The sequence below is a fragment of the Tiliqua scincoides genome, chromosome 5, assembly GCF_035046505.1.
Source record: "Tiliqua scincoides isolate rTilSci1 chromosome 5, rTilSci1.hap2, whole genome shotgun sequence".
Lineage (NCBI taxonomy): Eukaryota > Metazoa > Chordata > Lepidosauria > Squamata > Scincidae > Tiliqua > Tiliqua scincoides.
Genome location: NC_089825.1, coordinates 73,461,348 through 73,533,436, shown reverse-complemented (window position 1 = coordinate 73,533,436; position 72,089 = coordinate 73,461,348). Strand labels below are relative to the sequence as shown.

The window sequence follows — 72,089 nt, the reverse complement described above, 5'->3', positions numbered from 1 at the left end:
GGCAACTCCTGAACACAATTGCAAACATTCCATTCACAGACAGAAGGAAGCACCAATTATGAACTTGAGTCATATCTTTTCTCAGTTAGAACATGGGTCTTCAAGACAGTTTAAGGACTTGGAAGTATAACCATTAGTGACAAACCCATGACAGAGCAGATTAGGCTATGTGCATCAAAGGTTAAACAACCTACTACTTGGGGGGAGTACTGCTGCCCAATCACCATTATAGCCACAGAGGCTTCAGTGACTGGTAAAGTGAAACATTTTTAGGTGGGTCTTGATACTAAAAAGTTTGGGAACTGCTGTATTAGGAAGATGCCAGCTCTTTGAACAATATTCTCCAAAGAACATTGATTTGTACCAGCCAATTCTTCCCTGTGCTGACCAGATGCAAGAGGAAAGTGAAAGCCCTGGTGCTTTGCAGTGTTGGGAAAACCCAGTGTGCCTTGACTCAAGTTGAGTCTCTGAGTCATCACCCCCCATGACTTGACTCAAAAAAGAGTCATTACAGGGATACTTTCTGAGTGTCCAAGTCAGCCTTTGGTGACTCTAATTGATTTGAGTCGAGTTGCCTCCCCTCTCTAAAAAGCCCTCCTTTAAAAAGTGGAAAACACAGGGCTGCTGCTGGGGGAAAAACAGGGTTCTGTGTGTGTCTCAGAGCTCTCTTTGAACACTCCCCTGCTGTCCCCACCCATCTGTAAAGAGGGCAGGAGGGGTGGGAGGGATGGCGAGAGCCAGGAGAGAAGAGAGAGAGAATGAGGGTCACAAGCAGCAGCTGGGAAGTTTACCAGGACAACCTGGTCCTTGCAGCTCTTCTCAGAAGTATTCCCTCTGCAGCCGCTCATTCAATGAGGGTTCCCCTTCCAGGCAACAACAGAGCCATGCCTGCAAAGCCTGGTTGCTCCCCTGCCTCCTGGGCTGAGTTGCCCCCTTAAAAAAATCAGTCATAGGAAAAACGGGGCTGCTGCTGGTGTGTGTGTGTGTGTGTGTGTGTGTGTGTGTGTGTGTTGGAATTCTCTTTACTCAATTTACTCACTCCCCTGCTGCCCCCTTCCATCTGTAACAGGGTGGAATGGGGTGTAAGGGACTGAGTGAGAGCTGGGACAGAAGCAACGAGAGGGAGGAGGGTCACAAGTAGCTGCTGAGAGGCTTACCAGGATGACCCGATCCTTGCAGCTCTACTCAGAAGTAGTCCCACTTCAGCTATTCACTCAATGAGTGTTGTTCCTCCTCCTGCCCTCCCTCAACTCCACCAATGGAAATATGAGAATGCCCATCCTTTGTCCAATGATCATCCCTTCCTTCCTTCCTTCCTTCCTTCCTTCCTATCAGAGACAGGAAAAGAAAGCCCGGTCCCACCTCTCCCTCCTGCTCCCATTAACCCTTTCTTGCCTTCCAGCTGGAACTCCCTGCTACGCGCCTTCAGAATGCTTGCCCCATGAGGTTTTCCACAGGACAAAAACAGTGAGCAGGCAACCCCAGACACAGGCAGAGTCGAGTCAGCACATGTGGGCCCTTGACTGGGGCCCACCCCAGACCCCTGCATCGGCCAAGCTCTGCCAACGCAACCCTCTCTGCCTGAGTCATCGTGGAGGCTGGATTCATGGCATAGTTAAGCAGAGCTACTAAAAATAAAACACACCACACTGTAAAGATTCATTTCAGGAACTGGAGTGTTAAGAAGTAACCACACTCCTTACTTTGCAGGTGCAGATCAGCCTCCAGTTTCCTCTCCTGCTAATCTGAAAACACAAATTTCAAGAGTCATCTGGTACTGCCTCCCACTGCAGGGAAAGAGGTGCCTGTAGTTTCTTCTTTCCAGTTTATAACTCAGGCTGCAATCCTATCCTCACTTTCCTGGGAGTAAGTCCCTTTGACTATTAAGGGCTTACTTCTGAGTAGATAAGCACAGGATTGGGCGCTCAGTGACTAAAAGTCCAATTGTCAGATGGGCAACAGATAAACTTCTGTGGTGAATGGGGCAAGCAGGACTCCAAGATTACCAGTTATGTGGGTATACATGCAAAACTGAAAAGAAATTTAAAGAAAAATTCACCACACAAAGAGATCTTTGCTTAACACAGGCCTGTGAAGTATGGCAATGGTAAAGAGAAAAAGAAGAAATTTAAAAGCCTACCAAAAAAGGGAAATATGAAAATTCCTCATTTTATATGGTCCACCCATGGCAGGACAAAAACAGGGTGCCTCTCATTAGGACCAAAACATAAATCTTTCTTCTTTAAAATCTATCAGCTGGGCCATCCAAGTGTGTGGCAAGATTAACAAGGCTCACTTAAAGGCTATAATAATGACCATACTTCCCACAAACTGAGCTTTCAGATTTATTATTCAATCGAATGCCAGATTTAATGTAGTAATTTTAGAGTGAAAAAAGATTTGAACACAAATATTTACTGTTAAATGCCATACAAAAATTGTGTCAAGTGCTAGTTTTAGAAAATACTGAAGATAACCACATCTCAGGTACAAAACTATTTCCTATTTGTCTGTCTTGACAACACTATTCATCTATTTTAAAGTTCCACAGTCTTTCACAACTTAACTTGCAAAAAACCAGTGTCCCCAAAAAAGCATTTTCCAAACTTAGCCCATTTTACCTGCATATCCAATCTATCTTAAACACCTAACATTATTTGTTTCTATGAGTCAAAATATTCATGACAGGACACAGTAAGAAAAAACTATTTAGAATGTTGGCAGGAGAGCTGCCAGTCCCCGGTAGGAGCTGAGCTGGACCGGGGTGAGCTCCGTCCCTCCCGGTAGATGGCTGACAAGAAGATGCAGAGGTTCACTCGCAGCCTGCTGTGCCCCAGCTTGGCACTGGAGCTGCGCCAGAGCACGGCCACTGCCGCCACCCACACCAACTCTTGCTGGCTCCAGCACAGGAGCTGTGACATATCGTGATTCACTTGTGATGTTGCGGATGAATTCCAAAGGAAAAATGGAGTTTTTATTCACACTTTAAGAACGTCAAATGATGTCTGCCCGCGTATCAAATGAAATGGAAAAATGCAGCACTCTCTGTGATCGGATTGATATTTGTCGGATCTACTCTTTTGAACAATGCATCCCCAAATGGTTCCTGTAGTGTGGCATGTTTCAGCTTGTGAATCGAAAGGAAGCTGGTCTTTAAAACCATGGTTTCTACTGTGCGCACTTGAAATTACTTTGTGATGATTATTATTATTGAGTTTGCTTTCATAGTAGGGAAAAAAAGAAGCAGCAGAGGTGCCAAAGGAACCTGTAACTGGTCCTAGTGAAAGATGGATTCATCGCTAAGGACCAAACAAGATGTAACATGGCGGTTTCGCAACTAGAACTTGTAATTTTTTTTTCTTTTTCAAAATATCTGTGCATGATTGTGTATGACAGTTTGGATTGGAGCTGTGATATTGAGAAGATTTTACTCTTTTGCCCCTGTGCCATACCCCTAATCCAGACTTCCCTCTGCAGCAGCTGCTAGGTGTGGAGAAGAAAATGTACAAGCACAAATACTGGATTTAAATGTTCTCCCACCCACATAGCAACAGCTCACAGATAAGTGGCACCCACCTCATTATAGTGAGAAAACATACTCAAGATACTGTCAGAATGCAAACTGTAGTTCGTGCAGGACCTTACAGTTCTGTATGCTTTGTTGAAGATAAGGGAAGTAGCATGTTTTATTTATTGAATACCTGGCAAAAATATTTCAGCAAAATCATTTTGCACTCTGATGGTGGGTGAAAATTGTAAGTCTACAGTGGACTCCCTCTTTATGAGAATTTTGGAAAATCTGTTAGAAGAAGCAATCAAATCAATAAGTATACTCTATAGTGCAAGCATATGCATGCCTGCTCAGAAGTAAGTCCCATTGTGTTCAGTGGGGCTTAATCCCAGGAATGTGTACAGGATTGCAGCCTAGGCTTATACAAATGGTGCTTAATAGTATAATGACCTTGAAAAATGAACATGTCCTTCCTGATTATGCAGGGATTCACATGTTTCCTGAGAAGGATCCCCATTATTTGCTAGATGCCAAAACACCCATGTCCTCTTCTCACAGCTACCATGTGCTTCAATAATCCTAAAAACTGGAATCTCTCCTCAGATCTGTGCATTAGAATACAGTCTCTGTCATCAGCAACAATACTTTATGAGCAGTTATCCTTCTTCTGCATGCAACTGACCATCACTGCACTATATATCAGCTTGTATTCCTAATGCTCATTATCTTATTGCTCATTTAATGCTTAATGCAGGTTTGGGAAGCAGAGATGATGTGTTTTCTAGTATGCTCCCCTGTTTAGCTGGGTTATTTTTAATTACTGTACTTCTAATTACTTCTTTACAAACAGAGGAACTGCTTGTTAACTTTTTGATGGTTGCAAATGTGCAATGATGGTGATTAATCCATTTTTTGCCGGGCCCACAAGTGTACACATTTGGTCCCTGTTGCGTATATGCAATGTTGGACAGAAGTAGCTTAAAAAGAAAAACATTAATGAAGTAATGTTGATCTTGCTGCAAATAGAAAACCAGAAATTAAAGTAGGGAATAATTAGGACACTGACCAGTTAAGATTGAAGTCATGCAATTTCCAGTGCGTGAACAGGAAGGAACTAATTACATTGACAAAAGATGAGAAGTCAAGGAGGAAAATTCACAGGATAGTAGCCCTCGGAAGCAGCACCAGAACTAGAGCTGGCAAATGCCCTGGGCACTGAGCCAGTGCACCTCCCTGAGGCTCCTGACATGGTTGGAAACTGCACTTCCAGTTTTACAGAAGTGCAGTTTAAGATTGCAGGGAAACCTCACAGCTCTAAGATCCACAGTGGATCTTGTGGGATCACAGTGGGATCACAGTGGGATTTCATTTGGGGAAATGTTCACAGCGGGGAAACCAGTCAGCTCTAAGGTTGTGCGAGGTTCCACCACACTGCAAAGGTGGGGAGAGGTTAGTGCACAGGGGGGATGGCATCTTTCAAGGTGGGCAGCTTCGCAGACCTTTGCCCTGGGAGCAGGGAGGGGGAAGTCCACCACTGCTGGGAAGACTCAGCAACATTTTGCCTGTCCTCACTGGTTAGGCTGGCATTGCAATAGCATTTTAACTTAAATCAGGTTGCAACACAGAAAGCACCGAGATGCAAAGGGTTAGCAATATCATTGTCTGGCTCTTCCACAAAATGGGATGAGAATGAATGAGTGATGTCCTTTTAGGACCAAATGGGTAGCACAGGAGTCATTCATGCAAAGCTGGAAACCGACAATAGGTTTTTTCAGAGTTGAAGACTTTTCCACACAACCAATGTCTGTTTCTGTGGGTTTCTGTTCTTTTCTGTCTGTTTCTGTTCTGTTTGCAAGAATAGCTGATAAAAATCAGAGGAGACCTCAGCAGACATCACTCATAGGGCTTTTTTCCCCTTTCCGTTTAACAGTTTGCGTGCCTAAGAGTCAGGTGGGCATCTTCACACAGCCTGATTTTTGAGGACACACTAAAAATGCAAATTGTGATTGTGTCAGAACTGGTATTTGAAATGTGACTCCTGCAGCTACAAGTTTCAGAGACTCTCTATTGAGTGTATGAGCACTCATGGTGACAAAGTATAACCATTGGTGACAAACCCAAATTTGTGTGATGTGTGAAATGCACCAGACAGGTGACACTGGACTGGTTTGGAAATACTTCCGAACTGGCCTTGCCCACATGTGATGCAGAACATGAACAAACGTATCTTTCCAATTTTAAAAATGGGGGGTGGGTATAGTTCAGATGTGTGCCCTGTTTCTGTATGGTACCTGTATGCTTTCCAGCGCAGAGCAGAGGGAGGCAATTTCAGGTAGGAAAGCAGTGGGGGTTTGACAGCCTACGCTCCCCATTATCATGGTCCCAATTCAGTTTGTCTCTCCCTGCAGGTAGTTTTAACAACAAAACAGTTCCCAAAAGCAGCTGACACATCAAATGGAATAAGAAGCTGGTTCCATGTTCCAAAGGGATCCACATTCTAAAACGAAATGCAAGCAAGACACTAGCAAAAGCCACACAGCCGCATTGGGAAGGATTTACGCTGGGATGAACAATTTCTCCTAGTCAAATACAGAACAAGCACGTGCAAGGTGCCTCTTTGTCCAGGTAGTGGGAACTCATACATACCTGGCAATCTGTGTCCTCTCCCCTCTCCCTTCATGTTAAGGATTATAATTTGATGAAGTTCCTAAATTCCTTAAAATCACTGTAGCCCCTCACAGATCTGTAATTCCCTAGGAACAAAGAATGTCTGTTCAACCCATTCTTCTTTGCGGTAGGCAGAGTAGATACAGGAACTGTAGGGTAGATACAGGGTAGTGAAGGTGCTATGGAAGGTGAAGGGTAGTGTAGGTGCTATGGAAGCTTCTGCATGTTCGATCTGTTTTGAAGATCAGTTCCCACTTCTGAGCATCCAGGACAGTGTTTCTCAAATTGTGCGTCAGGATCCACTAGGTGGGTCGCGAGCTAATTTCAGGTGGGTCCCCATTCATTTCAATATTTTATTTTTTATATATTAGACTTGATGCTACCATGGTATGTGACTGCATTTGGGGAAATGTTATAGACCTGTATTTTTAACAAGCTGCTATGTATATTTTTAACAATTATAGTAAATGGGACTTACGCCTGGGTAAGTGTGGGCAAGATTGCAGCATAGGATTGTGAAAAATTTTCCTGTGTGATTATGTCACTTATGGTCATGACATTACTTCTGGTGGGTCCTGACAGATTCTCATTCTAAAAAGTGTTAAACGTGTGAGAACCACTGATCCAGGACATGTCAGATAAGCCCTATTCATGAAAGCAGAGCTTGTTTGAAATCAAATCATGCTGCTCCCACCCACTCTGGGGTAAAGAAGGTAATCTTGGCCATTTATTCATTGGAGCATAACAAAGTGATAAACATTTCTCCAGAACTGAGCAGGTGAATATCCTGCTGTCGAATTCTCACATTTCTCTCTTTTCATTTAAGGCCTCTATTCAGAACAAATCTTACTTAAGCTTCCCACCCCCCAGGGAACAGAAAGACTCCAGGAGCTGGAAGGCCAGGTAGGTCTCAGAAGGACAGCCATGAAGTTAATAAGTTCTTGTCTTAATTTCATTTTAAATGCAGAACAATCAATCTTGATTATCAAGAGATTTCCATATATACTGTGAAAGATGTTTGTACCATTTCCACCTGTGAACTGTAGTCAAGAGTTGTGTTTGGTTCGTGTTGCACTTTTGCATGGGACTTTCAATTATTTTGTTGAATTATCTTATTCAATTATCTGATTGCATGGGGTTGAATTATCTTGTTCTTAGCACAAGGATCATATGGTCAAACTCTGTCCTACAGATCACACTGACACACGTATTTTTAGTACAGTGCAATCCTATACATGTCTACACAGAAGTAAGTGGGTTTACTCATAGGAATGTGTGTGTAGGAGTGTATCCCTAGTCACTTTAGTATCCTGGGTACATAGAACAGTTGCTGAAACTAGAAGTATGTTGTCAGAGAATACCCCTTGAGAGATATTCCAGCAGGTCTGAAGATGTTTTAATTAAGGCTATATCCTATGCACACTTGCCTTGGAGTAAGATCCACAGAACACAATGGGACTTTCTTCTGAGTAGACATGCATAGGATTGTGCAGTTAGTTGACTTTTTGAGAGGGGGTGGGGGGTGGTGTGGGTGAGTTGCCTTTACTTTCACTGCCTGCTCCTTTTATGATACTGCTGCTGCTTCACTGTTCTTTTTGTATTTCCTTGATTGAATAGTTTAAAATTGCTGCCTTGACTTGTGACGGTCTAGTGCTACTGTGGGGTTGGATCTGTGCCAGAGGTTTCCAAACTTTGATGGTTTACGGCATCCCTACAGTTCCATTGCTGTATTTCCCTTTAAAATTTGAACTATCTCACGTCAACCTGTGAGTTCCCTGCGGCATCCTGGGGAACTACGGGTCTATGTGTTGGTTGCTTTTGGTCTTTTCTCTGTTTTATTAATGAGTATAATTTTGTCACTGTGTTTTACATATATGATTTTATTGATATATTTATTATGAATTTTGTGAGCTGCGCAGGGGTGGGGGCCATGGAGCACTGCACCTATAGGAATCCCTGTATCCACGATTTCAGTATCTGTGGATAGTGCAGATAAGAAGCGATGCCTGTTCACCTAATCCTGGATCAGCTTTTCTACTGACTGAAAGTTCCTCTCTCTTGTCTGGACAAATTCTTAGCTACTTTGCCTACATCCACTAACATCCAGTCCATCACTGATTCCAATCTCTGGTTTATAACCTTTCCTGCCTCCCCAAACCAGAGGGAAAGCACAACTGAGTTGGGCGTCATCAGCATGTTGATGAAAACCGAGCCCAAATCTCTGGACAGTGTTTCCTACTGTTTCAGTGTGGATACTAAGGAGCGTGAGGGATGATGCAACTCAGGAGGTTAACACCCATGAGCTGAGCTCTGCAGCATTTCTTTTATAGTGCAGTCTTCCAAGAAGGATTAGAATCAATGCAAAACAAGGCCACACAGCCTTTTTTCGCTCTGTAAGGTGATGAGACTTGTGGAGCCCTTCTCACTTCCCCGGACCACAGGTTGGGAACCAGTGCTGTGAAGTGATAGTGCCTTCTTCTTCTTCTTCTTCTTCTTCTTCTTCTTCTTATTCTTATTATTATTATTATTATTATTATTATTATTTCATAACAATACTGGATGATAGTAGATAGTAGAAAAAGAATATGAAAAAAAATACTGAAATATGAATATGAAAAAAAATACTGGATGATAGTAGATAGTAGAAAAAGAATATGAAAAAAAAAATCAGTAAATATCAGGATCTAAAAACTGAAATCCAAAGATTATGGCACAAACCAGCAGTGGTTATCCCAGTGGTGATTGGCACATTAGGTGCAGTCCCAGAAAAGCTTATATCAAATTTAAAGCATTTGAACAATGGCAAAATTACTATTGGTCAAATTCAAAAAGCCACCCTGCTTGGTTCAGCACACTTTATTCGCAAATATATTACAATGTCCTAGGCCCATACTTGGGGGCCCGACTAGTAATTAATGCCAAGTCCAGCTAAAGAACTGGCAGTTGTGTCATCAGAAATAATAATAATAATAATAATAATAATAATAATAATAATAATAATAATTCACAAGGTTCAAGAGGAGGGCAGATTAAAAAGTCATTCAGGTGATTCTCCTGAGTCAAACCTATTTTTCCACCCAAACTCAGAAATCCAGAAAAAAGGGAAGAAGCCATAATTGTTTTTCTAGCCTTTCCAAAAGCTACTCAAAGAGCCATTTTGTATAGGGTTATCACAGAGTGTATATGCACTAAGGAGTAAATTATTATCAACTCTATAGATAATTTATTTATAGAAATGAATATTTCTAATTAATGTATGAATTTACCTTTTGAATGAATTAAGAACATATATTTTGAGAAAACAGACTTCCCTTTCTAAAATGACAGCTTATTAACATAATCGTTTTAAGTCCTATAGTGGTGGCTTTAAGTAAGACACTAGATACGCTGCTGTGTTCAGTGATGCAACGGCATGACAGCGGCATTGTACTCAGTCATCCAGAAGCTTTACAAGTGGTTTCCTTCAAATTCCTAGCTATGTATCAGAAGACTATGGTAAGAAGCAGGTTCGTAAATGAATGACAGTCATGGCATGATTCCCTGTCTTGTAGGCTGCTACTACCCTTCCAGCAGTTGAGAAAGAATGGGAGGGGAAGGGGGAAGGAAGAAAGATCCTTTAATATTCTGAAAATTTTCTCCAAAGAAGGCCTCCAGTGTGGTGTCTCCTTTTCGGGGCTGCAGTGAAGGACAAGAGTACTGTTTTTGCCCCACATCATGGTTCAGTACAGGTGTGTTTAATGGGGAAAAACAACAGCTTGCTATTGTCTATATATGTACTCTCTTATCATTAGGATGGAGCCCCAAAGCAAGGATGGTGTCCATTTTAGAGCACGTACTCAGAGGCAAGTTTGTAGGATTCACCATCACTGTCACTACATAAATGTTTTTGTTCTGTGGAGTTAGGAAAACAAGGTGAGGTTCATACAAGAGTTTAAAAAATACAGTATTTCTAGATCTCTTTTGGTTGTTTGCAGACAGAAGGAGGAGAGAGCAAGCATCAGGAATATGTGAACTGTGTGAGACGCATGATAATCGGGAGGAAAATAAAGACACTGTTACGGCAACGTCATGTCTGAGGCCCCACTTTGGGAGTCTCAAGGGATTGTAGGTTGAATTAGGAGAAACAGGTAGACCTGGGACTAAGTAGGACAAAGAAGAAGAGACTGGAGAGAAGGCAAACTGGCAGAAGCAGTGGGAGGAAGGTCTGGGGAGATGAACCACGAGCCTGGGTGACCGGTGACTCTGACTCCATATAAGATATAGCAGAGAAATATGTGCACAGCCACAAAGTCTATTCTTCCTTTTAAATGCAAGGCGTTAGGAAACAAACATTTAAGACCATGCAAGTCTTGGTGTCCATTTTTCAACAAACAGGTTTTCCACAAGCATCGTGCGGACAGGTTCTCAAAAGATCTTTTGGCATAACTTTGCACAGCATGAGAGATCACCAGTCAGCGGCTGCTCTAGTGCACATTTCTGCAGTCTGACACTGGAAATCAAGCCCATGGAAAGTTCTCAGTACACTGATCATCGGTTGCTTTCATGCTACTCTTTGGATCTGGAATTGTCATCCTGCATTCCATTATATCCAAGCACTGCCGCCTTGCTTTACAGTATTGTCTGCTTGCCTGTTACCTTTTTCAGGAAGGACGAAGGTGCCTTAAAAAAGTGATTGCTGTGCAAGCCTATTTGTGTGGCCTGGCAAAAAACTACATTGAGACTTTTCAGGGCTCTCATGAATTAATTCAGGTGTTTCAACATTCTGCTTGTCACTCACTTCTCCTCCACGTATTCTCTTCTGCTCCATCTCTCTCTTCCATTTTCACCCCAGGGAGTGGGAGGATCAGATGCATTCACATCACCAGGTAAGGGGGGCAGCTTTTGGTGTACTGCCTCAGGCACCAAGAGGTCTTGGGCTGGCCCTAATTAATGCATATTGAAAACTCACTTGTCAGGAGAAAGGTTTTAGCCCATCCTTCTCTCTGACATTATTCGTAATTCGTAAAATTCAGAATATTTATGTACCTCTTTTCAATAAGAGTAGTTCAGAAAGTGGTTTACAGAATAAAATAAATCAATAAACGGCTTCCTGTCCTCAGCGGGCTCACAATCTAAAAAGCACAGAATAGGCATTAGGAGCAGACCACTGGAAAAGAGTTTTAACACAAACAGTTTTAACACAAACAGTTTTAACATCTCTGCGTGGCCTCCCTGAGCCTCAGAAGACCCTTTTTTTGCCTTGGATTTTCCGTCGCGGATGCAGGTTCGAACCCCCTCAAGTCATGGTACCCAGGGAAATGTACCCCCTTAGTTATGCCACTGGAAATAGCACCATGCTGGGGTGAGAGGGACAGTTGCTTTTCTCCTGCAAAATATAAGAGGGCACCGCTTTAAAAGGTACCTCTTTGCCCAGTTAGCATGCTAGTTTTTCATATGCAGGAATAACAAGCAATTTCCCACATGGGATAGTCCCATGGATAGAACATGGTGGGATAGTCCCACCCAGGAGATGCTATAGCACATTCCATGTATGCATTTTGAATCGGTTGACATTCAAAGAGGTTTTTTGAGTGGATGGTGAAATTGGCAGTTATTTGGTCTATGTGAAAGTACCATTATTTCATATAGTTCAGTTCAGTTCATATAGTTCAGTTCAGTGAAATAGTGATGTAATAAAGAAACGTGATGTCTTTTGTCTTTTCATTCCAGAAATCAGCCTTACCTCAACAGCAGCATTCTTCTTAGTGGTGATTGAAAAGCAGAAGCTCATTACTCTTAGCTAAAAGCTTGAATGAATGAGAGCCCTGGACAGATGGTTTTCCCATACAAATGAAAGCCTAAATACCTCTGTTGTAGAGTGAGCTAAAGAAAACATGGCTGTTAAAACAAAGCACATCACGGCTTCCATCTCAGCAAGAGCGGTTGTACTAAAGACTTGCATCCAGCTGTTAATGCTTCAGGTTACCCTAGTGGGAAATGTTTTCTGTGGGAATGTGCTGATTTGGCCCACAGAAGCCAGCCACTGGCTCAATATTAAGATCATCATTGAGGAAATGATACATAGAGATCACAATGTTACTATCCTGATGTCAACCGGATCACTCTTCATCAAATCTGGTGATGTGCCGGCTGCTACATTTGAGGTGTACTCTGTGCCCTTTGAAAAGGATGCTATGGACTCCCTTATTAAGGACCTCATAATGCTGTGGTTGTTCAACAGACCGACCGTTCTGACTTTCCACAAATTTTACCGAGAGCTGGGGAAACTGGTAAGGAAAGCCAATGTTCTCAATCGGCAAATGTGTGAAGGAGTGCTAGCCAATCAGGAACTGATGGCCCAGTTACAAAGAGGGAAATACGATGTGCTCCTTGCTGACCCTGTGACAATCTGTGGTGACTTGGTTGCTGTGAAACTGGAAATCCCATTTGTGTACACCCTGCGGTTCACGCCGGCCTCAACAGTGGAGAGACACTGTGGGAAAATACCCGCCCCTGCTTCATATGTGCCAGCTGCTTTGTCCGAACTCACAGACAGACTGTCGTTTAGAGAAAGGGTCAAAAATATGATATCCTACCATGTACAAGATTATGTTTTCCAAAGCTACTGGGGAGAGTGGGATTCTTATTACAGTCAGATTTTAGGTAAGTCAAGCTTGTTATTTTTTTACCCAAGGGTCATTATATGGTAAAGCACATGCTCTGAAAGCAGAATATTCCAGGTCCAATCCTTGGCAATGGTCAGAAAGAAAAATCAAGAGATCAAACGGAGTGGGAGTCAGACAGGGAGTGGGGCTCAGCCTGGGGCCTTAGGGAGCCCTCCTGTTGTACAGGACCAGGCTAGATGGCCTGACTCAATGTAAGGTAGGAATAAGCCCTTCTTCCCCTAGTCCACTTTCTTTATTGTTCAGTGCATTCACTCTGTCTTGTGACTTCCTTTTCCTGAATTCCAGTTTTACTAGGAGAATTTATAAAAATAATTTTCTATTTTGGACCAGGCACGGTTTGCTGCAGTGCTCTCTTCCTTCAGTTCATGTGTGTTTGGCCCCTGCTGTGTTACCAACGCATACGTGCAAGGCAGCCCTCCCATGAGACCGACTGAGGTGGTTGCCTCAGGCAGTAGCTTGATGAGGGTCACTCATCTCCATTCGCTCACTAGTCTCCCCTGCCCCTCTTCTTCCTGTTAGACATCAGGAAAAAATCCCTGACAGTAAAAGCAGTTCGGCAGTGGAACAGATTGCCGAGAGAGGTGGTGGACTCTCCCTCACTGGAGATATTCAAGCAGAGGTTCGACAAGCGCCTGTCGGAGATGCTCTAAGAGGATTTCCTGCCTTGGACTAGATGACCTGTTAGTCCCCTTCCAACTCTATGATTCTGTGAAAACAATGGGGAAAAACAATATAGGAGAGTATGACCTCTACTGTACCTACACTTGTGAAGGTATAATGCATATTGTACCGTGTTATGAACTTCATGTGTGCATGCAGTGTTTTAGTGATGTGCATGCGTATTCCTGTGCATCGGTTGAACGCTGTGCAAAAAATTAGAACCATATATGTACAGTCAGATCAAGGTTGCTTTTTGCACTATTTAATCAACATGCCAGATATGTGTCAGTAATGTGCCAGGTATGTGTCAGTAATGCTAAAAAGCAGGACTTTCAGACACATCACTAACATTTTGGTTCTTATGTGTTGTGACTGCTCCTAGCAGCTCTTTTGGGAGTCAGGCAGGATGTGGGGGCTCGCACACCCCTATGGTGATGCCTGCCTACTTACTGACATTGGGCACTACTGCTGCTACTGGTATTGAGGGTTCAGGATTCAGCTGGCCAGGTGAGTCTTCTGCAGCAGCTGCGAGGTTATATTACATCACAGCTTACTTGAAACTTTTGTTCTTTCATTCATCATAACATCTGGTTCCATGAGAAAAATGCATGTGCCAGAATTTAATGCTTTAGTTTACACAAAGGCACCTGGTGTTGAATTGTTTGGGATCTAGTTAATCTGCTTTGCAACAAAAAGTGGTTTATCTAAGCATTTGTGATGACATAAGTATTTTTTTAAAAACATATGCTTCTCAGGTTCCATCCTATGCTTTGTAGAGGTCCTTCAATTCCAGATCTCTGAGATTCTTTATTAATTAAATCTCACTGTAGTTGACATGATACATTGTGCACCCTCACACCTCCTTCTTTAGCTTCTCTTTGTGACTCAGGTACAGCCAAGTTTTGCTTCCTAGTTTTTCAATCAAGAAGAGTTTTAAATGTGGGCACATTGATATTCTTAGTCCATAAGTACAAAATGTCAAGGAAGCTCCAGACAATAAATAAGAATAGCTCTTGGGGGTCCAGAAAGTCCTTCCCACTGCAGTGCAGTGGGCTTGAAATGATGTCTGTTACAGTGCACAACTAAGGACATTGCTAGAGAATGTCATCTTTGCCATAAAAAAATTTAGGAGCCCATTTGAAAGATGCTTCTGCCCCCTAGTGGTGTGTACTGGTACACCTATTTGTGAAATGATTTCTTTTGCTACCTAAGCTGCTTTGTGAACCTTTTTGTTGAAAAGTGGTAATATGCTTTGTGTTTGTGATAGTAATGATGGTGTCAAACCACCTTTCAATAATATATGTCCCGCTCATTGTTCCCTTTAAGTTGTTTGGCTGCAGTTGCTCGGCTTTAAGCCAATTGGACCATTGCTCCCAATTGGGCCCCTTGCCTAAGGGGGGGGCACATGCTGTGGTAAAAATAAAAAATAAAAATCACAGTCATTAAGTCATTTCATAGTCACTAAAACAAGTGGATTACTTTTCAAAGGTCATCTATCCATTTTGTTTGTTTACTTGTAGGCTTACATGTATGCAATTTTATATTAAAATGCACTTAGACTCATTTGGTCCATTAACTCACATGCACTTTTTAAGCATACATTGTCTTTCATTCTACTGTAGAGATATAAAGTTTATATTACATTTTATTTCTATGTCTAAGTTTCTATAGACTTTACCTGTGAGCCTGGGGCCCTGCAAAAAATTGAGCTTTGCAACTCGCAGCTCCTAAGGGCAGGCCACTAGCAAAGCCAAGCTCCAGGCAAGCTCCAGTCAAGCTGATGACATCCAGACTTCCAGGAACATTCTCCTTGCTTGAACAGAGTTCTTGGTCAAGGATTCCAAATGTTTTGGGTGGTCTGTTTAAATGACATTATTCAAACATTGCTTTTCAAACATTGCTCTGAACAGTACAGGTTCAGTACAATTATTCTGCAAAATGTTTGTTCACTCCTCTTGGTTGCCATCTCCATTATTTCTCTTTCTGACCTTATCATGCAGTGTTGAAAACAATCTTAACCCACTTTTCCCTGGCCCGCAGATGTACACATTTGGTCCCTGTTGCATATATGCAAAGTTGGGCAGAAACAGCATAAGCAGAAATCCACTTAGGGCGCAATCCAAACCTGCACTGAAGCAGGCAAGCCAGGAGGCTTGCGCTGCATCCAACGCAGGTTCGTTGGCTGCAGCAGGTCAGCCAGAGGCAAGGGGAAGCTCTACCTCTTACCTCTGGGTAAGGGCTGCATGCACCAATGGGTCTCCTCGGACCTGCACCACCTCTGGAGGTGGCACAAGTCTGAGGAGAGCGGAGTGGCTTGAAGCTGCTCTGTTCTCCCTGGGGACATAACCGGTCCCAGCCCTGCCCCTGGATCCCCATGCGCCTGCCCCTGGGGCCACCCATCGCCCGCCCTCCCCCACCCAGAAATGCCCCCTCCTGCCTCCTCCCTGCCCTCCCACGGCTACTTTCAGCGCTTGTGTCGGTGCAGGTGCATTGGCATAAGCGACGGGGAGGAAGCCGCTGCGGAGGCTTCTGCTGGCTTCCATGCGTCGGCACATCTAGATGCGCTCACGCAGCTTCCTCCCACGGAGGCGCAAACTTGCTTTATGGCACATTTGCGACCCTCCTGGGGCTCCTATGCCGGCATATGCGCCCTTAGGCTGCAATCCTAACCACTCTTTCCTGAAAGTAAGCCCCTTGAACAAAATAGGACTTACTTCTGAGTAGACCTGGTTAGGATTGTGCCCTCAGTCTAACAGCACACAGATTACACATGGCCTGTGTAATAACAATCATAAATGCTTATCACAGTGAGCATGACAGTGTGGTGATGACCAGAAGCCTGGATGACTTTAAAGGAGCAATGGATAAATTCATGGAGGATGGTTCTATCCATGGCGAGTAGTCATGATCAGTATGCACTTCCCAGAGATGGGAACTTTAGTCAGGTGACTCGAGTCTAAGTTGCAAAAACACTTTTTTGCTGACTGGTATACACTTGAGTCTGGAATCGAGTCTGGGGCCACTGACACAGAAATGAGCTCCCACGCATGCAGACTCAAGTCTGTCTGTTTCTGGGTGTGCTTGCTTGCTTTTTTTGCAGTGTGAAATACCTCGTGGAGCCATCATTCAGACTGGGAGAGCAGCGTCGAACTTCCAGCCAGGAAGCAGGGAAGGGTTAATGTTTTGCTTCTGCATGGGGGGGGGGAGCAGGCTCTCTTACCCATCTCTGAAGAAACCAATGATCATTGGATGAAGGATGGGTGGTCTGATTTTTTTCCTTTGGATGAAGGAGGGCAGAAGGAGGAGCCGAAAGGGGTTCTTGCTTTAGAATTAGCTGGAGAAGCCCAGGGAGGGGGAAAAGGAGGAGGCAGTTTGTAGCGATCACACTTTCCAACCTCATGGCTCCTGTGGGCTCCATTGTTACTTGGGAGGAGGAAGCCTCATTGAATGACCAGCACAAATGGGACTACTTCTGAGTAGAGTTGCAAAGAATTGGGTCATACTGGTAAGCCGTTTAGCTGCTGCATGTGACCCTCCTCCCTCTTGTCACTTCTGTCCCCCGCTCTCACACAGTCTGTCCCACCACCACCCGCCTTGTTTACAGACGGGATGGGGACATCAGGGTAGTGTTTCAAGAGAACTCCTACACACTTGCACACAGACACACACATGAAGAGCTCAGCAGCAGCCCTGGTTTTTTCTGCAGAGCCGAGGATTGAGTCTTTTCACATCACCAAAACGCTCTGGGTGATTTGGAAAATCTGCCCATTAGGACTTGTTTTTGACTTGAGAAATGGGGGACAGAGACTTGTGACTTGACTCCAGTCAAGCTGCACTGGATTTTCCCATCCCTGGCATTCCCTCCATGATCAGTGGCAGAGTGCCTTTGGGTACCAATTTGCAAGGAGCAAGGGCAGGAGACACGTAGGACCTTGGGTCCTGCATGTGGGCTTCCCAGGCAAAGCTGATGGGTTACTGTGTGTCAGAAGATGCAGGACTAGATGGGACTTTGGTTTGATCTAGGATGGCTGTTCTTATGTAACTTGTAAGCCCTGAACTCAGAGCCATAACTGGAGCAGAGACTGAGGAGCACCTGCCACCAGGTAATAAAGCTGTGGCTTTATCCAACTAATTGCGTGTGAGTGTTGCTCCTTGCCCCCTTCCTGCTCCAATCCCTCCTGCAGCCACCTGTTAGCTGAATGAACTTATTGAACCATCCCAAGTTGATTCTGTTACAAAGCAAATTAAATCTATATGCTGAACAGAGAGAAAGTTTAGTAATTTGCAGCAGGTGGAGATAGAATCATGTGTGGACAGAACTATACTGTTTTATCAATGTCAGGAGTTTGCTCTAGCTCAGGAATGTGTTCATTTGTTTGGCTTTTTTCCATGACAAAGATTGGCAGAGCTGACTCAGAGCGGAAGGTGCTAAAGTGCAGGAGATCCCAGCATGGGCTGGACTGCTGATTTTGCTGTGTCCTGGCCTGAGCAGAGGAAAGCTGGATCATGCTGTCTGGAAAGTGGTCGCTGTGCTTGGTTTTGGGGTTCTTCTTGGGCCAGGCCTCTGGTGGGAATGTTCTTGTTTTGCCGGCTGATACCAGCCACTGGATCAATATGAAATGTGTCGTGGACGAGCTCATAGCCAGGGGCCACCGAGTCACTGTGCTGGTGCCTTCATATTACCAGATGATTGACACCTGTGATCCTTCTCCTTTCCAGCTGGAGGTGATCACTGTTCCCTTCTCAAGAGCGGAGGGAAAAACTTTGCTGGAAGACCTTTTACAAATGTGGATTTATGGCCAAGCTGAACTTTATTTCTGGGAATATTACTCAAAACTTTTTGACGTAGCAGAGCAGCTTATTTCCAAGTACAAAATTTTCTGTGACTTGATTGTATCGAATGAGGAGGTACTACAGAATTTGCGGTTAGCTGGTTTTAACATTCTTGTTGCAGACCCGCTCTGCCCTTGTGGAGAGCTGTTGGCTGAGAAACTTTCTCTTCCATTTGTGTATTCCTATCGGTTTTCTGAAGGAAACACAAGAGAACGTGTTTGTGGGCTTCTCCCAGCCCCTCCTTCCTATGTGCCCACTGCCTTGGGAGGATTAACAGACAGGATTAGAAACCTACACCATGCCTTCCTCATGAGGAAGCTGCTTGAACCATTCACTAATGAGGCTGTACTATATCTCCAAAACTAGACGTGATAGGGCAAAATGGATGCCATTTTTGGAATCAGCACCTCAAATTCATATCAAACCACCATAAAGTTTGGGAAAAACTTTTCTGACCCTCAATTTTGTAGGCCTGCATAGTCAGTAAGTTCAAGGGCTACCAATTGAATATGCTTGGTATTTGCCAGCTCCAGAGTTCCAGTCGGAGAGCTTTGGAAACAAAACGTAGCAAACACAGTAGAAAGCAGCCTTGGAGAGGGGGGAGAAGAGGGTGGGCGGGCAGCAGCAGCAGCAGCCATTCTCACAGTCACTCTTGAAGTGGTTGAGCATCCGCTGCTTTTTCTGCTTTAAAAAAAATGCAAAGACGGCTATCATCAGACTCCACCCCTCTCCCTTTATCCTTGTACAGTACAGGTACTATCATCGTCATGATGAGGATGATATTCCTCCACATGTACTGCAACTGCACCAACAGAAGCTGTGCTGCCTACTGTGGTGTGGAGGGTTGTGATCAGACAGTCTTTACTTACCCCCAGTACTCTGCCTGATTGTCTTGGGGTCTTCTCGGTCCTACACCTGACACTATGCTGGCACAAGTCCGAGAGCACTGGGGAGTGCAGCGGGCAGAAAAATGGGGGATACATGCCAGCATCTGTAATTGCTGCTGGATCCATCCCCTTTCTCCCCGGCACACCCCTTGGTTCCTACTCGAAATGCCCTTACTCCTCTCCCTACCCATGCCCCAACTCTGCCAACAACTTACTAGTGCCTGCAGAGCCACTGCTGTGTGTGCCATAACTCTTGCAATGACATGCAGTCAAGGGGAGGCAGAGCCTCACTGAACCAGCAAATTAAAATTTAAAAAAGGATCCAACAAGTTAAAAAAAAAAAAAAAGCACCTTTTGTTTTCCAAAGCTGCTCCCTTCTGCTCCACACTCAGTCATGCAAAGAACCTTGTGGAGAGCTGGTGGTTGAGAAGCTTTCCCATTTGTGTATTCCTGTCAATTTTCTGTGGAAAACATAATGGACCGCCTTTGTGGGCTTCTCCCAGCCCCTCTGTCTGTGCCTACTGTAAAGGACAAGATGTCCTTTACAGAGAGGAAGAGAAACCTACTTTTACCTTTCACACAAACTTGTCTCCCATCGAGTTTTGGCAGCAAATTGGAATATGTACTATATAGTAATGTTTGAGATAAGCTCCTTCTCCTAATTCCAGTGACTGTATTTCTAACATCTGCCTCAGTGGAACCTAAATCGTGCTTATATGCCAAATCACACAAGATTGTGATGTGGAAGGCTGCAAATTCACCGGGAATGAATGGGAAAGAGGTACTTGGATGTTCTCTTTGCAGCACTTTAGGACTTCAGCAGGGATGCTGCCTTTTCCAGGTGCCTTGCCAAAGGCAAGGGAGTCCAGGGCCACATGAGGTTCTTCTAGGGTTGGTTCACTGTCAAGCTCCTCCAGCACAGGCAGGCACTCAATGTTGTTTAGCGCTTCTTTGATAACTACATTTTCTCTGGAATATAGCTCAGAGTAGTGCTGCACCCAGCGTTCCATCTGCTGCGCCCAATCCATTATATTACATTACATTTCTCCCTGCATTACAATCTCTGAGCATGAACTGGAGGTTGTCCATGACTTTGTGTACCTTGGCTCAACGATCTCTGACACTCTTTCTCTCGATACCGAGCTAAACAAACGCATCGGTAAAGCAGCTACCACATTTTCCAGACTCACAAAGAGAGTCTGGTCCAACAAGAAGCTGACGGAACATACCAAGATCCAGGTCTACAGAGCTTGCGTCCTGAGTACACTTCTGTACTGCAGCAAGTCATGGACTCTCCGCTCACAACAGGAGAAGAAGCTGAATGCTTTCCACTTGCGCTGCCTCCGACGCATCCTTGGCATCACCTGGCAGGACAAAGTTCCAAACAACACAGTCTTGGAATGAGCTGGAATCCCTAGCATGTATGCACTGCTGAAACAGAGACGCCTGCGTTGGCTCGGTCATGTCGTGAGAATGGATGATGGGCGGATCCCAAAGGATGTCCTCTATGGAGAACTCGTGCAAGGAAAGCGCCCTACAGGTAGACCACAGCTGCGATACAAGGACATCTGCAAGAGGGATCTGAAGGCCTTAGGAGTAGACCTCAACAAGTGGGAAACCCTGGCCTCTGAGCAGCCCGCTTGGAGGCAGGCTGTGCAGCATGGCCTTTCCCAGTTTGAAGAGACACTTGGCCAACAGTCTGAGGCTAAGAGGCAAAGAAGGAAGGCCCATAGCCAGGGAGACAGACCAGGGACAGACTGCACTTGCTCCCAATGTGGAAGGGACTGTCACTCCCGAATCGGCCTTTTCAGCCACACTAGACGCTGTTCCAGAACCATCTTTCAGAGCGCGATACCATAGTCTTTCGAGACTGAAGGTTGCCAACATGATGATGACTTGGATGTTCTATGGCATAAAATTCATGTGACAAGGAGACCCGCATTGCACAAGAACAACCTCAGATCTGTCCCTGAGGACATATCCATTCAGGAGCCACAGCCAATTCCTGCTCCCCAAGGTGTGTATGTACTTCTGAAACAGAAGTTTTTGTTTACATTCTACTTTCATCCCCACTTGTTTACATTTCTCCTTTTAAAATGTGAAGTGTGACTGAACCCTCAGTGTTTCTACAAGCAAAGTTGCCTGGACTATAGAATTTGTGAAGGAAGACAAGCTGCACTTGTTTCACTACAGTCCTTTTTTACCTTTAGGGAGACCCACAACACTGTGCGAAGTAATGGGGAAAGCAGAAATATGGCTGATCCGAACTTACTGGGACTTTGAATTCCCTCGGCCTTTCCTACCAAATTTTGAATTTGTTGGAGGACTGCACTGCCGGCCAGCCAAGCCTTTGCCTGAGGTAATTCTCTTCTTTGCTGTCCCCTGGGTAATGTGAATTAGGGCTGTCTCTTTCGCAGTGTCTCAAGGAAAGGGGAAGATGGAGGTGGTGGAGGAGGTAATTAGGCAAACTCACAGCCTAATCCTAAACTACCTGGTGCGCGGGGCTGCTGTGGTGCTGAAAATGGCTGCTGTGGCATCCTGAGTGCAACCAGGCAGCTGCCAGCAGCTCCTCAGGGAAAGGGAAAGCCCCACAATGGGGCTACTAAATTCTGCAGCAGCCCTTGGGCTGTCATAGAATCAAGAGCCTCCATGTTGGGCTACACAGTCCGACACAGAGCTCAGGATTCCATGGAGCTCCCACCCTCCTCCCACCACACACCCTCCCCCCAGAATGCCTCCTCCATGCCCTGTCCCTCTGCATCACCCTGCCCTAGAACCTCTCCCATACCCCCACCTACCTCTCCACCACCTGGTAATTCAGGTGACTGCTGAGCAGCAGAGCTGGCACTAAGCCCTGCAAACATGCCTTGCAGCATGTTTGCAACAGTGTTTAGGATTGGGCCCTGTGTCTGAAAAGTTTTAATATAAACCTTTCCAAAGGGTTTAATACAATATTAGAAATCAAAGAAAGGGTTAAAAACATGAGATGCACTGAGTTCTAGAAGTTACAACTGAACTTCTCAGAATTTGACGTCATCTCTACAACACCCTCCACAGCTGAAACTACCGGCAGATTTGGGGGTGAAATTAAAGGGCAGCATGGGAAATGGATTTATCTCACCCTCTGGGCACAATCTACTCTTGCACAGCACTCATTCATTTCAATGAATGAATGAATGAATAAACCTTTATTAGGCATAGATAGAGAAATCATAAAAGCAAACATAATTAGTCCTAATCCCATTTATCAAAAACAGAGTTAAGATACTAAATTACTAATAAAACATTTACAGTTCAACATAAAATATCAACATTTTTGACAAATTACATTAAGAAGGCTTGGAAATCACCAAAAGTAAAAATTTAGAAATTCCCTCTAGCACATCTGGTGAGCAGTCATTTAGGAGACACGTCAGTTTTGCCTCATCCGAAAGCCCATTCATTTTGCCGAGAAGTGGAGTCATGTAAGTGTGGTGGGATCTAGTGTGCCGAGGGCAATAAAAAAGAATGTGTATGATTGATTCAACATTTCCCAAATTACAAGGGCAGAGGCGTTCTTTATATGGTATTTGCCTATATCTGCCTTCTGTGACCTTGGATGGAAACACATTGAATCTTGCCAAAGAGATTGCATGACGTTCAGAAGGGTTGATCAGAATACTCAGATAAGAAGCCATTTGCCCATACTTTAGCAGGATAGAGAAATTAAGAGGGGAGCAAATTCTAGAAGCAAGTTCAAAGAGGTTTTGTGCCTCAATGTCTAGCATTCTTTGCTTTACCCTTTGATAAACTCCAGGGAATGGATAGAAACTTAAAAAATCCAATGAAAAACCAATTGATTCGATTTTTGATTTAATTAGGCTATACCATTTAGAAGAACCAGACTCAGATAGCATTCTGGATAGGAGACTGCCTGGTTTCACGTTATAATGTAATTGGAGCCAATAGCGTATGGTTAAAAGCCATGCTCTTGATACTAAGAGTGATTGTCCGGTCTCCAAACATAATGCAGAGTATGGTACAGATTTAGGTAAACCCAGGATAGCCCTCAAAAATTTAGCTTGGATACTCTCAAGGGTGTGATTTATAGAGCTAATCCAGATAGGGCACCCGTACAGGAGCTGTGCCGATACCTTGGCATTAAATACCTTGAGAGCAGCTGGTATATAACGATTGCCCTGACTAAAAAAGAATTGATTGGTGCTCTGCAAAGTGACACAGGCCAAGTTGGTAACCAATTTTTGGTGAGTACCCCAGCAAAGATTGTAGTGGAAGTGAATTCCAAGGTATTTAAAGCTCTTGACCTGTTCCAGTTTCTCCCCTCCAATAGACCAAGTACCTGGGCTCCATGATTTTGAAAAGACCATAACTTTGGTTTTCTGAGAGTTCAGTTCAAGTTTGTTACATATCAGATAGTCAGAAGTTCTATTTAAAAGTCGCTTAAGTCCAATAGGTGTACAGGATACCAGCACTGCATCATCTGCATAAAGCAATGCTGGAATATGCATTGAACCTAGTTTGGAAAAATGTCCATCTATCTGAAGCAAAAAGGGGGTAAAATCATGTAGAAAAAGATTAAAAAGAGTGGGTGCTAAAATGCACCCCTGTTTCACTCCCCTTTCAACCTGAATTTTGGGGGTCAATTTCCCCGAAGATGTAAATTTAATTTGGCAGGTGGTGCCTGTATAAAGTTTCTGAATAAGAGTTAGAAGTCTAGGGTCTATATTGAGTTTAACTAGTTTGTCCCATAGCAGTGATCTATTAACGGAGTCAAAGGCTCCTTTAAGATCCAGAAAAGCAACATATAATTTTTTATTTTTTAGCCTTGTGTACTTGTCAATCAGATGAGCTAAAACAGCACAGTGATCAACTGGTGAAGATCCTTTTCGAAATCCTATCTGATCCCACCCTGGAAGGCCCAGATCTTCCATCCAGGATAGCAGCTTGTTTAAGAGATGTTTTGCATAAAGTTTCCCCCCCACTGATAAAAGGCTTATAGGTCTAAAATTGGAGGGATCACGATGGTCGCCTTTTTTGTAAATAGGCACTATAGTAGCATTTGTCCATTCAGCTGGTATTATACCTGTTTGGTCCACCACTGTGAATAATGAGGATAGAATAGGGGCCCACCATTCGGGGTCCACTTTCAGGATCTCTGACAATACCAAATCTGGCCCAGGAGCTTTCCCTTGTTTACTTTGAGAGACTAGCTCTATAATTTCTTCAGTGGATACAGGAGGCCATGGGGTGGTTGCTGAAGGATTTAAAGTAAAAGATGCTAAGCCACTTTCACCCTCTTGGAAATATAAGGTGGAGAAAAAGCGCCACCACTCGTGTGGGGAGATGACCATCTGAGAGCGAGGTGCAGTTTTCTGAGCAGAATTGGTGATTATACCCCAAAATTGCTTAGAATTTTTATGTTCTATGGCGGCTAGTAGTTTATACCACAAGCGGGAAGCATAATTATGTCACTTTTCTTGGATCAGTTGTTTCAGCTGCTTCTTTAGAATAAAATATGTATCAGGAATTTGAATATCCCCTGAATAGCGGTATTGCTGGTAAACGGATCTAATCTGATTTTTGAGATCCATACAATCCCTATCAAACCAAGGGGATATTGTTTGGGATCCCTCCGCTGTACCACCTTTAGCAGAGGGTATACTAGTGTAGGAGACTAAAGTGGATGAAACCCTAGAGATTAATAACTCATATATCTTAATTAGTTCTATCGGTTCTGACTCATTTAAAAGTTGGATTCTATAGCTCTTGTACGGCTCCGTGTAGAGCAGTTCGCTCATTTTCTGATTAATTGTAGTATTCCACATGATTTTAGGCCTAATTTCATACTCATTTTCAAGCTCTACATCAGGGGTGGAGTACTGGAAAGAACCTACATCTAGCTTGAGTATTAAAGGAAAATATTTTCCTTTAATATTGAGTATTAAAGGAAAATTCCTTTTCCTTTACACATTTTTATTACTGGACATTTCAATGAGATTTGCACAAGTGAACTGGACTGCGTCCCATGTTCATTAGTGGAAAGAAGAGAATCTGTCATGACCCACCGGATGTGATGTCATGACCGAAAGTGACATCAGCAAGCAGGAAAATTTTTTAATAGTCCTAGGCTGCACTCCTACCCACACTTACTTAGGAGTAAGTCCCATTTACTATCATTATTTAAAGAGTATACATAGTAACTTGTTAAAAGTACAGGTCTGTAATATTTCCCCAAATGCAGTCACAAACCATGGGAGCATCATGGTACAGTATTATATTATATTACTATGTTAAAAATGAAATATTGAAATGAATGTGGAAACACCTGAAATTGGCTCGCGACCCACCTAGTGGGTCCCGATCCAAAGTTTGAGAAACACTGATATGTTATTTGATACGTAATTTCATGCAGAATGCAATGGAAAAGGAAACACATTGAAATATCAGTATCCTATCAAATGTTATGGCCAAATAACCAGAAAAGTAAAGCACAACTGCCTTATGTAACAAAAAGTGGATTTCCTTGACCCCCAAACCAACCAATGACCACTCTCTGAGTGTTCTGAGAGCCAATGAGGTGTTATTATGACATAGCAGGGAACCAATAGGTGTTAATATGAGTCAACTCTCATTTCCATGTATCAGAGCTAATGCTAGAACTCACAGTTGTGTGACAGCCATCAAGTTGGCCACTGTTTGTTTTTTTTGTTTTTTTTTTGTTTTGTTGGTTACTGATTTGTTGGGTGACCTGTGCTGGTATACATGAAAATACAGGGTGTGCGTTGCTTAGCGACATTCCGTTTAACAACCAACTGCATATACAATGGTGGTTGCCTGAGATCAAAGCTTAATAGGCAACAGCACAAAACCAGCCCCATGAACCTTGCAAGAATCTTCCCAGTCTTCCTAACTGAGGGAGAGCGCTCTCTTCTCCCTACACACGGACCTCTGAACTGCTTCCTGTCTGCTCAGATAGCTTCTAACTGTTCCCTTGTGACTTCTTAATGAGCTATGCTCTGGGACATTACCTTATTACAATGAGTATGTGCAATGGTTTAAACAACCAATCTGATTGCTTAACAAGACAATTGGGACTCCTGTTGCTGGCATGTAGGCAAAGCCTACTTGGAAGTAAACCCCATTATGGCAAGTGGGGTTTACGCCCAAGAAAGTAAGCATAGGATTGCAGCCTTGAGCTTAGATGGGACTCCTGTTGCCCCTACGCGCCTCCATTTAAAAACCTGGAGAGCTTAACAAGGTGCATCAAGAACTGCGCCGACAGTGGCCACTCTGTGCAGTTCTCTACTGGTCTGAACGCCACCCCCCTCCACCAGCAGGGAACTGCACAGAGTGACTGAGCTCCTGCAGCCACTCTTGGCAGAGTTCCAGGCCATGTCTGAGGCCACCACCTCTCCTTCCCTTTAATGAAAGGGGGCGGCCCTTAGGGCAGCAGGAAGAGGCACACGCCTCTTCCGATTTCAGAGGAGAGGTGTGCTGCTTCTCTGGCTCCAACAGAGCCTGGGCTGACTTCTTCGTTCCCCCTTTTCTTCAAAGGGGGAACAGAGGAGGCAACATGCAGGTGTCCCCGCAATTACTTCTGGGTCAGGGGTGGGGGGCGGCAAAGGCAGAGGTGGCTCCAGGAGCGGGAAAGCTCAGGACCGCCTCTGCTTTGTGACAAAAACACAATTTGGCCTTTTCATAGAATGCAATAAGAAGGCTCACAGAGAAACATACAGCAAAGTACAAGAAAGAACTTGCTCCTCACACAACCAGTTAATTTGTTATTCATGTAAGTAAACAGGTACGTGCTGAAGAGACAAAGTACATTGCCATGAAGAATGCAGTTCCAGCTCTTTGGACAGTTTTCTCCAAAGAATATTGATTTGTACCAGCTCCACTGAGAGTCTCCTCCTTTCAACTGCAGGCAACAAACTGTAGGAGGTAACAGCTTTGTATGATATACATAGTATACATGCAGCATGAAGCTGTGTGTGCAAGGATTCTTGTCTGGATTTCAGTCCAGAGTCCCTATTTCAGTTTCCACTACAAGGGGTAAAGAGTGTGAGGTTGAAAATTAACCAGGGTCCATAAATTTGCTCTCATATAACCGTATGCACAATTAATTGGCAAGGCAGCCCACTTTTTATTAGAAGACATCTGTTCTGATTTTCTTTTCTCTCTCAGAGTAGCAGGAGACAGCAGTCATGTTGTCAATTTTGTCAAAAGTTCTTCTTTTTAAATGGCAACTTTGTTATTTTCCAAAACAAATGGATTGGGGTCTTTGGTGTGCATGGAGCTACCTAACTGTGGTCATAATCACCGAAGATCAAACTAGATGTTACATCTCCCAATTGGGTAGTTTCCCAATTGGTTGCATTTGGGAGTGGAGCCATGGGGTGTGTGTGTATGGGGGTGGTTGTGGGAGGTTGCTTAATCATTTTCCTTTTCAGCCCAGTGTTTGTTTCAATTTGCCCCCATAATCTGCTTTCCCATGTGCATGATTAAAGATGCACCATCCTTGCATCTTTTCCCCTGAAGTTAAGGAGATGTTGAGTGGACAAGCAACATAAAGGGAAAGGGTTAAGGAGCTCCTCTCCTCTGTCCACACAGATAGCTTCCCAGGGCTGCTTCTCATTTAAAAATGAAAAAAACAAACATTGGGGGCACTGTTATTGTGTGAAAGGACTGCTCCCTGTGCCCTTGGCATGCATGGTGCAAGAAACCTGTGAGTATGCCTGTTGCCTGCGGAGACACATGCTCTCTGCATGTGTCCTGTAGTTTCTTGCACATTGCTGTCCTGTTTAAGCTACACTTTGGACAAGCAGTACTATTGATGTGCTCAAGACTATTTAATCTTCTTAGAAACTGACCAAGGATTTGTTATAAATGGAGCTTTCTCTGTGTCCATGCCATCCAGTAGGGCTGGGTATTCATTTTTGAAGCAAAGGAAATGCAAAACAAAAGAAGCCCATTTGACTCAGGCACAATTTGTCTTGAAACAAATGGACCAGGGCACATGTGAGTATGATTGGGGGTGAAGTTTTGGAACCCTATTTGTACCCAATTTTATGGGGTGTCTTTTAAAAAAGGAAGATCTTACTATTAACAATTCTTTCACACCATCTCTTTCAAGAACCAACAACATTTCAGAATGGATCTTCCTGGTTTGGTCTCACTTCTGGCCTCCAGTTCTCCCATGCACACTGACAAGCAGCTCCATCTTTCACATGGAGGGCAGCCAAGATGCTTTTTGCTCACACCAAGAGCAGGTGGAATCACTCAGCTCGACTTGTCAGCTGCTTCAAGGTCTCGCCATTCTCAGCCGTTCAGGGAGCTGCCGGTGTCCTCGAACTGGCAACCTTCTGATGTTATCTTCGGGCTAATGGAGGCTCTACCTTCTAGACCAGACCTCCTGTCCATAGCAACCATAGCAACCCCTTTCTATCATGTGACAGCACTATCCCTGCAGTCTTAGGTGGTACTGTCCTGTCTGCACTGACTATGCCTATGTGAGTGAACAAAGATTATATTACATTTCTAACACTCATCTGGCAGCTGCACATCACAAAGGAAGATAGGTACTAGTGGATGTTGTACTTCAGAGAAGTCTGTCCACTATTGGTGATCTTCTCATTAAGGAATCTCCAATAAACTTCCAAGGAACTTTTTTCTTCCCTTTCACAAAATAAAAATAAAAATTAGGTCTTGGGCTGCAATCCTTAAGGCACATGAGGAAGTAAGCCCCATTGAATACATATCTACTTTTAAGTAGACAAGCATATAATTATACTGTTAAAAACCTATAGCCCAATCCAATCAGGAGCTCATGGTTGCAGATCTTGTTACCCACCCACATAAATCCTGGCCCAGCAAAGCAAAAAGTGCACCTCTGTTGTGTGCTATGGGACTGCCAGCGAATGCATGCACCAATAGTTCACAGTGGCAGTAAAGTGGCAGAGGGGGCAGTTTGTGGGAAGTTCGGGAAAGGATTGGGGCCATAATAACTTAAGAGATCATGCTCTGTTATGTATGCAAGTTTAGTATAAGTTATGCAGGACTGAAATCCTGAATAACTGATTGGCCCAGTCTTATGGCCTGCTAATTGGGAAGTGGATTGAGATCCTACCTGTCTGATTGGCCCTCTAGTTTAGCCTGCCAGTCAGGTGGGCTGAGACTGATTCAACAGCACCAGTTGTGGGGAATCTGGGCAGAGCTAAGGGGTATAAAGCAAGGGGTGTTTGCCTTGTGTTTTCATGCTAGGTTCTGTTCTGAAGATTAAATAAATGTGTTGAACTGTTATTTCTTGGCCATTTATTCACATGGACCCACTATTTAACACTCTCCTTTATACCCCATCACAATTTTTAACTTCAACAAAGAACTTGTTGCTACTGCCAATAATGTCTCAATGTCAGATAGCAAAGACACATAAAGAGGAACTTTATCCTTATATGCATGTGTTTAATGTTTTTGTCTTTCAACAGGAAATGGAAGAATTTGTCCAGAGTTCAGGGGAAGATGGTATTGTGGTATTTTCTCTTGGCTCAATGGTTCAAAACTTAACAGATGAAAAGGGTAACATGGTTGCTTTGGCACTTAGCCAAATTCCACAGAAGGTTAGTTCCTTGGATGCTGGCTTCATATGGTTTGGAAAAATAATTTTAACTTTTTGCACACTGGACCTATGAAAAACAGATAAAATGTTCTCTCCGCAGTCCAGTGAATGTTGGGGGTGGAGAGGAAGAGTGTGGAAATGAGCACACTTTTATTAAAACGTTTTGTTGTAGAACACACACACCGCCACAAACACACAGAGACAGCTTCAGAAGAACTGTGTAGTCCAAAAATAAAATAACTTTTTAGATTCAAGTCAAAGGAAACTTGGAGAAAAATGGGTGAAATAAACAAATCACAGCTTATAGCAGAGGTTCCCAAATGGAAGCGTTGTGATGCCCCAGCCAGGATCCTCTGTCACTGCCCCCTTTAAGGGGTGGGGCAACAGCGATGGTGGCGACATGATTGCTATGATTGCACCGCTGCCGGGGGCGAAAGGCATTTTTCATTTACCTGGAGGTTGCTTGCTATGGCTCTCTGGAGGGTCCGGGGAGCTTGTGACCTCCTCCGCAGGCCTCCCACACCTCCAAACTTCTGTAAACAGCTTAAAAAAGCCACTTTTATTCTTGCAATGAAAATTGGGTGATTTTTTTTGCTGTTTATAGCAGATTGGAGGCATGGGGAGACCTGCAGAGGAGGTCACAGGCTTCCCAGACCCTCTGGAGCACCATAACGACCCCCAGGTAAGTAAAAGAAAATTTTTGTCCCAGCAGTGGTGTGACTGTGGTGATTGTGTCAAGCACTTACACAAGCACTTACAGCATCCCAAAGATGGACCAAAAATTACCACACTGCAAGGCATAATAGATACATAAGAAAAATATTCACAACTTATGATAATATTAAGTCTAAGACAGGATGCAACCACAACAAATTCTCCACATATTAATAAATATATATACATGCATACATTCTTCTGAGCAAACACAGCTTTAGAAAGCACTGAAAAGACATAACGCAACTGCCTCTGTGGTGATGATGATGAAGAGGAGGAGGAGGAGAAGTGGAAGGAGCTGTATCTTCAACAAACTGTGAGCTGCCTTGAGGATCTGTTAGGGGGTGGAAAGGCAGCATACTACTGCCTATATATAAAACGGTCTGAGAAAGTTCTTCAAACATAATTCTTCTTGAGCTCTTGTTTAAACTCTTCAAACAGAAAGCCAATGGGCAGCCTGTTCCAGCACAAATTTCCCTGTGCTGATGTAGTGGCCTTGGCAGGCTTGCGCTGCATTGCAAGGGAGAATTTAAGCAGGTGGAAAAACTCCTCAGGGTAAGGGACATTCATCTTCTTGCACCAGCAAAAGTCCAGCCTGCACAGTGGGTCTACTCTGATCTGCGTGAACTCTATAACTGGTGCAAGTCTGCATGGACTTGTGTCGGCAGATCAGGACCAGGAAGAGGGATAAGATGCGGCACACACCAGTGCTGCTGATCCTGCCCCTTCCAGGGCTGATCCACCCACCCATCACCTTATCCTCATGACCAGCTCATCCATAATATGAATGAGTTATTTATTTATTTATTTAGCATCAAGTACAGCATTTTGTAATTAGAACAAAAGGGATCTATTTAGGGTGACCTGCTATAAAACAGGATGTACATAATGTGCTGGGAGTTCTCTCAGCATTTTCCTGGCATTTTCTTTGCTTCCTAATTTGTTTAATGAGACCATGTAAGGAAGAAGCAACGTGAGGAGGTAGGGGGCTGAATGGTTACTGAGTGGTTTACTAAGATGATTACTGGGCTGGGGCACCTTCCTTATGAGGAAAGGTTATGGCGTATCCTTCAGCCTAGAAAAGAGGTAGATAGGGGGCTGAATGGTTACTGAGTGGTTTACTAAGATGATTACTGGGCTGGGGCACCTTCCTTATGAGGAAAGGTTATGGCGTATCCTTCAGCCTAGAAAAGAGGCACCTGAAGCGGGACATGATTGAGACATACAAAATTATGCACAGGAAGGATAGAGTGGATACAGAGATGCTCTTTACACTCTCACATAACACCAGAACCAGGGGACATTATTCATTATGGGTTATAAGCCATGATGTGTATGTGCAACCTCCTGATTTTAGAAAAGGGCTGTGTCAGAATGCCAGATGCAAGGGAGGGCACCAGGATGCAGGTCTCTTGTTATCTGGTGTGCTCCCTGGGGCATTTGGTGGGCCGCTGTGAGATACAGGAAGCTGGACTAGATGGGCCTATGGCCTGATCTAGTGGGGCTGTTCTTATGTTCTTACCTTTCACATGGTTGTTTTTTTTTGGGGGGGGGGGGCATCAGTGAATCAGGATGGTATCAGTGGGGGTTTTGGGTTGGCTGGTAGACCACCTTGGGCCATCTCTGCTCACCCATTGCAGCTGTAGTATGGAAATAATACCCTTTCCAGGGCTGTTGTACGGATTACTGAATGAAGCACTCAAATCTCCTACAAAAATGCTGCATATTATTTTATTTCAGCTATAGAGTTCCTAACCAACAAAATATAATGAGGCCCCATGATACATGTTAGAAAACGGAGGGGCAATCCTCTTTGATTGTGTAATAACCAGTACTGATAGAGGGTAATACAGAATGACCAGGGTAATATGCCATTAGGGCAAATCATTAGGGCAAATGCTTAAAAAGCTTAATAGGTTAAAAGCCACACCATTTTCATTTAGGGAAAAGGCTTGAAAATTGAAAACTGGCAAGCTCTGCTGAATTGGCAAAATGTCAAGGTTGCTCTTGGCAGCATAAGGAGGCGTCTAGCAAGAGATAAAATTTTAGAACAACACTTATCTCCTGCCTTTGAGGCTCCCTGTTTGAATGGTAAAACAGATAACAATGAGCAGAAGAATGCCCATCTTAGCAGAACAGTTTGCAGTTTTAAAATTATTATTCTTTCATGCTTTTTAGAGCAAAGGACAATGTTATTGTCTTAGCCAGAAGACTTACATTGAAACACTGGAAGAATTATTTGCTATTTTCACAGAAGTGCCAAAGAATATCACCATGTTTGCCTGTTAATTATTCTTCCAAGCCTTTAAATTAGTCTCTGCCCTTAAAGTGTAACCAACATATATAGAGAGATATGGTAGCTATCAGAGTAAATTTTAATTGCCTGATTTTATTAAAGGTTAGATTAAAGCATAGAAACAGATAGGATAGTAAAAGCCATTTCAAGTTAAAATCATAGCAGAGAAGCAGCTCAGTAAGCAGTTTTGCTGGGTTCACAGACATGGGAATTTGGACAAGGGAGTTGCATCTCAAAGATAAAACTCCTTTTGGCAGCACTGTGTGGCCAGCCAACATGGGAAAACACACAGATTTGCAACATTGTATTAAGGGAAAGTTTAGTTGGCAGGCTGAAATAGGGTTTTTAGCTAGACACCTGCAGATACAAGTTTAGAAACAAATACATTTATACTAGGTAAGCGAACCCTTCATGAGAAAGCCTCTGTTTGAGCTGCAATTGATATGGAGAACAGGTAATGTGTTTAAAAGTAAATGAGAAATGGATTTCTCATTTAAAAGAAATCCTATATACAGTGAGAGTTTGGCTTGTTTTATGTTAAAATATATGAAAGGTATATCACTATAGACCCCTTAAATGTACTCAAAGTAACAGGTCACAAATAGAATTAAGGCATAAAGTAAGAGCAAGTTCAAAGGACCTTGCTTAACAAAGGTTGGCAGAAAGCCCCACAGTGTTTTGCTGAGAAAAGGAGAAGGAATGTGGGAGAAGATAACACAGTTGGCTCATGCGAGGTCATCCTAATCGAGAAAGAGATGTATGCCAAGAAATAGGTCTAAAGACTTGCCAAAAAGGCCAGCTCTGAATAAAAATAAGGTTACAGTGCACTCTACTGGTTTTTGAAAACTCTGTATTCCATATGTTTAAATGTATAATTTTGCCGTATTTGGAACCCGTAACTTGAAGCTCACCAATCAAATGTCAGAAAGGATTAGCCCCATCTATGATGTCAAACTTCAGCCAATGGGAAGTTCAAAATCTTCAAACAAAGGACCCAAAATGTTATAAAGGGTCTGGTTAAGATTGACACATGCTCTCAATGCTTTGGACTGGAGTCCCTTGAGAAGCCCGTTGCTGGCAATGTAATAAAGGCTTGCACCCTCATGTGTAACCTGTGTAGTCCCAGCCCTAAGTCTAACTGATTTTCCTTACCTGTATCTGTAACAAATAAATAAACTCCTTTTGAGAAAAAAAGTAATAAAGGCTTGCAGATGATCACCCTGATTACTGAGTCTTGCTTTTGAGCCTTGCAACACCTTGCAACAGTACCAGATGTACTGTACTAAAGCTGCAATCCTAACCACACTTTCCTGGGAGTAAGTCCCATTGAACTAACTAGGACTGACTTCTTGGAAGACCTGCATAGGATTGTGCCCTAATAAACATTGATCTGCTCTAAAGAGACGCCAAAATGAGTAGAAGGCCTGTGAGTTAACATTAAACTGCTTTTTCATTGCAACCCAAGTTGCTTAACAATGTTTCCATTTTTTTTTTAATTCAAGGTTATTTGGCGGTACAAAGGGAAACGTCCAGAATCGTTAGGACCCAATACCAGACTTTATGACTGGATACCACAAAATGATCTTCTGGGTGAGAGACCTGATGCTGCACGTCATGGCTTCATTACCCCACAAGAATGTTCTGCATTCTTTACTGAAGTGATCAGAAGGAATAAGCAGCTTTCTCTGACTCCATTCCATTCTTGTTCAAGGGTTCACTTTGCTGCACGTTCTATTCTGCCTACTTTCTAATTTTAAATTTTCCTAATTTCTGAGATTAAGTTCATAATTGGCAAATGTGTGGTCACTGATGCACACCAGTACTATGTTAAGTAAACATTGGACAATGCAAAATCTATACAACATGGATTTGATAAATGGAAAGTTAAGTTAGAAAGTACATCTTGGAATCCATAAAACATGTTTGATAACCTGTCATTTCAACTGCTAAACGCTTCTTTGTAAAGTCGCTTTGAGATTGTCCAGGATAAATTCCTTGTTCTGCAAACACTTCAAAATATATAGACTAGAGCAGCTGGCACCAAAGTTCCATTTACCACTTATCTTTCCAGTTAATCACCTCAGAAATGTGTGCTGGGCAGCCACTTCCACCCAGAAATCTGGCCTTAGTAGCCTCCTGAGGCAACAAGCAGTGAAAGCAGCTACCCCGTGAAAGTTTCTGGGGTGACTGACTAGAAAGATGAGCAGCTATGACACTGAATGGTAAATGCTGCACTGTGCAGGGAAGGCATTTTCTAGACACAGCAGTCCGCAGTGTCTGGATTAGACTCCTGGACTAGACTGTTGGACTAGATCATCTTGGAGACCACTGAACTAGAGAATGGAGATCTTCAGGAATAGCAAGTCAGCTGGACTGAGCTGAAGCACTGGTGCTGAGAAATGGCTAAAGTAACCGACTTTCCTGAGCATAAGTATCAGCACATTTTTCTATTACAGGACACTCAAAGACCAAAGCCTTTATAACACATGGTGGAACCAACGGGATTTATGAAGCCATTTACCATGGAATTCCCATGGTTGGGATCCCCTTGTTTGCTGACCAGCCTGATAACATTGCCCACATGAAGGCAAAAGGAATGGCTGTGGAACTGAATTTTAATAAAATGACAGCAAAAGATTTGGTGGACGCCTTGAACACCGTAATTCACAACACCACGTGAGTCAACTGCCAACTCTCTTAAGGTAAAATAGTGGGTTGTATCCAAAGAGAGTAAATCCTGAGTGAACCCCATAGAAATCAATAGGACTTGCAATAGTCACAGCTAACGTGTCCCATTGATTTCAATGTTGTGTAGTCAGGATTCACTTTCTCTGGATACAACCCCTAGATCAGTGTTTCTCAAATTGTGGGTTAGGACCAACTAGGTGGGTTGCAAGCCAATTTCAGGTGGGTTGTGTAGCTGCCATTGAAAATACAGAGCGGAAAATACAGGGTACAGAGCTTCTGGGCAGGGTGGAAGAGCTTCTTTCTTGGTGGGAGAGAGGCATGGTGCTTTGTCCTGCATTGGTGGGAAGATGGAATGCTGGGAAGGGCGGAGGGCTGTGTACTTGGAGAAGGATCAAAGTCTGTGTTCTGCTTTGACTTCCAAAATGGAATGTTTGAATTCTGATCTATGCAAAATAACAGTATGAACGCACTGCGTAATGGGACCTTTGGCTGATTGTGCCTTAGGCTTGATAACTAAATTGATGATGTCACTTCAGGTCATGACATCACTTCCAGATTAACAACATTGCTTGTGGTGGGTTCCAACAGGTTGTCATTCTAAAAAGTGGGTTCTGATGCTAAATTGTTTGAGAATCACTGCCCTAGATTAGTGTTTCTCAACCAGTGGTAGGGTGTCATCAGTGGTACTTGAGGTGGTGTCTGGTGGTACTCGCAGGACCCCATGACATCTGCTGCCTGGCAGTGAGACCAGGAACAGCGGTAGGAGATTCAGTGGCCAGAGCTCCAAAGCATGATTTTTTGCACTCAAAAAAGCTCTTCTATCCACCCTGAGCCTCTTACTTGTGTCTGTTGCATCATATCTGACCTCCTGACCCAGAAGTAACAGTGCCAGTTATTTCAGTGGTACTTCAAATAGGTTAACCATGTGAAATGGTGCGACGGAGGACAAACCTTGAGAAACACTGTCCTAGATTGGGGTGAGCAAACATTTTGGCAGAAGGGCCACATCACCTCTCTGACACTGTGTCAGGGGGCTGGGAAAAAAGAATTAATTTACATTTTGAATTTGAATAAATTTACATAATTTTACATAAATGAATACATTTGAGATGGAACATATGAATGAATGAATTTTACTGAGCTTATAATACACATGAGAACTATAATACAGGCATGTAGAACCACATGATACAGGCATGTAGAACCACATGAGTACTATGAATTGTTTGCTATACACCTCTTGCATAGTGAAAAATACAGACTAAGTCAGAAACACATGGAGACATAAGCTGTTCAGAGGCAATGAGGGCGTGTGTTAAAATAATGCCCAGGGAAAAGTAGAAAATACATGTAGACTATGAAAGCCCTTGCTTTAACTCGGCTTGCAGCTCATGTCTGGCGGTTTCAACTGGCAGTCATGGGCCAGCATAGGCTTCAACAGTCTCCGATGAGACAGAGGGTGCAATCCTAACCCACTTTCCAGCACTGACATAAGGGCAATGCAGCTCCGAGGTAAGGGAGCAAACATTCCCTTACTTTAAGGAGACCTCTGTGAGTGCCACCCACCTGCAGGATGCAGCACACGACTCATTGGCACCGCTATGCCAGTGTGGGAAAGTTGGTTAGGATTTGGACCAGAGGCTCATTGAAGACTGGGGGCTCCCTGTGGGACAGATTGGAGGACTCTGAGGGCTGCAGATGGCACCTGGGCTGGGGTGTATCCACCCCTGCCCTAGATCATTGCCTGTCTAGCATGGAATGAAATACTTCAGCAACAAGGTTTGCAGAACAATGTATTGTGGCTTGGGAACATTACATCCCACACATTGTGGTAGCAGTCAAGTCTTTTGATTCTGCCCATTTCCATATAGTTGTCTTTTTGCCAGATACAGGCCTGGTTTCTGTCCTGGCCATCTCTGATGCTTTTCATCTTACAGTAACCATATTTAAATGTAGCTCAGCCATTTTTTTTTTTCCAGTTAGCTTTAAGGTTGGTACTAAGTCATAATGAACTTGAAATGGAAAAAGATAATCTGGCTGTGATTCTAGTTGTGCTTGTAACAAAACCTTATAACCACACCCCTCCTTGCTAAATGACAATAGTGACTTGATTCTGACATCATCCCAATTGATTCTTTTCCTCCTCTCCCTAAAGGTACAAGGAAAACGCAGAAAGGCTATCTCAGATTCACCATGACCAACCTGTAAAGCCACTGGACCGGGCTGTCTTTTGGATAGAGTTTGTTATGCGCCACAAAGGAGCCAAACACTTGCGACCAGCTGCCCATCACTTGACCTGGTACCAGTACCACAGTCTGGATGTTATAGCCTTCTTGATTGGTTGCCTAGCAGTTTTCATATTCACTGTAGTTAAAGGCTGCTCATTTTGCTGGCACAAATGTGGTCAGGTTATCAGAAAAACAAAAATAGAGTAGTTTCCGGAGGAATTCCACTACCATCATCAGACATTCATTACTCAGGATAACCGATGCCACTTTGAAGTGACTTTTTGAAAGTGGCTTCCATGCTTTGGAATCATTTACAGTAAACTTCAGTTAGATTGAATGTACAATACCTTAAATCAGGTGGTATTCAGCAAAGAAGGAAGATTTGTAAGTATTTATGATGGTAACAATTTCAGAGTTTGAGATTTTTCTTTTTCTTCCTTGGAGGCAGGGGTAAACCGCATAATCTAAGTCAAATTATTTCTGTAGCAGTATCACAGGGTGACTGTTTCTGAAACACAATGATGGAGGTTCTCTCTGCACAAATTATTACTGGGTGCTTTTGTAATCATGCACAAGGAATACGCTCCATCAGGAAGGTATCCAAGAAATCAATGAAACTAAAAAGTGTATAATTAAAGGTTTAAGTCACTCTTGCTTCTTCAGTGTCTTCTCTGAAATTGCCTGACTTCCCAACATTAACATTATGACATAAAAGGACAAAAGCAGTCTCACTGAATTCAGCTCAGAGCCTGAAGAAATACCCACAGTTGGAGCTCTTGTAGGATACAAGTTAACTGCATAGGTAAGAGAAATCAATGGATAACGTTCCATCCTCAAGTACACAAAAGTGGCAACTCCTGAACACAATTGCAAACATTCCATTCGCAGACAGAAGGAAGCACCAATTATGAACTTGAGTCATATCTTTTCTCAGATAGAACACGGGTCTTCAAGACAGTTCAAGGAACTTGGAAGTATAACCATTAGGTCACAGTGGTTCCCACACTGTGGGTCCATGGCCCACCAGTAGGTCATGACCCCAATTTTTGGTGGGCCATGACAGGGCAGATTAGGCTATGTGCATCAAAGGTTAAACAACCTACTACTTGAGAGCACTGCTGTCCAATTACCATTATAGCCACAGAGGCTTCAGTGGCTGGTAAAATGAAACATTTTTTAGGTGGGTCTCAATGATAAAAAGTTTGGGAACTGCTGCATTAGGAAGATGCCAGCTCTTTGGACAACTTTTCACAACATTGACTTGTACCAGCAATTGTTCCCTGTGCTGATCAGATGCAAGAGGAATGTGAAAGCCCTGGTGCTTTGTACCATGTGTGCGTACTGCAAGCATTCTTGTCTGGGTTTCAGTCCAGAATCCCCATCTCAGATTTCACTAGGAAGGGCAAAAAAGAATTCCATGTGCAGCTGAAAATTAATCAAGATCCAAAGGTCTGCTTTTGTTTAACTGTGTTCAGTCGATTTGCAAGATAGCCCCTTTTTCATTTAAGGCCATCTGTTGGGGTGGTCTTGCCTTCTCACAATAACAGGAGCCATGTTATTAATGTTGTCAAAAGTCCTTTTTTATCAGGCAACCCTGTTATTTTGGGTCTTTGGCATGCATAACTAGTGCACAGAACCATTTAGTTGTGGTCATAGTCACTGGGGGTCAAACCAGTGCTCCCATGAACTAGTATCCCAATAGGCTGCATTTGTGGAGGCATAGTAACTTAATCCTTTTCCCCTTCAGCCCAGCGTTTGTTCCAATTTGCCTCCACAATCTGCTTTCCTACCTCAGTCTTTTACCATATGAAGTAAAGCAGTTATGTCAAGTGGAAAAGTAACATAAAAGGGAAGCACCTCCTCTTCTGTCCACATTGGTAGACCCACCAGCATCCTTTTCATTTAAAAATGAGAAACAGTTGGGAGACTTATTTGTGGGATTCTCAAGCAATGCATGATGTAACCTTTAATGTCCCATGAGTAGAAATGTTATTTACTTTCCTCAGAAGTAAATCCATTACATTCCATACGACTTAGGCTGCAATCCTATCTTCTGCACTGGAAACAAACTACCTATAAGTTGGTCAGAGACATGGGGCCCCTGAAAATTAGTGATGTGTAATTGAATAGAGGGAGCTTGTGCAACTCCTTTACACACATTTCCTCAAGAATACCAGCATGTGCTCCTTCTCCAGAAATGAAGCCCTTGGCTCGAGGGTCCCCCTTGGGGTTGCGCTGCTTTTCCCACGGCGCTTGTGTCAGGCACTGCCTCCCCGGGTGGGCTGTGTTGCCCATTCTCATCAGTGGGCAGCTTTCCTGCCACTCTGGGTGATGCTGGGATTTATCAACCCAGCTGGAAGACCAGGCGAGGGTGGGCCAGACTGTTGTCACTGTTCGGCTCATTGCAGGGGGTGGGGAAACAGACCATGACAACTGCCATGGAGAAATTGAGGCTGGACATTTACCTTCCCCAGAATCCCAACTCTTTCCTCCCATTTAAAATAAAGGACGTTTCTTATGGCTATTATACTTGAAAAGGCTTGCTTACGTCTTAGAAGCCAAATAAGATTTATAAGGATCAGATTTTAGTGGGAGTTTTGGGAGGGGTAATGAGTCCTTGACTAGTAAAACTGGAAGTTTGCTGAAAGAAGGAAGATTTGGATAGAGTTCAACTTTCCTTGGCACAAAAACTGGATTACAGGTGGGGCCTCCGTATCCACAAATACTTGGCCCAACCTGAGCCCTCCAAAGGCAACCAGAGCTGTGCTCCAGTCGCCTGTGGAGGGCTTTCTGAAGCACACCGAGGCCATGTGCATCTACCCGTGGCCTCCGCGGTTTTCAGAATGGTTGTTTAAGCCCAAAAGACGCAACTTCGTGTTCTGGTTGCCTTCAGAGGTTTTAAGAGGCTGAAACAGCAGATTTCATTATCCATAGTTTTCAGTATCTGCAAGGGGTCCAAGAATGGTTCCCTATGGATACCAAGGCCCCACCTGCACTGTGATGATGAATTTTAATACTTCTAGTGCAATGGACAAAGACCAGCCCTGTATATGATCCACCTGTGAGCATGTCTTTGAAGGCTTACAGCAAGTAATTCTTTAGATGGAGTACCAGTTGCGACTTTCACAGTTGATAGAATTTGCTACTTATTCCCCAACACTCCTGTCCAGACATCTTGCACAGAGCTCCAACTGTCAGATTTCTTCTCCATATGCATGTTACCTCCCAAGAGTCACTTGAGCTTAACTTTTAGCTTTGATTGCAGATTCAGTTTTCTTATGACTCTTCTCACCCAACCCAAGGCCTTGCACCATACTCTATACATTTTCCTCAACTGGTGGTTCTTGAACCTTTTGGGACACCTTTTCACATTGATTTGTCTTCTGCAGAACACTTATCACAAAACATAAAAGTATTGAAGGGGATTCTGGCATGCAAATTTGATGCATGCAGGGCACATTGCTACAAATGGGACAACACACTGAACTCTCCTTGTCACTTCAGCAATTTGTTCAAAAGGTTAATTAGATCAATACTGTGTTTCAGGTCAACACTTTCAGGTCAACATGGCGTTGCTTTTCTTTCAAAGTCATCAGAAACTGTACAGCAATGAAAAATCTATGAAAGTTGACTGTTATCAATTTATTATAAAAAAACTCGTAGCAATGTAGAATACAGCAATATTTTCTGCTCACACACATATGGTGGACTTTCCAAGCGACTGAGACATTTCAGGGGAGGGGAAGAGGAAATTAAACAGCATTAACCAAAATGCCACCAGAACACCTGAACAGTCTTTTTAAAAGGTTAAAAATTAGATCTCAATATTGCTTTCATTATTGAACAAGCTTGACTCTTACAGAAGTTAAAAAAAACAAGAAACCCCAAAGTGGCTGCTTCAACACTGCCATACAGTCAAAACATCACGCTCAATATTTGCATACTTGATAGCAGCTTTTTCTCCACAGAGCTATGGGAGAACGACATAGAAGAAAACATCAAAGCAAAAATATTATGGCAGTTATTAACTGGTATTCAAAGGAACATGTGATTAAATTACTGTTAAGATAAAACACTGAGGGATAATTATCTACATTCTTTAAATTGTTTTCCAAAATAGCTCAAATGAAAATCAACTCAAGGATCAAGCTTTACACTCTTTTTGGCTGATGGGAGTTTTCCAGTTCACAGCTTACTGCATGCTTGGAACAAAGAGGATCAATTATAACTCCTTCTCTACACAACGTAGGTAGACAGAAAAATAAAAAAGTTTACTACTTGTAAACACAAATATACAAGCCTTTGCTTTTTAAGCGACTGCAGTTTCACAATGCATTATCTTCTGTATCTTCCTCTTTCTCCTCTGTCTCTGTCTCTGTCGCATATCCTCTCCCTCTCACGGCCCCGGTCTCTGTCTCTGTCTCTTCTGGTATCTCGAGGGCGATCCCGCTCACGATCCCGCTCTCTAGGTCTGCTCCTCCGGCCACTGACAACTGCTTGTGTCCGACGCAGAAAGTCATCTACCCTCATGTCATAGTCATGCTAAGGAAAACAAATAATTTTTTAATATATTGATTACCTAAGTCACAAGTCTTTCCATGTCAGATTGAAGGCAACAACTGTAATAGAGGCCCAGCAGAGGTATATACCGCAAAGAAAGAAGGGTTCCACTAAATCCAGGAGGGTGCCCGCATGGCTAACCAGACAAGTTAGAGAGGCTGTGAAGGGCAAGGAAGCTTCCTTCCATAAATGGAAGTCTTGCCCTAATGAGGAGAATAAAAAGGAACATAAACTGTGGCAAAAGAAATGTAAGAAGGTGCTACTGGAGGCCAAGCGAGACTATGAGGAACGCATGGCCAGCAACATTAAGGGGAATAATAAAAGCTTCTTCAAATATGTTAGAAGCAGGAAACCCGCCAGAGAAGCGGTTGGCCCTCTGGATGGTGAGGGAGGGAAAGGGGAGATAAAAGGAGACTTAGAGATGGCAGAGAAATTAAATGAGTTCTTTGCATCTGTCTTCACGGCAGAAGACCTCGGGCAGATATCGCTGCCCGAATGGCCCCACCTGACCGAGGAGTTAAGTCAGATAGAGGTTAAAAGAGAAGATGTTTCAGACCTCATTGATAAATTAAAGATCAATAAGTCACCGGGCCCTGATGGCATCCACCCAAGAGTTATTAAAGAATTGAAGAATGAAGTTGCAGACCTCTTGACTAAGGTATGCAACTTGTCCCTCAAAACGGCCATGGTGCCAGAAGATTGGAGGATAGCAAATGTCACGCCTATTTTTAAAAAGGGAAAGAGGGGGGACCCGGGAAACTATAGGCCAGTCAGCCTAACATCCATACCGGGTAAGATGGTGGAATGCCTCATCAAAGATAGGATCTCAAAACACATAGACGAACAGGCCTTGCTGAGGGAGAGTCAGCATGGCTTCTGTAAGGGTAAGTCTTGCCTCACGAACCTTATAGAATTCTTTGGAAAGGTCAACAGGCATGTGGATGCAGGAGAACCCATGGACATTATATATCTGGACTTTCAGAAGGCGTTTGACACGGTCCCTCACCAAAGGCTACTGAAAAAACTCCACAGTCAGGGAATTAGAGGACAGGTCCTCTCGTGGATTGAGAACTGGTTGGAGGCCAGGAAGCAGAGAGTGGGTGTCAATGGGCAATTTTCACAATGGAGAGAGGTGAAAAGCGGTGTGCCCCAAGGATCTGTCCTGGGACCGGTGCTTTTCAACCTCTTCATAAATGACCTGGAGACAGGGTTGAGCAGTGAAGTGGCTAAGTTTGCAGACGACACCAAACTTTTTCGAGTGGTGAAGACCAGAAGTGATTGTGAGGAGCTCCAGAAGGATCTCTCCAGACTGGCAGAATGGGCAGCAAAATGGCAGATGCGCTTCAATGTCAGTAAGTGTAAAGTCATGCACATTGGGGCAAAAAATCAAAACTTTAGATATAGGCTGATGGGTTCTGAGCTGTCTGTGACAGATCAGGAGAGAGATTTTGGGGTGGTGGTGGACAGGTCGATGAAAGTGTCGACCCAATGTGCGGCAGCAGTGAAGAAGGCCAATTCTATGCTTGGGATCATTAGGAAGGGTATTGAGAACAAAACGGCTAGTATTATAATGCCATTGTACAAATCTATGGTAAGGCCACACCTGGAGTATTGTGTCCAGTTCTGGTCGCCGCATCTCAAAAAAGACATAGTGGAAATGGAAAAGGTGCAAAAGAGAGCGACTAAGATGATTACGGGGCTGGGGCACCTTCCTTATGAGGAAAGGCTACGGCGTTTGGGCCTCTTCAGCCTAGAAAAGAGACGCCTGAGGGGGGACATGATTGAGACATACAAAATTATGCAGGGGATGGACAGAGTGGATAGGGAGATGCTCTTTACACTCTCACATAATACCAGAACCAGGGGACATCCACTAAAATTGAGTGTTGGGCGGGTTGACAGACAAAAGAAAACATTTCTTTACTCAGCGTGTGGTCGGTCTGTGGAACTCCTTGCCACAGGATGTGGTGATGGCGTCTAGCCTAGACGCCTTTAAAAGGGGATTGGACATGTTTCTGGAGGAAAAATCCATTAGGGGTTACAAGCCATGATGTGTATGCGCAACCTCCTGATTTTAGAAATGGGTTATGTCAGAATGCCAGATGCAAGGGAGGGCACCAGGATGAGGTCTCTTGTTATCTGGTGTGCTCCCTGGGGCATTTGGTGGGCCGCTGTGAGATACAGGAAGCTGGACTAGATGGGCCTATGGCCTGATCCAGTGGGGCTGTTATTATGTTCTTATGTAAGAAGCAATTCAGGAATTCAAAAATTCCAGAAGAACAGTTGACTTGGTGTGACTACAACTTACCAGGTGAAAAGTATCTTCAAAAGAAAAACTGAAATCACATCCGAACTGAAAGAGATTGGTTCCCACAAACCAGGCAATTATGAATACTTGACTTGATAGAATATGTCTGTGACAGTTTCCACACATGATGCAGTTTATTTTGAAGAGAATATGTTTACACACCACATGTACAGTTTTCATATGTCTTTCACCTGAAAACTAGCTTTAACAATTAAAGAAACAAAAAATGTACTGATAATAAGAAACCATTTTTCAAATGAAGTATGTAGCATGCTGTATGCTGGGTCTAGTACTAAGTGCTTACCTTTAAATTTCTGCTGTACCTGGATCAGACTAGGTAAAAGGGTATTGTTTTGATTCTGAAGCAGTCCAATTGAAGTTCTAGTAACACACTTATATCCCAATCCCAATTAACGTAATGTTGTTACATTACATTAACGCAGGGGTGCCCAAACCCTGACCCGGGGGCCACTTGCGGCCCTCGAGGCCTCTCAATGCGGCCCTCAGGGAACCCCCAGTCTCCAATGAGCCTCTGGGCCTCCGGAGATTTGTTGAAGCCCGCACTGGCCCGACGCAACTTCTCTCAGTTGCGAGAAGTCGCAACTTCTTCTCAGTGAGGGCGACTGTTTGACCTCTCGAGTGAGCTGTGGGTTGAGGGCTTCCTCCACTGCTTGCTGTTTCATGTCTGTGATGCAGTAGTGGCAGCAAAGGAAAGGCCAGCCTTGCTTTGTGCAAGGCCTTTTATAGGCCTTGAGCTAGTGCAAGACCTTCATTCATTCATATAAGCTCAACTTTAATATATTCATTTATGTAAACTTATGTAAATTTATTCAAATTTTAAATGTAAATTAATTCTCTCTTTCCCCGGCCCCCCCCCCACACAGTATCAGAGAGATGATGTGGCCCTCCTGCCAAAAAATTTGGACACCCCTGCATTAACGTAATATAAAGCTGACAAATAGTAAAATGTAAAAGATTGTAGCTGAATTTTGCTGCAAGCAACAATTACTTTAGTGTGCGAGGCAAAGCCCACCCTTCAAAAAGACTACAGGGCAGACCCCAAGAGTTCTACAAAATTCCGTTTTGGTTTTGTTCTTTAATCTCTTAAGCCACTGAAATTTCCCACACATTAGAAGTCTAGCCAGTACAAGATTTCACATACAGAAGAGACAAAAGGCACACACAATCTTCTCAGATCAATTCATTTTTCTTACTTGCAGCAGCTTAAACCTCTCAGGTCACACTTACCACTCGCTTATCCCTATATCGTGCGTCGTGTGGTATGGGATGGTGCCCAGAGTAAGGAGGGTGTGCTTGTGGTGGAGGAGCATGATGCTGATAATAAGGATGATGGGGAGGCTGTTCCATACCTGGGTAAGGAGGCTAAACAGAAATGTTCATTGTTACTCTCTAAATTTCCCAATTCTTAGAATATAACTGCAATAATGGAAAGAAAGGCAACTGGGTATTTGAATAATGGTCTAAGTCAAAAAGTGTCCAAAAACTAGGGAGACTTACCAAAAAAAAAATCACTGAGATAGTATGTGTCAAAGCTCTTTACGTTTCAGAACTAGCCAAACACATAAGAATATAAGAAGAGCCCCGCTGGATCAGACCATAGGCCCATCTAGTCCAGCTTCCTGTATCTCACAGTGGCCCACCAGATGCCTCAGGGACAACCTACATCCTGGTGCCATTCCCTGCATCTGGAATTCTGAGGTAGCCTATTTCTAACATCAGGAGGTTGCACATACTCATCAAGACTTGTAGCCCGTGATGGACTGTTCCTTCAGAAGTTTGTCCAATCCCTTTTAAAGGAATTTAAGTCAAATACCATCACCACATCCTGTGGCAAGGAGTTCCACAGACTAAGTACATGCTGGGTAAAGAAATATTTCTTTTGTTTGTCCTAACTTTCCCAACACTCAATTTTAGCAGATGTCCCTTGGTTCTGATGTGTGAGAGGGGAAAAAAAAAATCCTTCTATCCACTTTATCCATCCCCTACATAATTTTGTATGTCTACATCATGTCCTCTCAGGCACCTCTTTTCTAGACTGAAAAGCCCCAAACGCTATAGACTTTCCTCATAAGGGAGGTGCCCCAGCCCAGTAATCATTTTGCTTGCTCTCTTCTGCACCTTTCCATTTTCACTATGTACTTTTGAGATGTGGGTATCAGAACTGAATGCAATACTCCTGAACATGAACTCTGCATTTTCATAACATGACTCTTTTTTTTTCACCATTTAAGAAGTGTTATTTGTATAGATATTAAAACATTGCAATGTTGCAGAACCAAGTTCTTCAATCATTTGGTACAGGAGAGTAACCCTGGAGTCTGCCAGGCAAACTGTTTCTGAAATTTGGTGACCAGCCTACCCCTTCATTTTCACTTGCCTGGCCAAGTAAATGCACTGATGTTTTCAATACACAGAAACACAAAGCAGCATGTGAAGGAGTTCAGAGGCTTTTTAAATTTAACTTTAACTTTCTGAAATCCATGAAGCTAAAGTTTAGAATATGAAGCCATGAATTTTTCCAACACTGGTTCTTATTAGAGAAATAAATTTGCAGCATGTTATAGCAGTGTTTTCCAAACTGTGGATTAAGACAGTAGGTTATGAGCCAATTTTTGGTCAGTTGTGAAGTTTTTGAAACATAAAAAAAAATCCTCGCATGCACTTCTCAGTTTGCAGACGAAAATCATTGTCTGGAAAGCTAACCAGTATGAGGTAAACTTCACACTTCCAAATTAAAATGTCACATTTTCCTATTTTCTCAGGTAATTGGCATGCTGCAGATCACGTGTAAACCCAGTTTCAGCCTTTTTCCTGACCTGGAAGTACCTAACTGCACATCTTGCTCTCCAGTTCAGCCTTCTGGGTACCCTGGAATGACTATAAAGGTTCGGGCCACAGTTCTTAAACTCCATTTTTAGGGGAAGTACAGCAAATATCTACATACAATACTATACGTAAGGTCTCTAGCAGCACTGAGAGCATAGGATTCCAATTATTATTAATAAATAATTTATTATCATTAATATATACAATATTTCTTTCTAGATCTCTTTTTTTGTTTAATGGGTTGCGATAGATTGTCATTTTAAAAAGTGGATCCTGATACTAAAAAGACTGGGAAGCATTGTGTTATAGTATTTTCAAGAATGTTAGAACTGGGTTTGAGCAAGGTATTCAAAAAACAAAAATAAGACATGCATAGTTCATTTTATCTACTGTCCCTCTGACATGTGCAGCCCAATTTGATGCATATTTCCTCAAAAGCAAGCCTCACTGAGCTCAATGGTGCTTTCTCCCAGATAAATGTGAATAGCGTTGCAGCATAGGTTGAAGAGTTTAACTGACTATCCAAATGACGTTACAGGAATGTTTATTTTCTGGGCACTCTGAAAAAGAAGATTCATCTGCTCCTGTATGGTAACTCTGAAGTCTACCTAATGTTCAAGATCCAAAAGGCCCTTTTGGGTGCTTCCAGGAGTGTGGGTTTTGTTTTTGTTAAACACACACCTTGGAATGGCAAGCGCCAATCCTATTATCACAAACGGCTTTTAAAACATCCAAAGTGGTACAAAACATTTCAAAAAAGTTTGCAGTGAAGAAAGGGAGACTGCTTTGAGTACAAAGCCCACTTCAAATGGAACTATTTACAAAGTTCTCTGGATCCAAAGCATTTTATGCTCATAAATAATACAAATTACATTTGATGAATACAATGACAGTTTTCATCTTTGACTGTTTCCTTGCCTCTCAACCCTAACACCTTTTCTAAACCAGTAGGAACTAAAACAAAAAATTCAAAACTAGGGAGACATACATTTCATATTCTTAAAATAGTACATTTTGGTTTGAGGAGGAAAATATTGTATACATTTCCATTTTCCTTCAAATTTGTCCAGAAATTTTCACTTATGTGCACAAGATGTCTGAGACATTTCCTCTGGAATAAGGGGCATTATAGGGTGAAAGAAAAAATTGAACTGCAGAGCTTTTATTTCAAGGTATTTGAAGATTATATCATGGAACTAAATATTTACCTAGATTAGAATACAGATATTTAAAAAGTAACCATGATCTACTGTGGTCTATTGGAACAACCATGAGGGGCTGATTCCTACATTATGTTTTATCCAAACACCACTATATTGAGGCATTTCTGCAACATGGTGGTACATATTTCACCACATCATGAGCAATGGTGCTCCCCCTTCCCACATCTCCTTTAAACTCTCAGGCAGTTGCTACTACAGGGAGCTACTCATAAGTGGACCAAAAGGAAGCCAACACTCATGCTGCATTCTTATACTACAAATATAGACATATGCTGGCATATATGGACTGCAATGTGAGAACTAGCTACATCATTTGAATTAAGATATGGCATTCTATTTTGCTACTCAGAATATCAACATAAGAACTTGGGCTTCTGTGGTCTGAGTTGTCATGGAGTAAAAAATCCTAACCTAGCCAGTTGTTAACTGATAGAGGGTAACGGTCAGCAAGCTGATTAGCTAGATCTTCCTGGGTTAGAACATCTTTGGGTATATATATTCTCCTCTTTCTTTCCCATATTCAGATGGGAATGGGTTTTTGTGGAAGTCAGATTTTAACCTAAATTTCCCAGCTTTAGGGCAGATAATTTGTTTTAGTCTTCTCCATCTGCACTTTAGAGGAGCTTTTACATCTTTCCTCCAAGTGTTTTCATTCCAGGTGTCATCTCAGTCCTTTGATAATGCCTTTCATAGTCAAGGGCGAAATGTTGGGAAAGCTGAACTAGTTGACTGCGGAAAAGAATTTTTACTCCATGATTGAGAAGACTGTTGGCATATTATAAAAAACCAGGAATGGCATATCAGAGTTGAACTCTGACACGCTTTTGCTGTGAAACCCATTAAAAGTCACTAGAGTGGGAGAGGCACCCTTTTCTTAAGAAGGTAGACTGCCAATTGCTCTGCGGCCGTGATGGGTACTGGCTGTTGCCACTCTCAACTTTGCCTTACCAATTAGGTCTGTGTTATCAGAGTGTGATGGTGGCATGGTCTTTTCTCCACCACCATCACATATGGAAACTACAGAAGATCACCCATGAAGTTCTACCATAAATATGTAGTCTAGTGCTTCCTTTTTAATCTGATTAGTGATCAGCATTTGTGTGTGAGCATATACACCCATTTATGTTAACACATTTTTAGACAGAAATAAATGAGTAAAGCATACAGTTTCTTTTAATGTCCTCCCACTGCCCCCTGGAAGAGAAGTGTTAACAAATGCATTGTGACCTGTATAATGCATAACAAAGGGCCCAATCCTATCCAACTTTCCAGCACTGATGCAGCTAGCCGACGGGGTGTGTACTGCATCTGGCCATGGAGGGGCAGTCAAGGAGGTCTCATTAAGGTAAGGGAATGTTTGTTCTCTTACCTTGGGGCAGCATCAGCCCTTAAAAGTTAGAAAAAACCGGCCCCTAATTTACTAAGCACCTAAAAGAAACTTCATTTTCCCCCCTTTCATTCCATCTGTTTTTTTCACCTGTGCTTTCTACATACCAAGTGTGCTGCATTATACACAGCAAGGAGAATCTTATATGGGACACTCATACTCGTTCTCTGAACTTCTGTAGCCACCAGCTTAAGTCAGAAAAGTGATAGTGACATTCTGTATGTCACTGACGTTATCTAACAATATTCAGTTGAAGTCACAGAAAACTTACATGGCAATAGTAAGACGGAGATAAGAATTTTGCAGCGTGCTACTATACCCTAAGACACTGCTTCTCAACCTTTATAGCACTGGGACCCACTTTTTAGAATGAGAATCTGTCAGGATCCACTGAAAATGATGTCAATAACCTGGAAGTGAAGTCATGCCCAGAAGCAACATCAGATAGGAAAATTTATAGCGCCCCCATACGACAAATCAAATTAAGTTTACAATCAGTATAAGTTAAAAATTTAAAATAAAAAACCACCCTCCAAACCCTCCCAAGCAGTTGCTAATCTGTTTAAAAAAAATTCCCCAAACATCCCAAAGGCTGCAATCCTATCCACACTTACCCAGGAGTAAGTCCCATCGACTACATTGTAGCCTGTTAAAAGTACATATCTGTAACATTTCCCCAAATGCAGTCACATAACATGGCAGCATCAAGTCTAATATATTAAAAATAAAACAAACAGTGAAATGATTGGGGACCCACCTGAAATTGACTCACAACCCACCTAGTGGGTCCCAATCCACAGTTTGATAAACACTGCCCTAAAACAAGATTGTAAATGATTTCAAAAGAAGAAGTGAAGAAAAATACAAACCATTCCTTGCCAGGGTGGTGGCGGCCCCATGTTGTGGAACTCTCTCACATAATCATTGTAGGACTAAAAAAAACACACACACACAAAGAATGTCAAACGTTGGCAACTATTTTAGAAAGCATACAGCTTGAAATAGAGGAAAAGACCAACTCACCCCATTTAAAAAGACATCTCTCCGGACTCCTGAAAATCGTCTGTTGGGAATAAGATTTGAGAAACTAAATGATCGGTGGTAAGGTATCTGAGTAGAAAATGAATAATATTAACACCTCTTACCTGTCTACTTCTTGGTATCTGGGATCCTTTAAATACCCTGTTTAAAATCAAGCAGCATTATATCATTTCTACCAGTGCACAGCAATATCATTTTAAACAGTCATTACCATCTTCTCCTTAAGCATGCCACCTCCTTGTGAAAAACCCGAGGGTGATCATTCTGCTATTCCCATTGCCAGTTTCAGTGATTTGTGAAAGTTTTCAAAAAAGCATATGATTTTCTGTATACCAGAACAGAGCACATTCCAGCAGTGATATGCACAGAATGGAGAATCTGGGCAGCTTTTGAAGTAACTAAGCAACATTTTTCAAAAGGACACTGTATAAATGAAGTGTTTTTGTAAAGGGCATGCACATTTTCAGAATGAAATGCAGTTGTATGTTATTTAAAAGGAGTTCACAGAACCCTGAAGCCTCCTTTGAGAAGCCCATCCTCCTTCTTCGCCTCCACACTACCACATGAATTTAAGTTTCTGTTAACACACAAATCTCTACATTTGTGTACATGTATCTGCATAATAAAATATTAACCTGGTCTTTGGTGAAACTCAGGGGGATAATCAATCCTTGGTTTCTTTCTGCTGTTATGAATATCATAATCCTCTGGTCGACGCCTACATAAATTAGACAATAATTAAACAATTGTTTGAAGCAAACTTCACAAGAGAAAATACCTTCAGAAGGAACAAGAACTGTCTCCTGATAACATTTTGGGAAGATTTCTTTAAGTCTCAGGAAAGTATCTGAACTGCATAGAATTCACTAGAACAATTCTTTGTTATGTTATATGTTACATATTCATTCACTCACTAGCATTTTATCGAGAACCTTGGATTCTCAAGATGGAATTTGATCCAACCACACTACTTGCAGGTCAACCTGATGCATATTTGTAAGTTCCACTGAGCTCTTTGGGGCTTATAAGCACGTATGCATAGAACAGCAGACCAAATCTGCTTTAAACCGGCTTGTAACTCATAAAACTACTACAATGAAGCTTATCTTAAAAGAATGAAGCCAGGCAACTTTGGAAACAACATCTTAGAAGTTCATTCTGTATCTCTAGCTAAAATTATCACAATCCAAGCAAGACAGTTGATGAATTTCTCACTTGCAGTCCTGCTCCCTCATCTTCCCTGGATTACAAGCCACAGAGCAACAAAATCTGACATATTTAAAATAGGGTTTTCTATACTCAGATTGGTCCTGATTTACTTTAAAATATGAAAATTCATGTTACTAGTTGAAAATTTTTTTAAGCTGTTACTTCCCCATCGCAACTTTGGACTTGTTCTTTGATCACCATCAGTGAATCATTTAATGACCCCCTCCAAATATACCACCAGAACTGACAAGCTCTACAAAGAGAAACAATTCTACAGACCATCATGACTGCTAAGGGAAGACAGTTTCTTTAGCACAGAAAAAGGTGATTAATGGAGCTATAACATGGAACAATAAAGCTCTATTTATAGAGAATCATTCCTCTTTCCTCCCCAACTCTTATTAAAATCTATTCAAATTACCATTTTAAAAAGCAGGTATCACAATTAAACAAACCAAAGCAACTGTACGTACAGCAAAAAACAGATTTAAGAAAAATAAGAGCTTGTGTAAAGAATAAACATACCGCTTTCTTGTAGTTTTGAGTGTGCACTTACGACCGGTATAATATATGATAGTAACAGTTCATATAGTAGTCCAACTACTGACTTTAAGCTGAAAGCCACATACATAAATGGAGGCCCTGGCAGGCTTGAGAAGGTGTGATGGTGTTATAATGTATAGTTTGCAGTCCATTGCAAAACCTTCACTTGCAAATACTTTATTGCACTGGAAACCTCTCAGGCTTAACTTCAAAAGCCATCTTGGTGCTCAGTCCTCTTATGCCCAAAGAAAGGGGGGGTGCTGCCAGGATTTCTCCTACCTATTGGTTACAGTGTCCTTTTTTTTAAAGAGCAAGGATATGGGACTCGTTGGATATCTGTACCTACCACAGGATGTTTCCACAAAGAGGAAACTTTTAAGTGAAAAGGTCTCAGCCCAAACCACACAGTCTTTAGCAGAAAAGCTTTAGATTTATCAGAATGCAAAGTGGCTACACAGGGGGGTGGGGAAACATGTTGGATAGAAGGGCTTATAGCAGTCCTTTGCCAAGACTTCTCCAATTCTGTTACAAGATATACCCCTCTTTTCTGGGGAATGTTGGTAAGTTCATAGAGCAGTGATCAATAACCATGACGATCCTCTAAAAACACTTGTCCACAGGTGTTGCCAGCATCTGGAAAGGTTGGGTACACAGACACAGCAACAGCCACTCTTTTTGGTTTGTTGCCGGGTCTCCAAGGGCCACTTCCTCCCCCTTTGGAGAGAACCTACGGCTTTCAGAAGCTCAGCAAGATGTGAGAATATTTGGTAATGGGCTTAACCACAGCACGGTGATACAATTTGATACAGTCCCAAACACGCTCCTCTTGAACAGGAAAATAATATAAATATTTATCCTCAAAATGAGGCGGTCATCTTCTGTAAAATTATAAGTGATCCTGATAAAAGTCCCATATTTGACAAGGCTTATCCAGAGATATACCTGAAAGAAAAGGCTTTTACGAGATATTAACACATTTTGGGAACATACAGACTTGCTCTTCCTCTTCCTAGCCTGCTCACGGTAATGCTGCTTACCTATGCATTAACAGATCTGTGGAAAGATCTCATCTAAGCTAGATTTGTGAACATATTTTCTGAGTAAGTAAAAGGTCCCCATTTTCCTCTTGCAAGTGACAAACGGGGGGGCAGGGGGACACAGTGTGAAATCCTCAATGAAGCCACAAACTGGTCCATGCAGCTTGATGTGAGGATTTTCTCTCTTCTTGATTGCAGGAAAAGCTTTTTGATGAATCATATTCCTCCATCACGTTATTCTGACACATGTGCCTATTATCAGTCCAAAGAACGTTTCTAACCTTCCCACATCTCGGATAGGCTCTCGACGGGATGGCCGTCCTCTTGACCGGGGCTGAGAGTGCATTCTTCTCTTATGCCGCATTTTATGAATGACTTGATACAAATCAATACTTTCATCAGGAGGGAATAGGAGACAAAGCTGGGTTCCGCATTCAAACTCAATTTCCTGGAACAGTTAAACACTGATTTACAAGCTGAAGGCAGAACATGCAGACAAGCTTCGAGACAAGCAGAAGGACAAAGATAGTTCATGTTTACTACAATCTTTACATTAAAACAAAGTTATACTATAGTACAGAAGTGATAACAAAATATACCACTTCAGCACACTAGTAATAAGAGAAAGAGCTTCTTGAAAAATGGAATTACTAAAGAAAAAAGTCCCACTAGTGGGACTTTAGCCTATAAGAGAATCGCAAAATATGGAACAACAGCTCACTAATAGTGGATTAGGTAGATTTGTGCTTACCGGTTTTAGGATGTCTTATAACAGAGATTCTACAGGGCGGTGTAGGTTTACATTGTTTATGACTGTCACTAGTTCATATAGGCTATTTTCATGCAATCTTACCTTGCAATTAAGTAAAGCAGGAGACCAACTCAAAGTCAATTCACAATTTCAACATAGCTCTGGCTTAGGTTGGCTGTTGTATATTTACTTATTCTGTTCTCATTTCTTCTCCCCCACCCTTTGTAAGAAAACAAGTCCTTGTTTATCCTGCATGATGAACTGATTGCACTAAATATGTGAGAGTGTTGCAAATAATAACTTTAAAGAAGACAACTTCTTGGCAGAAAGCAGTCTAGTGGACTGTTATCCAATGAGATAAAATTATAACAAATTTATTCAGAACATTTTTAAGACTGGACATAACATACAGCAGAAGAGTTAAGATGACTAACAAACCTGTCCATCACGTCCAATCTTTACTGGTTTATGTTCATTCCAAGGATTGGTCAGGTGAGCAGATTTAGTGAATGGCAATTCACGCCTAAATGTACAAGTAACATTTATGCATTTTTGGTATTTGATATTAAATATCATACAATGAATGATAAAAGTTTACAAAGAGACAGAAACAGGCTTCTTGAACATTCCGATCATCCCAGATGAGAGATAACAAAACCTGATTTGACACCTGTACCTTAAAATCCTATTCTTCTTTCACGGCATAGTTAAGCAGAGTCACTAAAAATAAAATGTACTACACTGAAAAGATTAGTTTCAAGAACTGGAGTGTTAAGGAGTAAATACACTCCTTACTTTGTAGGTGCAGATCAGCCTCCAGTTTCCTCTCCTGCTAATCTGAAAACACAAATTTCAAGAGTCATCTGGTACTGCCTCCCACTGCAGGGAAACAGGTGCCTGTAGTTTCCTCTTTCCAGTTTATAACTCAGGCTGCAATCCTATCCTCACTTTCCTGGGAGTAAGCCCCTTTGACAATTATGGGGCTTACTTCTGAGGATTGGGTGCTCAGTGATTCCAAGTTGTGGACAACAGATAAACTTCTGTGGTGAATGGGGCAAGCAGGCCTCCAAGATTACCAGTTATGTGGGTATACATGCAAAACTGAAAAGAAATCTAAAGAAAAATTCACCACACAAGAAGATCTTTGCTTAACACAGGCCTGTGAAGTATGGCAATGGTAAAGAGAAAAAGAAGAAATTTAAAAGCCTACCAAAAAAAGGAAATATAAAATTTCTAATTATATATAGTCCACCCATGGCAGGACTAAAACAGGCTGCCCCTCATTAGGACCAAAGCATCAATCCTTTAAAATCAATCACCTGGGCCATTCAAGTGCATGGCAAAATTAACAAGGCTCAGTTAAAAGGCTAGATACATAAAGTAATGACCATATATTATCATACTTCCCACAAGCAGGGCTTTCAGTTGAATGCCACATTTGATGTAGTAATTTTAGAGTGAAACAGATCTGAACACAAATATTTACTGTTAAATGCCATACAAGTCAAGTTCTAGTTTTAGAAAATACCTAATTCTAGATAACCAAGTCTCAAGTACAAAACTATTCCCTACTTGTCTTTCTTGACTATTCTTTTGAAGTTCCATAGTTTGAGGCTCACATAATACAACTTAGCTTGCAAAAAACCAGTGTTTCCAAAAAAGCATTTTCCAAACTTAGCCCATTTTACCTGCATATCCAATCTATCTTAAACACGCCACCCAGCATTTTGGCACTCATTCCTGCAGGCAGCACCCAGTGTATCGGAGACCCTCCATGATGCGATTCAGAAGCTAGCCTTGCAAATCCTGCAAATATCACAACACTGTAATCAGGGGACACAATGTGATTAATTTTAAGGACGCTAATATTCAAAGTTAACCTCCCTTACCTTGGAACTTTCCACTTTCCTTCACAGAAAATATTAAAATAACACTCTTTGCAGATTGAAAGGCAAGATTGAGCTTTTTCTCGTTTACAGGGAGGGTTGACCAGACACCCTACAAAGACATGAGCAGACATAAGTTACAAAACAAAGCCTAGCAGATGGACCAAGGGGCCCTGGATCAGTGGAAGAACATACTATTTGCCTCAAGGGAGGTCCAGGTTCAATCCTTGCAATTACAGTTAATGATCTCAGAAGCACAGCTGAGATGGATATCTGAAATCTTAGGGTTACCATTGGAGAAGATAGTATTAATTACATGGACCAATGGTCTGACCAAAAAAGCTCCATGTGTTAATACAGCTTCACTGAAACCAAGGCAAATATGGACAGAATACAAACCAAATCATCATCTGTAAAGGAGGCTTCCCTTCCCCGTGGATGCACATTAAACCATTACTGCCGATGTTGCATATATGCAACAGGGATCAAATGTGTGTATCTGTGGGCTGGGCAAAAATGGGTTAATTTTTGCCAATTTTTGCACTGGGGAGAGTGTGATCATTTTTAATCAGAATGCCATGTTCCCCTTTTCTCCCAGAAGACATAGCAGAAATAAGACAAATGCAGTGATTCTCAAACTGTGGATCCAGGACCCACCAGTGGGTCATGACCCAATTTTAGGTGGTTTGAGAAACTGACAGAGGAGATTAGGCTATCTACATCAAGGGTAAACCAAGATGCTACTGGGGGGAGCAATGCTGCCCAGTCACCATTACAGCCACACTTCTTGGCATTTATAAATCAGACAGCAGCCTCTAAGGTTTCTAAAAAGTTTGAGAACCACTGAACAGTTTCTTTTTTGGTCAACCTTAAGACAGAAAACCAAGGCTTGAGAATTAAAGACTGCTTAGCTCCACTTCTTTTCCTTATTCTGCCAACGAGACTCTAACCTCGCAATAAAAAAATTAAGCGCAAGTGAAATTTAACATACCTTAGCTTTGGCAAGTGAAACATTTTCATGGTTGTTACTTTTGATGAGAAAAAATCTTGCATCCTGAAGAATGTATTTGAGTTTGCTAGTTTGGTCTGAAAAAAACCAAAGAGGAAATGTTATTGCTATTTCCCTCCCCTTAAGTATACACAACACATTTCTGTGGCAGAAGCCCTAAGTATTAGTGTGGCACAAACATCCTTCACTTCAGTTGCACATAACAAATCCCAGCCCAAACCATATTTTAATAAATGAAGGCTATATGGCCAAGTCTTCAGGGATCTTGCCCTTTTAATCAAGCAGCTTAATACTACCGACATCACACTCAAAAATCTGTGTCACAGCATGCAATGCCAAGCTTTTAAAAGCAAATAAAATATATTCAAACACAGTACAACATTAGTAATGTTCCGATACTCTTGTTTCTTGATTTATTCTAGTGAAATATATTCTTGAAGCAAGAAGGCACTCAGATCACAATTTCCTTTCAAAGAACACATCTCATTACTTCTTTACTTGCCAATTTAGCAACATATTTATGTGCTTATAAAAGAAGTACATGCAAGTAATAATTGCTGAGATGCATTAACTTCAGTGAGCAATGGCAATTTTACTATATATCAGAACATTACCACATACAATACAGATTAATCAAGACCAATACAATAGTCTGTGATGATAGCATGCATTAAAAAATTTAAATTATACCTTTTTGGACAGCACGAACGGAAGATGATAATTTCTCATGCTTCTTTTCTGAACCTGTGTTTGCCAAAGTACATTTGTTCAGATTGAGCCTTAATAGAGATAAGATACAAATTCTACAGTCTTTTCACATACTATTTCTATTCATGACAAATTATTCTTCCTGACGCACACCCCCACACACAATAAGAATGTTGCTCAATGTGCATAAGGGTTTTTTTTTGGATTTTTGGGTTGTTTTGTTTTGTTTTGTTGGACCAGTTTTCTGCTCAGAAAACTAGTCAATGAATCATCATCTTCCAAGTTTTTAAAAGTCAAAATTCCACTTAAGCAACAGAATAATAGCATTAACAAAACAAGAAAGCCTACTTCCCCAATTTTTCACACAAAACATGCCAGAATGCCAACTTTAACTATTCCAATAGGTTTGTGTGGCCCACTGTTTATTTTGGATAACACATGTCAAGGGTAACACATGTCAAGGATCAGGTCAGTAGGGTAAGCAGTAACCAAATACCTGTGTAGGACTCTGATGCAGAGCTTCCACTTCTATCAAAAACAATTGGAGATATGCCTCTAGCTCTTTTCCTCTCCTTCTTCTTCTCATCTAAGACCACCAAAACAAGAGCAGTACTTTTAAAGTTCAGACAAAAGTGGATCAGAAATATTTGCAGAAGGTCAGTATTGTTTGCAATGGCTAAATATATATTTGGCCCTCATAAGATTTAAATTACCTTCTCATTAGTTTAGCCTTTAACCTGGATCCAAAGAAGTATGAAAATAGCTTCCAAAGGGGTTTTAGACTAATTTTCTTTCAGCAATAGCACCCCCATGGCACATGGAAAGCAGATCTGAAACTCAAATTTCACTTTCAAAAATAGTCTGTGATATGGAACATTGTGCACCAAGTGTTCATTCTGTTGGAATAGCCTAAATCTCTTGCTGGAGCAAAAGCTTGTTAGATCCCAGTGTTTATGCAACATTTACATACAGTCTTTGATATAATTGTATTACAGTAAATACCTCGTGTAAGGCCCAATCTACACATTACCAGTGAGGAGTAGTTGCCTTTTCCGCATGGCGCAGATTGCATGCCACTCTGGTAATGCCTGAATAGAATCACACAAGAAGTGTCTCATGCTCCCAGACAGTGCAATGCTGAAATGGAAACTGCCATCTCATGCAAACATTTAAGAGCATGGGATCTGACAATAAGGATGCATCAACCATCTCACACTGACAAAACATGGTCATCCTTCATACAAGGCTTATGAAGGTAGAGAAACAAAAGAATCATGTTCTATGCAGGGATATCCTTGAAAAGCATTTAGAAATTGCAACTGGTACAAAATGCTGCCGCTACCCTTATCTGGGGCTAATTGGTGGGAGCATATTATACCAATAGCATTCAGTATGCACTGGCTATTCCTTTCCAGGCCCTGTTTACAGTGACAAAGATTACGGCTATCTTTAAGCCATTTCTGCCCAAAGTTGCACAAATGCAACAGGGACCAAATGCGTACACCTGTGAGCTGGGCAAAAATGGGTCAAAGCCAAAAAAGCCTGGGGATCCAAGTACGTGAAAGACCTCCCAGCTGTATCCCCTACTCAAATATGCCGTTCAATATCTGAAGTCCGGCTCCATGTACTACTGCTGACTATAAGTGCACCAGGAAGCCACAAGAGGCAAGGCCTTTTCCACTGTGACACCAAACTAACAGATTACCTTCCCTTAGCGCAACACTGTGTTTTCAGATGCCTGGTTAAAAAAGGCTTTTTAGAGGCCTTTGGTAATGTCTATTACTTTGTTCCTTTTTTACTGCTGTGATAGGGCAATGTCTCTTTCCATGGATTTGCTGCTGCTTTTATGACACGAATGGGCTGTATTTTATATTTTGTGGGCTATTTGTTTCCTGCTGTTGGGTACTGTTAGGCCAAGGCCACAGTCCTATGCATGCTTACCTGAGAATAAGCTCCACCGAACACAGTTACTTCTGAGTAAACATGAATATGTATGCACTGATGGGTAAGATCAGGTTCTTGTCAACCACAAGTTTTGGTTTAGCTAACAATGCCAGTCAAAATATGTAGAATCCTGGAAATTCTCAACTTAAGAACTAGTCTTGTCACAATGCTTTTTCAGAATTGCAATGTATTCACCTCAGAAGTCCACACTGCCCAACATGCACACCAATATTGATTAGAACAAGCATCCAAGATACAACATAAGGAGAACCAGTGCTGCTAATTTGTATGATTCTGCCCTCACCGTCCCAACCTCATGATAGAGGTCTCTAAAACAGCCAGTCAACTGCCAGCAAGCCAAGTAACAATACACCAGTACGTGCTCCTTACAGCCTTGGAGCCACAGAGCCAACATTATGTAAAAAAATGCTCAGAGATTGAAGGATTTTGCTGCTATGTGGCTATGCTCTTCTGCCATCTATTGGGTATATTAAAGTAACATTCTCTACCCAGTTTAGAAAACAAAGAGTGGAATAGACCAATTTAGAACAGAAATAAACTATACTGCCTACCTGATATATCTGAGGCTGAACCAGATCTGACTGACCCATCAGTAAAAGATGCTGATTCAGAGTCAGAATCGCTAGCTTCACTTCGCGTGTCATAGTCATTTCCCTCCTTCTGATCTCTCTCATCTTGATCATAATCCTCTTCATCTTCTCCATCGTCTTCAACTTCTTCATCTTCCTCTCCATCCTCATCTTCCTCATCTTCCTCCTCCTCCTCCTCTTCCATTCCTTCCTCTTCTTCATCATTCTCTGTGTTCCCTGGATCAGAGGAGCCACTGCTGCCTGTTTCATGATCTGAACCATATTCCTCAGAATTCACCTCTTCTTTTGAAGAGTGGCTAGATCTGCTTGGTCTCCTGTCCACGTCATGCCTTAGTCTCTGTTGTATAAGAAGAGCATTGGCAGTCATCAATGCCATACATTGGCAGTTTCAATGAAGAACTCTAACAACTCGCTGCAATAGCCATTACTTACCCCAGAAGCATCTGGAGTGGAGGACTTTGCCCTTCTGTCAGCATCCCTTTTCCTCAAACATGCCTTTTCTGGTTGCCCTTTATAAGGATCTCTCGAACTGCTGCTTGTCATGCGTGTCTTTCTATCACTTTCTGGCCGTTTGCTCCTATCAGATCTCTGATATTCCTCAGTCTTATATTCCAGTAATGGCTTTCCTTTTGAGCTTGCTATTCTTTTGTTGTTGCTAATAGATGAGCTCGGAGGTTTGGGTATAATCTGCCTTGAGGAATGCACTGAAGGCTTCTGTTTTTTGCTCTCAGCTGTCTCCATCCTCTCACTTTTCCTTTTGGATCCTTAAATTTAAAAAAACACTATATTAAAAATAAGCATTTTATAATTACTTAAAGCATAATACTTCAGAAAACAAATCAAGTACTTTCTCACTGTTATAAGGCAATATGGCACATGAAACCATTCAGTTTGAAGCTGGACACCCAGGATTCTGTCTGTGCTAATTAAGCCTTTAACTGCCTCACAGGAAACCGTAGTATTTCTCAACTTTGACAGATGCAAAAACTGATGACTAACGGTTACAAAACATGACAAAGATCCAACTAAAAAAATCAGCTAAAGCAGAATTCTAGCCTTCTATATCACTGCATAGCCAAAAAGCTCAGATTACATGCTTGAGATACAACATTGCAGCTTGTTTTGTTTACCAAGGGCAGACATTACTTTTAATGAACTGTAGTGCTGGCATACCATAGTCCACAAGGAATCTTACTTTGAAAATAAATGTGCAGAGACAGAGGCTGCAACTGAGAGAGGTGTAAAGTAAGTTCTTTGCACACATTTGGGTATCCAAATAGTTTATTCTAAGCAATCTAAATTGCTTTCAGAAAATTTGGGGTGGTACAGAGAAGAGTGTTTTAAAAGAAATTTGTGATGCAAAATAAGAGGCTGCTGTTGGGAAATGGAAAAAAGCAAGAATGCCTAGGGAGCAGATACAAATTTTTGTGCATAATAAAAAGGATGCTCAACTGTTGCCAGAACTCCTCTGTAAAATCTGGCTTTTGTGCTCTTTGGAGGGACACCCAATGAGTTAAGTAGCATACCCTTTTTCTCACTTTTATCTTGTTCGCTATCAGGGTTGTACAGTTCATCGTCATGGTCAGGTGCATCAGTCAAGATGTCATCCAAAACATTCAGTTCACCATCTGAAAACAAAACACACGGCTAAAAAATGAAACTTAGAAGCACTATACCACAGGTTTTTACAGTTGTATTTGAAAGTAACACATGTTCAACAGTCAAACATATGTTATTTTCCAGGGTTGTGAAGCTGTACACAAAACCTCTGACCCCACCCAAAATTGCTTGTCTCCAACTCTACAGTCCTGATTTTTATAACACTTATGTTTGCCCACCCTTTCAAGTTTTTCTAGGACTAGGCTGGAAAGGGAGCAGCAAGAAGTTCTTCAGAGAGAACTAATTCGGATGAACACTTGTGAACTAAATCTCCTTAAAAGAAAAAGCATAACGCAGGAAAGGGAATCAGAAGCACCTAGAAAGTTCACGTTGCTATAGTGGAAACTTCTCTATAGCAGTCAGGGACAACTATTAGCATAATGGGATTGTAGGCATCACCCCAAAGCCATGCTGCAGAACGTGGTGGTGCTTTTCCCTTTTACAAGACAGTTGTTTCAATGCCTATCATGCTTTCTGCAGATCCTATCTGTAAAAAGCAAAAATAACTAATGTCCTCTTCACAGTGCTACATCAGTGCTCTTTTCTAAAGTTTAACCCTGTGAATACAGCTCACACGATAAGCTGCTAGTCAACGAGCATGAAAAAAGTGATATTTTACAGAGAAAAATACATGTCAGTTAGTTGTGAAAAGTTATGGAAAATTATCAGTTTAACCATTTCATTATCCTAACGCTCATTTATCAAGCAACTTCTTTATCTAAGTGGACTATGGATGAGGCTGTGAATATTCTGCATGCAAATTTCCAATTTGAAAACATGATCTGGCTTTCTGAAACTTTTTAAACAAATAACAGAGTTGGCAGGTAGGCAGAGTTCACAAGAGCATAGAGAAAGCTTTCTGATACTAGTAGAAATTAATTTATAGAAGCTGTGATGAAAACTCCCTATTTTTTGCCCACTACCTCACTTATTTTGAACTAGACTAGCCATCCAAAAGCTTTGTGGTGATGCCTTAGGATTCCAAGGATGCTGCTAAGTTCTTCAATGCAAAATGCCACTATTCTTTGTTTGGCATCTTCTCTTTCCCAAGAACATCCTCCTGTTTATTGGCTGACAAAGAACATGGCTTTGAGTTAGGTTCAGGAAACACAACCGACTCCCAAAAAAGAGCAAACAGGTTCCCAGGTAACTGACACACACCCCAATAATAAATCCTTCAGAGGGAGCTAACCAAAACTCACTGGCCATAAAACCCAAGAGCCTAACCATCCCTGCTTGCCACTGCCATGGTCCAGCACTGAAGCATCAGATGCTCAGCCCTGGCTACCTTGGATGAGAGAACTGGAAGCCAGAGACAGTGTGAGTAAATTAAGATAGGTTCAGTCACATCAAGTTTCAATTAATCATCAATTAAGGTAGGTTCAGTCACATCTAGTTCAGTCACATCAAGTTTCAGTATTGCTTTGGAGCCTCTCTCTCAGCCTTTGCATCCCACTATGGTTTTCTTTCAATTTTATCAAAAGATCAGTATATTGCATTATCCCTTTCATCTGACCCGCCCCAGACACCATCTCATATCATCAAATTCCATAATCTGATTATGGACTTTATGAAGTACCACTTCTGTTCATCAAAAGGTCCCTGCTTATAGTACTGAGAACAGGAGAAAACTTATGTTTTAAGAGATTGTTCTCAACCAATAACTATTACGCAATCTTGAAAAGAACCTAAACGTGCTTTACGCAAGCCATACGATACTTATTCAGACTCAGTTCTATTTCACATCTTATTTTAAAATATTTTTAGCAATTATGACAGGTATTCCAACATATTCATTGAACTACTGAGATCTGTCAATGGATGTAGATTGGCCTAAATAAGTAAATCGCTTATTTCAGACAGTATGCATGTCTGGCAAGTGAACATGCACAGCTTCTTATCCTTCACCTTGATTCCTACTCCTTAATTTCCTGATCAGAACTCTTTCCTTGCCTTCAAATACCCCAAACCTCATCACAATATTTTGACTTCTACAAAACAAAGCAACAAATTATGCCATATTCATTTACAGATATGCACATTTTGCTCAGCGAACAGAACGGAGGTATGATCAGTTCAGAATCTGAATCTAAGGTTGCACAGTTCTGGTACTCATTTGTTTTGCCAATCTTCCTAAATACAGTGGATACCTGCTTTACAGTGGTAATTGTAAAGAGTCACAATTGCATTGCGAAAATACTATAACGTGCACCCATTAATGCATTGCTTTTTGGCAATTAATTCTCTCAACTTCTACCACAGAACTATTTTCCTCTCTAAAAAGTGATTTTAAAATGTGCCTACTGTCCTCTTTAGGGGCCATAGTTATGTTAAACAGGCTGCTAGGAGCCCAGAGATACTTCATCCTCATCTGCATTACCTCCACCAATGCACAGACCCAGATATTTAACACACTGCTAGAAGCAGAAAGCTACACAAAAGGTTTGCATTTACCTTTGTAAATGTGTGTTTTCCCTCAAAACACACACACACACAGACAATGTTCCCAAAAGCTGGAACACTACTTCACATTTGCCTCTGTCAGCTCTTTCTCTCAAATACACACAGCCACAATGTTATACAAGCTGCTACTGGCTGAGACACTACTAAACACTTGCTGACATCACCCATGAGCTTCTGTTGGTGGCAATCATAAGCCCATCATAGGGTGAATATAGTGAGCATTGTTTTGTCACAGAGAGCCCATCATTAAGTGATCTGATCACACTGACAGCCCATCATAAAGTGGTGACCTACTGCATAGCAATTTCAGACAACCTCCCTTTCTTGTAAGTCTAACCACAGCACAAATCAATCGTTTTAACTAAAATAAATTAAACATAAAAGAAATATTAATCAACCAAAAAAGATAATCAGGTTCATAAAAACTTTCTACATATAAAACACCATCCGAAAACAAACGTGTCTCAAAAATTATTTTTCTTTGTATTTGATCTGGGGTCTGTGATCCTGGAGATCTTTCAGTGACTGGGGATGACTGGATATGGGTGAGCATACTGACAATTCAGACCAGGGGACTCTAAATTTTTCGGCCGAAGGGCCACTTCAAATATCTGGCACAGTGTCAAGTGCCAGAAAAAAAATTAAATACAAAATTTAAATAAGCACATTAGAGATGAACTTAGATGAATGAATAAATAAATGAATGGGCTCAAATGCCCAGGATTTTTCCAAGCACCAACACAGCCCAAGAAATAAGGCACACACTTAAATGACCCCCATTCTCCACCCCACAAGCACAACTCCAGTTGTGTCTGGTCAGTTGGGCCAGAGGCTCTCAGGGGATCACAGGCTGGCTGCGGGCCGCATCCGACCCCTGGGCCAGGGTTTGGAGACCCCTGATCCAGACAATAGTCAATCCATTATGACTGGCAGCTTGAAGTGGGAAAAAGAAACTGGAATGCCTATCAGAAAGGCTTCTGCTTCCTCTAGAAACTGAAATCCACAGAGCACACCTGGATTTGTCTCTGCTTCCAGATGCCTAGGGCATGGCCTTTCATCTCCGATTTGGATCAAACCACCACCATCTGTGCCTTTGTGGGCACGTTCAAGGCTAGAATATAATTAGTGCAATAATTTTTCTTGCACTAGTATTTCAGTATCTGTACCGGCTCTACTGTGAGTTTCAGACAGACTTACAAAGACCTAAATGGTGACAGCTGTGGGTAGGAGAGTCTTTGCTTAGCTTTGGCTGATTTGCCAGCTGTGACCATGCCTGTATTGCTCAGACCTGGCCATAGCGACCTGCACAGCAGTGACATCTAGATCAGACTATTGCAAAACACTCTGCGTGAGGATGCCATTGAAGATGGTCCAAAAACTGCCATTAGCACAGAATGATGCTGTCCATGCAGTTGCTAGGGCTTGTCTGTTTGACTCAATCAGGTTTCTGCTTTAGCAACTACATTGGCTGCCAGTTTGTTCCCTGGCTCAGTTCAAAGGGCTAATTTTGACTTTTAAAGCCCTTTACATTTCGGACCAGGGTGTACGAGGGATGGTCTTCTTCCATATATTCCTTCTCATCTTGCTCAGGTCATCAGAGGGGACCTGTCTAACTGTGTCGCGCCCCTCGCCCCTGAATTAATAACAGCTTCCTCCTTGGGAGTCCTTTCAGTGGGATCTTAAGACATTTTTATTTAGGGAAGCATTTGATTGCTGATATTGGGAGCTGGTGCTTTTTATGAAATGTAATTTTAATTGCGATCCATAGGAGTCAGTTGGGTTTTATTGTTTTAACTGTTTTTGTTTTAGCATTGTTTTATCTATAATTGTACTGGTTTTTTATTATGTAAGCCACTGAGTGTGGTAGAAAAGCAAGACAAAAACTCTTATAAATAAATGAATTGCCAGCTTTAGTTTATATTTGTACAAGGTTTTAATGAATTATACCCCAATCCTATGCACATCTACTATGCATTGTCTTCAATGAGGCCTACTTGCAGGAAAATGCGCTTAGGATTGCAGCCTTAGCCACCTGGTATCTTTGCCTTTGGGATGGGGCTGGCCATCAAAAACAGAACAGAACATCAAAGTCAAAAAAATTGGGGGGTTGTTTTTGGGGAAAAAGTAGATTTTCATTGGAATGCTATTTATCAAAATGGTTTACTATGCCAGTTTAGCTCATATAGCTTACTGTTACCAGTACAAAAAGTCATGAGGGAGGGGGTAGTTCTTCATTCCCCTGGCAGGAATTCCACAATTGTGACACCATGACAGAGAAGGCTCATGCTTGTGCCACCATCCCTCTGATTTTGGACAAAGGTGACACTTGTAGGAGAGCGCCTTCAGATGACTGAAGAGGGCAGGCCGGAATGTATGGGAGCAGGTGGTCCCTCACATAACCTGAACCTGAATTGTGAAGGGCTCTAAAAGAAAGTACTTGCACCCTGAATTAGGCCTGTAAATGAATGGGCAGCCAGTGTAGAAGAAGCAGTCCAACAGACTCAAACCATCTAGCTCCACTAACCCACGCCACCACATTCTGCATTAATTGCACCTTCCAACCCATTTTCAAGGGCAGCCCCATGTAGAGCATGTTGCAGTAATCCAGTCTTGAAGTCACTAAGACATGGACCACAGTGGTCAGGTCCAAACAATTGATGTACGGCTGAAGCTGGGCAAACACATCCCTGGTTACCACTGCAACCCAGCTTTCCAGGGACAGTTGTGCAGTTTGAAAGTTCTCCCAAACTGCACACCAGTTTCTGCAGGAGTGGGCAGATGACTTAGTACCTGCTTTAGGGATTTCTGGACCATTTAAGCATTCCATTGAAACACTCAATGCAGAACTACTGCAGTCATCACCACTCTGCAGTCACCACTCTGCAGACCTTTTACTTCTATAAGATGCAAAAATTTACTGAAAAAAGCTTCGGATTTGAAAAATTTCCTAAAGACAACTCACTTAAAAAGTAAAACTACACAAATAGAAGTGAACACATTGTTAAGCCAAAGATCAAGTTGTGTGATAAAAAAAGAATCAAAACAAGAGGGCTCAGCGCTTCTAAAGTAAGCTATCATACCCTGTCTTTTATACTGTTAAAGAACCCAAGTCTACCCCATATTTACTTAGTTCATGCATATTTAAAAGAGTAAGATTTATCTTGTTTAGGACTACATCTTTTGTTTAGGACTACATCTCTAAACACAGATACTGAGTCTTCTCCAACCTTTGGCAAAACCCACATTCCCCTGCGCCATTATTACCCTCTAGTTGGCAACCTTCAGTCTCGAAAGACTATGGTATCGCGCTCTGAAAGGTGGTTCTGGAACAGCGTCTAGTGTGGCTGAAAAGGCCGATTCGGGAGTGAATAGGCTAGGGAGTTATTACCCTAGTATTCTATAACACACACAACATTAGCTCAAAGAAATGCTGAATTGCACAGAAGCCCAGACCTCCCGCCTCCAATATCAGTAAACAAAGGTCTAAAATGATGTTGAGGTACATACCACACTCCCAAGATATGAAAAAGGAATGAATCAGCTGTTTTTTACACTACAGAAAAAACTCAGGAATTTGGTCAGTGACAACTATGTCAGTGGGGATAACATTAACATATTCTCACCACCTGAGAAATATATAGTACTAGGAGTGAACATAAAGCTGGAGTTAATGAAGCAAGTAAAGCAACATGCCCCTGTGCCCCTACTTCAAGTCTTACCTCAACCAAGTTCATACTGGGTGATCTTAGGCATGCTGCTACCCTCTCAGTCACAGCTTGCCACCTGCATGAGGTTAAGGGTAGCGGCTTGTCTTAAAGAACAGTCTGTGAAGCGCTTAGAACACGCAATACATACAAACCTCCTTATTCAATAGATCTGTACCACTGAAACCAACAGGGACTAAATCAGGGACATGCAGTGGGTGGGGAGGCAGGTGAGGCAGAGCCTCCCCAGAAGGGTCCTTCGAAAAGCGCCACCGCCGTGGGAGGCACATGTGGGAGGTGCCTCCCACAGCAGCGCCGCTTTTCGAAGGACCCAACTGGGGAGGCTCTGGCTCACCTGCCTCCCCACCCACTGCACGCCCTGCCCTCTTGGCTTCTGTGGGTGCCCCACACAGTGGCGGCGCTTCCTCAAGGACTGCAGTGGGGAGGCTCTACCTCACCTGCCTCCACCCAAAGACTCACCTCCTTCCAGGAAGCCCCTCCCCTAACACGACTCCGAAGGCCCGCTGGGGCTCCGGTGGGTCTGTGGGGGGCAGCCAGCCACCAGTTCTGGAGCAAGGCCTTCCCTGCAGGCTCAGGGGCGAGGAGCACTGGGGTGGGGCGCCCAGGGCCAGCTGGGGCTGAGCAAGCCACACAGGGGCCAGCTCAAGGCAGCTCCCCAGCTCAGCTCAGACCCCGCCCGGCCTGGACCCCGTTGCCATGGCAGCGAGTGGCGGAGGGAGGGGGCGCGCAGGGAGGGAAGCGCTCCGTACCTTTCTCCTCCCGGCTCTCCGCCGCCATCGTTTCCCCGGCAAGCGCCACCGGCTTCCACACACGGCGCGAGAAAGGACGCCGCTCGGCGGAGGAAAAAGGCAGCGGCGCAGGCGGAACAAGAGATCCGCACGGGAACAGCCGCCCGGCCCCGACCAAAATGGAGGTTTCTCTCCCCCCCACTTCCTACGCGACAATTCTGCCCTCCCACAATGCCCCGCGCTCCTTTCCGTCACAGGGCGCCGCGCGTGACGTTATCGCGTAAGAAGTCGGACTAGGGTTTTGTAACGTAGAGATAGAAAGAGACAAGAGTCACATACTCTCAAAGAACCCTCACCGCAAAGCAATAGAAAGCTTTTCCAAGCGCCAAGCAACCTGAGGGTCCAGAGTTCTCTAGATTTCAACTGCTTTGAGGAGCTGACCTCCGCCCTGGTGTAGCTAGGAAACTTTTTTTAAAGGAGCCCGGAAGGAACCCATGTATACGTGTCTATCAAACAGGACTCTATGGCTTCTGCTTGAGAACGAGTGTGGCGAAAGGGCTGCTTGCGGTCTATTGAGCGCCCTCTTGAGCCCGGAGGTTGACAAGGCCATTATGGAGGTGGTCATGGGGAGTACTGTAACTAGGTATACCTTTGCTGCAAGCAGAAGTGTATGGAACACTGTGCACTCAAACTGTGGGTCAGGACCCACTAGGTGGGTTGTGAGCCAATTTCAGTGGTCCCCATTCATTTCAATATTTTATTTTTAATCTAGTAGACGTGATGCTCCCGTGGTCTGTGACTGCATTGGGGAAATGTGACAGCCCTGTACTTTGAACAAGCTTTATTGTTAAAGCTGTACTTTAAAGCTTGTATTGTTAAAGCTGTACTTTATTTGTATGTTTGCTCTTTTAACAATGATAGTCAGTGGGACTTAATTCTGGGTAATTGTGGTTAGGATTACAGTTCAGGATTGTTAAAAATTCCCTGCTTGATGTCACTTCCAGTCATGTCATCACTTCTGGTGGGTCCTGACAGATTCTCATTCTAAAAAGTGGGTCTTGGTGCTAAAAGTGTGAGTACCACTGCTTTAACATCTTCATCAGTGACTTGGGTGAAGGGATACAAAGGGACCTCATCAAATCTGCAGATGACACCAAGCTGGGAGGAATAGCAAACACAACAGAAGAAAGTAGAAGCCTTCAGGAAGACCTACCCAAAATAGAATACTGGGCTGAAATGAATAAGGTGAAGTTCAACAGGGACAAATGCAGGGTTCTGCACTTGGGCAAAAATAACCAAAGACACAGGTATAAAATGGGAGATACCTGGCTTGGCAGCACAACACATGAGAAGAATCTTGGAGTTGCAGTGCCTTACAAGATGAACATGAGTTCAGCAGTGTGATGCAGCTGCAATGAAGGTGAATGCAATTTTAGACTGCCTTCATAGAATTGTAGCTTCCAAGTCACAAGAAGTTGTGGTTCTGCTTTACTCTGCATAAAGTCAGACCTCACCTGGAGTACTGTGTCCAGTTCTGGGCACCTCACTTCAAGAAAAATGCAGCCAAATTGGAATGGGTTCAGAGGAGAGTGACAAGGATGATCAGAGGGCTGGAGAACAAGCCCTATAAAGAAAGGTTGAGGAAACTTTGTATGTTCAGGCTGAAGAATAGAAGACTGAGAGGAGATATGATAGTGCTCTTCAAATACCTTCAAATTATATAGAGAAGGGGACAAATTTATTCTCCACTGCCTCTGAAAGTAGAACTAGAGTCAACATGTACAAACTGCAAGATAAAGAGATTCCAATTAGACGTCAGGAAAAAAATTCCTGATAATATGGAACACCTATGGAACAGATTGCCAAGAGAAGTGGTGGATTCTCCCTCACTGGAGATCTTCAAGCAGAGGCTTGACAGGAACCTGCTGGAGATGCTCTAGAAGGATTCCCTGCTACAGGCAGGGGGTTGGACTGGATTACCTTTTAGGTCCCTTCCAATTCTATGATTCTAACATGACTTGTATGTCTCATATTTTTTACATGCTCATATCTGGGAGTTGCAGGAGTCATATCCTTCCTTCCTTTCTGTTTTCCCTTTTAGCCATATAGGTTGCAACATTTGCCCTCTTTGGGTTCAGAGCATAGTTTAAACCTCTTGACTTCCACCTCCAAACTGTAGTTGTTTACTATATTTGGTTTTATTTGTCACAGGCTTCAATTGTTCTCTGTTCTGCATGATACTGCCAGACAGAAGTTTGTTCATTCCAGCGGTATTGCCAGCCAATGTTAATACAGGGGGCCCATAGCCACAGATCCCCTGGGGGCTGGGGGATAAGAATAGGCCCTCAGTTTGGCTGTACTTGTTGTAAGAGGTGACTTAACAGCCACCGGGTAGATGGGATTCATTAGCCTGGGAAGGCAGCTCATCTGAGAGAAGGAAAACTCTGATCCCAAACCTCCACTGCCTTGTGGCTACATCTCGTTATGAAAAAGGCTTCAGGAGTCAACCTCGAGGCAAAATCCGGAGCCGGAGTCCCTGAGGCAGTTCATGGCTGTATACAGTCACGCTCTGGCAACTCCTGCGACGCCGCTGGAACCAACTGTATTGGCCTCTGCCTTTCCATTGGACCATTTCAGCAACGTGGAGAGGAGGGATTTGCTGCATGGGTAATATCTACTTTACCCA

General features: G+C 42.6%; 2 protein-coding genes across 4 annotated transcripts; one reads left to right on the top strand and one right to left on the bottom strand.

The window, feature by feature from the left end:
- Positions 1–12,477: 12,477 nt before the first annotated feature.
- Positions 12,478–37,971, top strand: LOC136651070 (UDP-glucuronosyltransferase 2A2-like). The gene is made up of 6 exons (XM_066627172.1): positions 12,478–12,820; positions 21,434–21,582; positions 29,708–29,839; positions 34,351–34,438; positions 35,305–35,524; positions 37,692–37,971. The coding sequence occupies exons 1-6, from the start codon at positions 12,478–12,480 to the stop codon at positions 37,969–37,971; spliced, it is 1,212 nt and encodes a 403-aa protein (XP_066483269.1).
- Positions 37,972–41,385: 3,414 nt separating this feature from the next.
- Positions 41,386–69,595, bottom strand: YTHDC1 (YTH N6-methyladenosine RNA binding protein C1). 3 transcript variants are annotated; one of them, XM_066628301.1, is made up of 17 exons: positions 69,425–69,595; positions 62,355–62,456; positions 61,261–61,592; positions 60,790–61,165; positions 58,770–58,859; positions 58,256–58,309; positions 57,548–57,642; positions 56,560–56,668; positions 56,359–56,476; positions 55,109–55,193; positions 54,201–54,367; positions 51,766–51,848; positions 51,235–51,271; positions 51,113–51,152; positions 50,959–51,021; positions 45,881–46,015; positions 41,386–42,306 (listed from the first exon to the last, which is right to left on the bottom strand). In XM_066628301.1, exons 1-17 carry the CDS (start codon positions 69,450–69,452, stop codon positions 42,100–42,102), a joined length of 2,121 nt encoding a protein of 706 aa, XP_066484398.1. In that variant the 5' UTR covers positions 69,453–69,595; the 3' UTR covers positions 41,386–42,099. The 3 variants fall into 3 exon arrangements, with proteins under 3 accessions (XP_066484398.1, XP_066484399.1, XP_066484400.1); XM_066628302.1 differs by having other exon boundaries at positions 62,367–62,456; XM_066628303.1 differs by lacking the exon at positions 58,256–58,309.
- Between the last annotated feature and the right edge of the window lie 2,494 nt (positions 69,596–72,089).

What these genes read in the sequence shown, in the direction of transcription:
- YTHDC1 (XM_066628301.1), bottom strand. Translation starts at nt 69,452, where the DNA reads ATGGCGGCGGAGAGCCGGGAGGAGAAAG. An exon ending in GGAGAGCCGGGAGGAGAAAG is followed by an intron (nt 62,457 to 69,424) that starts GTACGGAGCGCT and finishes TTTTGTTTTCAG; the next exon opens with ATGGTGAACTGAATGTTTTG. An exon ending in GATATAGGGATAAGCGAGTG is followed by an intron (nt 42,307 to 45,880) that starts GTAAGTGTGACC and finishes TGTTTTCCTTAG; the next exon opens with CATGACTATGACATGAGGGT.
- LOC136651070 (XM_066627172.1), top strand. Translation starts at nt 12,478, where the DNA reads ATGTGTGAAGGAGTGCTAGCCAATCAGGAACTGATGGCCCAGTTACAA. An exon ending in TTAGCCAAATTCCACAGAAG is followed by an intron (nt 29,840 to 34,350) that starts GTTAGTTCCTTG and finishes TTTTAATTCAAG; the next exon opens with GTTATTTGGCGGTACAAAGG. An exon ending in ACCACAAAATGATCTTCTGG is followed by an intron (nt 34,439 to 35,304) that starts GTGAGAGACCTG and finishes TTTCTATTACAG; the next exon opens with GACACTCAAAGACCAAAGCC.